The sequence below is a fragment of the Lynx rufus genome, unplaced genomic scaffold, assembly GCF_022079265.1.
Source record: "Lynx rufus isolate CCGP_SWC_20201006 ecotype Redwood Valley unplaced genomic scaffold, mLynRuf1.p SCAF_7, whole genome shotgun sequence".
Taxonomy (NCBI): Eukaryota; Metazoa; Chordata; class Mammalia; order Carnivora; family Felidae; genus Lynx; species Lynx rufus.
In genome coordinates, this window is record NW_025814889.1 from 75,568,074 (window position 1) to 75,636,101 (window position 68,028).

Consider the following 68,028-nt stretch of genomic DNA (forward strand, 5'->3'; position numbering starts at 1 on the left):
GTTAGTAATGGAGCCATAATATAAACCAAGTCCCACTGATTTCAAACCTCATGCTCTTTCCTACCATGCTTCTCTCACACATAAACAGCTCTAGCTGACAAGTCCTCACCTACTAGGAGCAGAATAATTAATGGTCCATGGTATCCACTGAACTGGAGATGGATTTGTACAAATTGCTCCATATTTTCTCACCTGCTTGTTACTTGGAGAGAAGGCAAGGGTGGAAAAGGATGATAAGGAATAGTCAAGAAGAGCTCACCTGAGACTGTGGGAAAATCTCTTTATCTCTCTCTGCCTGTTTTTCCTCATATGCCATAAGGAGACAATAAGATTTCTCCTACCTACTTCACAGAAATGTTAGGAGGGATAGATGAAGAATAATGACAGTAAAATGAATATCTTTTTAAATCAAGCACACCAGAACCCACAAAGAACATTCCAATGGTGATGGCACTCTAGCACACACACAAAAAAATTAATGTTTCTTTGGGAAATACTCCCAGTGACACTTAATAAAATGCACCCCAAGATTTATTCTTATTATTTTAGATTAATATCTTGTGCTTAGCACATTTTTATTTTCCACGCTTGGCTTCTTTACTAAGCCAAAGAAAAATGCACCTAAAAGGACAAATGTTTGTTCCAATAAGCATTATATAAAATAATGTGCCATGGGGCACCTGGATGGCTCAGTCGGTTGAGCAAAGGACTTCAGCTCAGGTCATGATCTCACAGCTTGTGAGTTCGAGCCCCACATCGGGCTCTGTGCTGACAGCTCAGAGCCTGGAGCCTGCTTTGGATTCTGTGTCTCCCTCTCTCTGCCCCTAACCCACTTGCATTCTGTCTCTGTCTCTCTCAAAAATAAATAAACATTGATCTTGAGGTTTCCGGAAGATGGCGGCGTAGGAGGACGCTGGGCTCACCGCGCGTCCTGCTGATCACTTAGATTCCACCCACACCTGCCTAAATAACCCAGAAAACCGCCAGAGGATTAGAACGGAGTCGCCAGAGCCAAGCGCAGACGAGAGGGCCACGGAAGAGGGTAGGAAGGGCGGCGAGGCGGTGCGCGCTCCACGGACTGGCGGGAGGGAGCCGGGGCGGAGGGGCGGCTCGCCGGCCAAGCAGAGTCCCTGAGTCAGGCTTGCAAAAGCGGAGGGGCCTGACGGACTGTGTTCCGACAGCAAGCGCGACTTAGCGTCTGGGAGGTCATAAGGTAACAGCTCTGCTCGGAAGCGGGAAGGCTGGAGGACAAAGGGAGGGAGAGCTGCTGAGCCCCCGGACGACAGAGCTCAGTTTGGTGGGGAACAAAGGCGCTCGCCAGCGCCATCTCCCCCGCCCATCCCCAGCCAAAATCCCAAAGAGAACCAGTTCCTGCCAGGGAACTTGCTCGCTCCGCGCAAACACCAAACTCTGCGCTTCTGCGGAGCCAAACCTCCGGCAGCGGATCTGACTCCCTCCTGCTGCCACAGGGCCCCTCCTGAAGTGGATCACCTAAGGAGAAGCGAGCTAAGCCTGCCCCCCCTGCCGCCGTGCACCTTGCTTTCCCACCCCAGCTAATACGCCAGATCCCCAGCATCACAAGCCTGGCAGTGTGCAAGTAGCCCAGACGGGCCACGCCACCCCACAGTGAATCCCGCCCCTAGGAGAGGGGAAGAGAAGGCACACACCAGTCTGACTGTGGCCCCAGCGGTGGGCTGGGGGCAGACATCAGGTCGGACTGCGGCCCCGCCCACCAACTCAAGTTATTCAAGACAGCACAGGGGAAGTGCCCTGCAGGCCCTCACCACACCAGGGACTATCCAAAATGACCAAGCGGAAGAATTCCCCTCAGAAGAATCTCCAGGAAATAACAACAGCTAATGAGCTGATCAAAAAGGATTTAAATAATATAACAGAAAGTGAATTTAGAATAATAGTCATAAAATTAATCGCTGGGCTGGAAAACAGTATACAGGACAGCAGAGAATCTCTTGCTACAGAGATCAAGGGACTAAGGAGCAGTCACGAGGAGCTGAAAAACGCTTTAAACGAAATGCATAACAAAATGGAAACCACCACGGCTCGGATTGAAGAGGCAGAGGAGAGAATAGGTGAACTAGAAGATAAAGTTATGGAAAAAGAGGAAGCTGAGAAAAAGAGAGATAAAAAAATCCAGGAGTATGAGGGGAAAATTAGAGAACTAAGTGATACACTAAAAAGAAATAATATACGCATAATTGGTATCCCAGAGGAGGAAGAGAGAGGGAAAGGTACTGAAGGTGTACTTGAAGAAATCATAGCTGAGAACTTCCCTGAACTGGGGACGGAAAAAGGCATTGAAATCCAAGAGGCACAGAGAACTCCCTTCAGACGTAACTTGAATCGATCTTCTGCACGACATATCATAGTGAAACTGGCAAAATACAAGGATAAAGAGAAAATTCTGAAAGCAGCAAGGGGTAAACGTGCCCTCACATATAAAGGGAGACCTATAAGACTCGTGACTGATCTCTCTTTTGAAACTTGGCAGGCCAGAAAGAATTGGCACGAGATTTTCAGTGTGCTAGACAGAAAAAATATGCAGCCGAGAATCCTTTATCCAGCAAGTCTGTCATTTAGAATAGAAGGAGAGATAAAGGTCTTCCCAAACAAACAAAAACTGAAGGAATTTGTCACCACTAAACCAGCCCTACAAGAGATCCTAAGGGGGACCCTGTGAGACAAAGTACCAGAGACATCACTACAAGCATAAAATATACAGACATCACAATGACTCTAAACCCATATCTTTCTATAATAACACTGAATGTAAATGGATTAAATGCGCCAACCAAAAGACATAGGGTATCAGAATGGATAAAAAAACAAGACCCATCTATTTGCTGTCTACAAGAGACTCATTTTAGACCTGAGGACACCTTTAGATTGAGAGTGAGGGGTTGGAGAACTATTTATCATGCTACTGGAAGCCAAAAGAAAGCTGGAGTAGCCATACTTATATCAGACAAACTAGACTTTAAATTAAAGACGGTAACAAGAGATGAAGAAGGACATTATATAATAGTTACAGGGTCTATCCATCAGGAAGAGCTAACAATTATAAATGTCTATGCGCCGAATACCGGAGCCCCCAAATATATAAAACAATTACTCATAAACAGAAGCAACCTTATTGATAAGAATGTGGTAATTGCAGGGGACTTTAACACCCCACTTACAGAAATGGATAGATCATCTAGACACACGGTCAATAAAGAAACAAGGGCCCTGAATGAGACATTGGATCAGATGGACTTGACAGATCTATTTAGAACTCTGCATCCCAAAGCAACAGAATATACTTTCTTCTCGAGTGCACATGGAACATTCTCCAAGATAGATCATATACTGGGTCACAAAACAGCCCTTCATAAGTTTACAAGAATTGAAATTATACCATGCATACTTTCAGACCACAATGCTATGAAGCTTGAAATCAACCACAGGAAAAAGTCTGGAAAACCTCCAAAAGCATGGAGGTTAAAGAACACCCTACTAACGAATGAGTGGGTCAACCAGGCAATTAGAGAAGAAATTAAACAATATATGGAAACAAACGAAAATGAAAATACAACAATCCAAACGCTTTGGGACGCAGCAAAGGCAGTCCTGAGAGGAAAATACATTGCAATCCAGGCCTATCTCAAGAAACAAGAAAAATCCCAAATACAAAATCTAACAGCACACCTAAAGGAAATAGAAGCAGAACAGCAAAGGCAGCCTAAACCCAGCAGAAGAAGAGAAATAATAAAGATCAGAGCAGAAATAAACAATATAGAATCTAAAAAAACTGTAGAGCAGATCAACGAAACCAAGAGTTGGTTTTTTGAAAAAATAAACAAAATTGACAAACCTCTAGCCAGGCTTCTCAAAAAGAAAAGGGAGATGACCCAAATAGATAAAATCATGAATGAAAATGGAATTATTATAACCAATCCCTCAGAGATACAAACAATTATCAGGGAATACTATGAAAAATTATATGCCAACAAATTGGACAACCTGGAAGAAATGGACAAATTCCTGAACACCCACACTCTTCCAAAACTCAGTCAGGAGGAAATAGAAAGCTTGAACAGACCCATAACCAGCGAAGAAATTGAATCGGTTATCAAAAATCTCCCAACAAATAAGAGTCCAGGACCAGATGGCTTCCCAGGGGAGTTCTACCAGACGTTTAAAGCAGAGATAATACCTATCCTTCTCAAGCTATTCCAAGAAATAGAAAGGGAAGGAAAACTTCCAGACTCATTCTATGAAGCCAGTATTACTTTGATTCCTAAACCAGACAGAGACCCAGTAAAAAAAGAGAACTACAGGCCAATATCCCTGATGAATATGGATGCAAAAATTCTCAATAAGATACTAGCAAATCGAATTCAACAGCTTATAAAAAGAATTATTCACCATGATCAAGTGGGATTCATTCCTGGGATGCAGGGCTGGTTCAACATTCGCAAATCAATCAACGTGATACATCACATTAATAAAAGAAAAGAACCATATGATCCTGTCAATCGATGCAGAAAAAGCATTTGGCAAAATTCAGCATCCTTTCTTAATTAAAACACTTGAGAAAGTCGGGATAGAAGGAACATACTCAAACATCATAAAAGCCATTTATGAAAAGCCCACAGCTAACATCATCCTCAACGGGGAAAAACTGAGAGCTTTCTCCCTGAGATCAGGAACACGACAGGGATGCCCACTCTCACCGCTGTTGTTTAACATAGTGCTGGAAGTTCTAGCATCAGCAATCAGACAACAAAAGGAAATCAAAGGCAGCAAAATTGGCAAAGATGAAGTAAAGCTTTCACTTTTTGCAGATGACATGATATTATACATGGAAAATCCGATAGACTCCACCAAAAGTCTGCTAGAACTGATACATGAATTCAGCAAAGTTGCAGGATACAAAATCAATGTACAGAAATCAGTTGTACAGAAATCAAAATCAATGTACAGAAATCAATGCAATCCCAATCAAAATTGCACCAGCATTCTTCTCGAAACTAGAACAAGCAATCCTAAAATTCATTTGGAACCACAAAAGGCCCCGAATAGCCAAAGTAATTTTAAAGAAGACCAAAGCAGGAGGCATCACAATCCCAGACTTTAGCCTGTACTACAAAGCTGTAATCATCAAGACAGCATGGTATTGGCACAAAAACAGACACATAGACCAATGGAATAGAATAGAAACCCCAGAACTAGACCCACAAACGTATGGCCAACTCATCTTTGACAAAGCAGGAAAGAACATCCAATGGAAAAAAGACAGTCTCTTTAACAAATGGTGCTGGGAGAACTGGACAGCAACATGCAGAAGGTTAAAACTAGACCACTTTCTCACACCATTCACAAAAATAAACTCAAAATGGATAAAGGACCTGTATGTGAGACAGGAAACCATCAAAACCTTAGAGGAGAAAGCAGGAAAAGACCTCTCTGACCTCAGCCGTAGCAATCTCTTACTCGACACATCCCCAAAGGCAAGGGAATTAAAAGCAAAAATGAACTATTGGGACCTCATGAAGATAAAAACTTCTGCACAGCAAAGGAAACAACCAACAAAACTAAAAGGCAACCAACAGAATGGGAAAAGATATTTGCAAATGACATATCGGACAAAGGGCTAGTATCCAAAATCTATAAAGAGCTCACCAAACTCCACACCCAAAAAAACAAATAACCCAGCGAAGAAATGGGCAGAAGACATGAATAGACACTTCTCTAAAGAAGACATCCGGATGGCCAACAGGCACATGAAAAGATGTTCAGCGTCGCTCCTTATCAGGGAAATGCAAATCAAAACCACACTCAGGTATCACCTCACGCCAGTCAGAGTGGCCAAAATGAACAAATCAGGAGACTATAGATGCTGGAGAGGATGTGGAGAAACGGGAACCCTCTTGCACTGTTGGTGGGAATGCAAATTGGTGCAGCCGCTCTGGAAAGCAGTGTGGAGGTTCCTCAGAAAATTGAAAATAGACCTACCCTATGACCCAGCAATAGCACTGCTAGGAATTTATCCAAGGGATACAGGAGTACTGATGCACAGGGGCACTTGTACACCAATGTTCATAGCAGCACTCTCAACAATAGCTAAATTATGGAAAGAGCCGAAATGTCCATCAACTGATGAATGGATAAAGAAATTGTGGTTTATATACACAATGGAATACTACGTGGCAATGAGAAAAAATGAAATATGGCCTTTTGTAGCAACGTGGATGGAACTGGAGAGTGTGATGCTAAGTGAAATAAGCCATACAGAGAAAGACAGATACCATATGGTTTCACTCTTATGTGGATCCTGAGAAACTTAACAGGAACCCATGGGGGAGGGGAAGGAACAAAAAAAAAAGAGGTTAGAGTGGGAGAGAGCCAAAGCATAAGAGACTGTTAAAAACTGAGAACAAACTGAGGGTTGATGGGGGGTGGGAGGGAGGGGAGGGTGGGTGATGGGTATTGAAGAGGGCACCTTTTGGGATGAGCACTGGGTGTTGTATGGAAACCAATTTGACAATAAATTTCATACATAAAATAAAAAATAAATAAATAAATAAATAAAATAAATAAATAAATAAACATCTTAATTTTAATAAATTTAAATTTATTTAAAAAAATAAAAAATAAATAAACATTAAAAAAAATTTTTTAATAAATAAAATAAAATAAAATAAAATAATGTGCCATGATTGAAGATAATTCCCAGAGCCATAAATGTTGGGAACAATGACAGTATAATTAGAGAAGCATACACTTTTGCCAGAAACAATCCTCACAGGATGAGAACATAAATTGTATATACAGGGAAAAGAAGAGAAAAAAATCCTCATATCTTTATAATAACTATTAAGAAAAGATGTTTTGAAGCATGTGAAGTACTACAGAAATGCATGAAATTATTAGTTTTTTTCTAATCTGCAGCCCTTCATGTGCTACAGAACTTTCTTTTTCTCAGGGCAGCCCTTATAATGTTCTGCATAAGAGAACTCATGTTTGGAGGCATATGAAGGTGGAAATGATTGACTTCTCAGTGATCATATAGTTATATCTAGATGCTGCTGCCACTGATAGTCAATTCAGCTCTGAGGACCCACTTTGCAGAGACTCTGGGATGGGATGGACCATGCCTGCCAACAGTATTGTGGCCATTGTTCTGAGCTCAGTTTACTCCTCTGTGCCATTCCCTTCAAGGCACATGACTCCAGCATCTGGCTCAGCCCTGGAACAAGTGCTCTCTGTGAAGTACAGTGTGGTGACCCCATTGCTAAACCCTCTCATCTACAGTCTGAAGAACCAGGAAGTGAAAGCAGCCTTCAAGAGAGTGCTGGCCAGGAAGCCCAGGCTTACCTTCTAACCGAGTTCCACTGCCTGCTCGTAACAGGAGAAACAGTGGTGCAAAGGAAGAGGAGGCAGGAAGAACTATCACCAGCTATGTACTTTCTTCTAAAAACAGAAGCATTAGTTCCTCTAACTCCATTGTCCTCCCCCAATCAAGTGAGATGGGAAAACCCCCACAGAGCACATGACAGGGGGCCAGTCACCACTCAAGAAAATTCTGACAAAAAAAGTGTGAAGGATCCTCAAAAAATTTAGAACTACCATATGATCCAGTAATTCCACTTCTGGGTACTTATCCAAAAGGAAATTATTATACCTAGATGTCAGAGGAAAGTAGCATGGAGGATAAATTGAGATAGAAAGGGAGTCCATATTGTTGGGCACCATTCTGAGACCTCCTCACACAGAGCTCTGGGAGAGGGTGCACTCTGACAGCCCTGCCCTGAGCCTCCCCACCGCAACCTGAGCCTGGACCACTTCAGATCCCTTCTTGGTTCAGGACTTGTTCCAGGCCTAAGGAAGGAGAAGGAGTTGGAGAAACAGAACAGATTCTCAGCTGCCATCCCATCTCTCCTTCAGCTCCCAAGAATGTTCTCAGGAAGAGAACAACAGCACTTTCCTGTCATGCTTCTCTCAAATGCCAAGAGGTCAGGACTACATCAGTCAGGACTACTCCCATGCCAGCTCCCTGGCTTCCCTCTGTTCTTCTGAACTTCAAGCTAAGATACTCTCTGAAAATAAATTTGTTGTCAGTTTCCTCTAGCAAAGTCCTCTTCAGATTATGGCCTCATATATGGTACACTCACAGGTGATGTTTCCTGGTCTTCTCTGTGGCATGAAGGCCAGAGCAATGGGACTGGACACAAGTCCCAGCCTTAGCTGCATTTCTTCTTGGGCCACTTGGTGAAGCAGGTCCCTTATGTTACCAGAGCATTTGACTTCCTTAAGGGTAACTAAGGCAGGGTAATAAGTAAGAAGTCGATATGTGAGCTCTGTAGGAAGAATGGCCATCTGACCCTGTCCTCCCACACACACCCATACAAAGGAGTCACTCCTACAACCTGTAGACTTGGGTAAATCGTTTTGTCCCAAGGGGGAATAGCATGCAATACTCGTGGGAGATGCATCACATTGTGTTTAAGTTCACACTAAAGTCACATCGTGAGTACCAAGTTATTTCCTGAGAGTCTCTTTTCATTAAGTATAGGAGAGGGATGGCTTCTCCACCCCTTTCATGGTCCTATCAGTCTCTAAACAAGCCATAGGGAGACTTCATGTGGGAACTGCTCATCTCTCAGACAAGAGAAGTATGATCTGACTACCAAAAGGCCCTGCAGGTATAGGGGTAGGAGGAGTGTAATCAGCTATATTAGACATCTAAGAAAGGCAGGGAGAAGAAAAACAGGAAGTAGAAGATAACTCAGTTAACTCAGAAATGTCATTTTTTTCTTCAAGTTTTTACTTAAATTCCAGTTAGCTGGATGGCAGTGTAGGAGGACGCTGGGCTCACTGCGTCCTGCTGATCACTTAAATTCTACCCACACCTGCCTAAATCAGCCAGAAAACCACCAGAAGACTAGCAGAATGGATTCTCTGGAGCCAAGTGTAGACAAGAGGCCCACGGAAGAGGGTAGGAATGGCAGAGAGGCAGTGCACGCTACACGGACTGGCGGGAGGGAGCCGGGGTGGAGGGACACCCGCTGGCAAAGCAAAGCAGAGCCCCTGAGTCGGGCTTGCAAAAGCGGAGGGGCTGGATGGACTGTATTCTGACAGCAAGCGGGACTTAACATCTGGAAGGTTATAAGTTAACAGCTCTGACTCTCAACAATAGCCAAATTATGGAAAGAGCCGAAATGTCCATCAAATGATGAATGGATAAAGAAATTGTGGTTTATATACACAATGGAGTACTATGTGGCAATGAGAAAGAATGAAATATGGCCTTTTGTAGCAACGTGGATGGAACTGGAGAGTGTGATGCTAAGTGAAATAAGCCATACAGAGAAAGACAGATACCATATGGTTTCACTCTTATGTGGATCCTGAGAAACTTAACAGGAACCCATGGGGGAGGGGAAGAAAAAAAAGAGGTTAGAGTGGGAGAGAACAAAAGCATAAGAGACTCTTTAAAAACTGAGAACAAACTGAGGGTTGATGGAAGGAGGGAGGGAAGGGTGGGTGATGGGTATTGAAGAGGGCATCTTTTGGGATGAACACTGGTAGTTGTATGGAATCCAATTTGACAATAAATTTCATATATTAAAAAATTACAAAAAAAAAAAGTTAACAGCTCTGCTCGGAGAACGGGAGGGCTAGAGGACAACGGGAGGGAGAGTTGTTGAGCCCCAGATGACAGATCTCAGCTTGGGGGGGAACAAAGGTGCTCGCCAGTGCCATCTCCCTTGCCCATCTCCCAGCCAAAATCCCAAAGGGAACCAGTTCCCGTCATGGAACTTGCTTGCACGGTGCAAACACCCAATGCTGTGCTTCTGTGGATCCATCCCTCCAGTGGGTCTGACTCCCTCCTGGTGCCGCAGGGCCCCTCCCGAAGCAGATCATTGAAGGAAAAGCAAGCTGAGCCTGCCCCTCCCGCCCCTGTGCACCTTGCCAATCCACCCCAGCTACTACACCAGATCCCCAGCACCACAAGCCTGGCAGTGTGCAAGTAGCACAGATGGGCCACACCACCCCACAGTGAATCCCACCCCTAGGAAAGGGGAAGAGAAGGTACACGCCAGTCTGACTGTGGCCCCAGCGGTGGGCTGGGGGCAGACATCAGGTCTGACTGTGGTCCCGCCCAGCAATGCAAGTTATTCAAGACAGCACAGGGAAGTGCCCTGCAGTTCCGCACCACTCCAGGGACTATCCAAATGACGAAACGGAAGAATTCCCCTCAAAAGAAACTCCAGGAAGTAGCGACAGCTAATGAACTGATCAAAAATGATTTAAACAATATAACAGAAAGTGAATTTAAAATAATAGTCATAAAATTAATCGCTGGGCTTGAAAACAGTATAGAGGACAGCAGAGAACCTATTGCTACAGAGATCAAGGGACTAAGAAACAGCCAGGAGGAGCTAAAAAATGCTATAAATGAGCTGCAAAATAAAATGGAGACAACCACAGCTCGGATTGAAGAGGCAGAGGAGAGAATAGGTGAACTAGAAGATAAAATTATGGAAAAAGAGGAAGCTGAGAAAAAGATTTAAAAAATCCAGGAGTATGAGGGGAAAATTAGAGAACTAAGTGATGCACTAAAGAGAAATAATCTATGCATAATTGGTATTCCAGAGGAGGAAGAGAGAGGGAAAGGTGCTGAAGGTGTACTTGAAGAAATCATAGCTGAGAACTTCCCTGATCTGGGGAAGGAAAAAGGCATTGAAATCCAAGAGGCACAGAGAACTCCCTTCAGACGTAACTTGAATTGATCTTCTGCACGACATATCATAGTGAAACTGGCAAAATACAAGGATAAAGAGAAAATTCTGAGCAGCTAGGGATAAACGTGCTATAACATATAAAGGGAGACCGATAAGACTCATGATGTATCTCTCTACTGAAACTTGGCAGGCCAGAAAGGAATAGCAGGAAATCTTCAATGTGATGAACAGAAAAAATATGCAGCCGAGAATCCTCTATCCTGCAAATCTGTCATTTAGAATAGAAGGAGAGATAAAGGTCTTCCCAAACAAACAAAAACTGAAGGAATTCATCACCACTAAACCAGCCCTACAAGAGATCCTAAGGGGGATCCTGTGAGACAAAGTACCAGAGACATCACTGCAAGCATGAAACCTACAGACATCACAATGACTCTAAACCCATATCTTTCTATAATAACACTGAATGTAAATGGACTAAATGCGCCAACCAAAAGACATAGGGTATCAGAATGGATAAAAAAACAAGACCCATCTATTTGTTGTCTACAAGGGACTCATTTTAGACCTGAGGACACCTTCAGATTGAAAGTGAGGGGATGGAGAACTATTTATCATGCTACTGGAAGTCAAAAGAAAGCTGGAGTAGCCATACTTATATCAGACAAACTAGACTTTAAATTAAAGGCTATAACAAGAAATGAAGAAGGCATTATATAATAATCACAGGGTCTATCTATCAGGAAGAGCTAACAATTATAAATGCGTCTATGCGTCGAATATGGGAGCCCCCAAATATATAAAACAATTACAAACATAAGCAACCTTATTGATAAGAATGTGGTAATTGCAGGGGACTTTAATACTCCACTTACAACAATGGATAGATCATCTAGACACATGGTCAATAAAGAAACAAGGGCCCTGAATGATACATTGGATCAGATGGACTTGACAGATATATTTAGAACTCTACATCCCAAAGCAACAGAATATACCTTCTTCTCCAGTGCACATGGAACATTCTCCAAGATAGATCACATACTGGGTCACAAAACAGCCCTTCATAAGTATACAAGAATTGAGATCATACCGTGCATACTTTCAGACCACAATGCTATGAAACTTGAAATCAACCACAGGAAAAAGTCTGGAAAACCTCCAAAAGCATGGAGGTTAAAGAACACTCTACTAAAGAATGAATGGGTCAACCAGGCAATTAGAGAAGAAATTAAAAAATATATGGAAACAAACGAAAATGCAAATACAACAATCCAAACGCTTTGGGATGCAGCAAAGGCAGTGCTGAGAGGAAAATACATTGCAATCCAGGCCTATCTCAAGAAACAAGAAAAATCCCAAATACAAAATCTAACAGCACACCTGAAGGAAATAGGAGCAGAACAGCAAAGACACCCTAAACCCAGCAGAAGAAGACACCCTAAACCCAGCAGAATAAGAGAAATAATAAAAATCAGAGCAGAAATAAACAATATAGAATCTAAAAAAACTGTAGAGCAGATCAATGAAACCAAGAGTTGGTTTTTTGAAAAAATAAACAAAATTGATAAACCTCTAGCCAGGCTTCTCAAAAAGAAAAGGGAGATGACCCAAATAGACCAAATAGATCATGAATGAAAATGGACTTATTACAACCAATACCTCAGAAATACAAGCAATTATCAGGGAATACTATGAAAAATTTTATGCCAACAAACTGGACAACCTGGAAGAAATGGACAAATTCCTAAACACCCACACACTTCCAAAACTCAAACAGGAGGAAATAGAAAGTTTGAACAGACCCATAACCAGCGAAGAAATTGAATCAGTTATTAAAAAATCTCCCAACAAATAAAAGTCCAGGACCAGATGACATCCCAGGGGAGTTCTACCAGACATTTAAAGCAGAGATAATACCTATCCTTCTCAAGCTATTCCAAAAAAATAGAAAGGGAAGGAAAACTTCCAGACTCATTCTATGAAGCCAGTATTACTTTGATTCCTAAACCAGACAGAGACCCAGTAAAAAAAGAGAACTACAGGCCAATATCCCTGATGAATATGGATGCAAAAATTCTCAATAAGATACTAGCAAATCGAATTCAACAGCTTATAAAAAGAATTATTCACCATGATCAAGTGGGATTCATTCCTGGGATGCAGTGCTGGTTCAACATTTGCAAATCAATCAACGTGATACATCACATTAATAAAAGAAAAGAACCATATGATCCTGTCAATCGATGCAGAAAAAGCATTTGGCAAAATTCAGCATCCTTTCTTAATTAAAACACTTGAGAAAGTCGGGATAGAAGGAACATACTCAAACATCATAAAAGCCATTTATGAAAAGCCCACAGCTAACATCATCCTCAATGGGGAAAAACTGAGAGCTTTTTCCCCTAAGATCAGGAACACGACAGGGATGTCCACTCTCACCGCTGTTGTTTAACCTAGTGTTGGAAGTGCTAGTATCAGCAATCAGACAACAAAAGGAAATCAAAGGCATCAAAATTGGCAAAGATGAAGTAAAGCTTTCACTTTTTGCAGATGACATGATATTATACATGGAAAATCCAGTAGACTCCACCAAAACTCTGCTAGAACTGATACAGGAATTCAGCAAGTTGCAGGATACAAAATCAATGTACAGAAATCAGTTGCATTCTTATACACTAATAATGAAGCAACAGAAAGACAAATAAAGAAACTGGTCCCATTCACAATTGCACCAAGAAGCACAAAATACCTAGGAATAAATCTAACCAAAGATGTAAAAGATCTGTATGCTGGAAACTATAGAAAGCTTATGAAGGAAATTGAAGAAGACATAAAGAAATGGAAAAACATTCTGTGCTCATGGGTTGGAAGAATAAATACTGTTAAAATGTCAATGCTACCCAAAGCTATCTACACATTCAATGCAATCCCAATTAAAATTGCACCAGCATTCTTCTCAAAGCTAGAACAAGCAATCCTAAAATTCATATGGAACCACAAAAGGCCCTGAATAGCCAAAGTAATTTTGAAAAAGAAGACCAAAGCAGGAGGTATCACAATCCCAGACTTTAGCCTCTACTACAAAGCTGTCATCATCAAGACAGCATGGTATTGGCACAAAAACAGACACATAGAACAATGGAATAGAATAGAAACCCCAGAACTAGACCCACAAAAGTATGACCAACTAATCTTTGACAAAGCAGGAAAGAATATCCAATGGAAAAAAGACAGTCTCTTTAACAAATGGTGCTGGGAGAACTGGACAGCAACATGCAGAAGGTTAAAACTAGACCACTTTCTTACAACACTCACAAAAATAAACTCAAAATGGATAAAGGACCTGAATGTGAGACAGGAAACCATCAAAACCCTAGAGGAGAAACCAGGAAAAGACCTCTCTGACCTCAGCTGCAGCAATTTCTTACTTGACACATCCCCAAAGGCAAGGGAATTAAAAGCAAAAATGAACTATTGGGACCTCATGAAGATAAAAAGCTTCTGCACAGCAAAGGAAACAACCAACAAAACTAAAAGGCAACCAACAGAATGGGAAAAGATATTTGCAAATGATATATCAGACAAAGGGCTAGTATCCAAAATCTATAAAGAGCTCACCAAACTCCACACCCGAAAAACAAATAATCCAGTGAAGAAATGGGCAGAAAACATGAATAGACACTTCTCTAAAGAAGACATCCGGATGGCCAACAGGCACATGAAAAGATGCTCAACGTCGCTCCTCATCAGGGAAATACAAATCAAAACCACACTCAGATATCACCTCACACCAGTCAGAGTGGCCAAAATGAACAAATCAGGAGACTATAGATGCTGGAGAGGATGTGGAGAAACGGGAACCCTCTTGCACTGTTGGTGGGAATGCAAACTGGTGCAGCCGCTCTGGAAAACAGTGTGGAGGTTCCTCAAAAAATTAAAAATAGACCTACCCTATGACCCAGCAGTAGCACTGCTAGGAATTTACCCAAGGAATACAGGAGTCCTGATGCATAGGGGCACTTGTACCCCAATGTTTATAGCAGCACTCTCAACAATAGCCAAATTATGGAAAGAGCCGAAATGTCCATCAACTGATGAATGGATAAAGAAATTGTGGTTTATATACACAATGGAGTACTATGTGGCAATGAGAAAGAATGAAATATGGCCCTTTGTAGCAACGGATGGAACTGGAGAGTGTTATGCTAAGTGAAATAAGCCATACAGAGAAAGACAGATATGTTTTCAGTCTTATGTGGATCCTGAGAAACTTAACAGAAACCTATGGGGGAGGGGAAGAAAAAAAAACAAAAGAGGTTAGAGTGGAAGAGAGGCAAAGCATAAGAGACTCTTAAAAACTGAGAACAAACTGAGGGTTGATGGGGGGGTGGGAGGGAGAGGAGGGTGGGTGATGGGTATTGAAAAGGGCATCTTTTGGGATGAGCACTGGGTGTTGTATGAAAGCCAATTTGACAATAAATTTCATATATTAAAAAAAAAATTCCAGTTAGCTAACACACAGTGTAATATTAATTCCAGGTATAGAATTTAGTGATTCATCATTTACATAGAACACCAGTGCTCATCAGAACAAGTACCCTCCTAAATACCCATCACCCATTTAACCCATCCCCCCACCCACATCCCCTCCAGCAACCCTCAGTTTGTTCACTATATTTAAGAGTCTGTTTCCTGGTTTGCCTCTCCCTTTTCCCCCCGCCGTGTTCATCTTTTTTGTTTCTTAAATTCCACATTAATGAAATCATATGGTGTTTGTCTTTCTCTGACTGACCTATTTCACTAAGCATAATACACTCTAGCTCCATCCAAGTCATTGCAAATGGCAATATTTTATTCTTTTTGATGGCTGAGTAATATTCCATGGTACATGTATATACATTTGGGCTCTTTCCATAATTTGGCTACTATAAACATCAGGGTGCATGTACCCTTTGAATTAGTATTTTTGTATCCTTTGGTAAATACCTAGTAGTGCAATTTCTGGGTTGTAGAGTTCTACTTTAAATTTTCTAGAAACCTCAATGCTGTTTTCCAGAGTGGCTGCACCAGTTTGCATTATCACCAACGGTGCAAAAGGGTTGCCCTTTCTCTGCATCCTCACCAGCACCTGTTGTTTCCTGTGTTATTAATTTTGGCCATTCTTACAGGTGTGATGTGATATTTCATTGTAGTTTTGATTCATATTTCCCTGATGATGAGTAATGTTGAGCATCTTTTAATGCTTCTGGTAGCCATCTGTACATAAATGTGGTACTTTAAATTGGAGTTTTGGCATGCTGGATTGTCAAAGCAGGAACAGATATAAAAAACAAAAAACAAAAAACAAAAACAAAAACAAACCACCTGAACCAAAACCCTCCTTTTAAGATGAGGAAGCTGAAGCACAGAGGACAGAGATGACATGCCCAGGTTTGCACCATCAATAAGTAGCAGAAACAGACTTTAGGACTCAAATCTCCCTCAACCCATTGGTCACCCTTTTCAGATTCTTGGCACCCCTATCTTTGCTGTCCTTCACCCACCCCGCATCTCCACCAGTCAAAAATCCAACCCATACTTCAAAACCAGCTTAAATGCCACTTCTTTAATAAATCCTTTCTTGATCTCTTTTTCCACAGCACCCCCCCAATGTAAAGTATCTTTTTTTATGAATGTTCAGAGCACATTTCTAAACTCTCTCATGATGCTATGACATTATCCCTTGTATTATAATAATTTTTTTAATTTTTTTTACTTTTATTTATTTTTTGAAGGAGACAGAGCACAAGTTGGGGAGGGGAAGAGAGAGAAGGAGACACAGAATCCAAAGCAGGCTCCAGGCTCCGAGCTGTCAGCACAGAGCCTGACGCAGGGCTCGAACTCACCAGCCGTGAGATCATGACCTGACTTGAAGTCGGACGCTTAACCGACTGAGCCACCCAGGCGCTCTGCATTATAATTATTTATTAATTGTTTATCTTATCTTTCCTACTAGTCCTGAGGGAAGGGACCCTTTTGCCAATTTCTTACTCCTTCTATAGTTCCTTGAATATGCTAGTGATCAATGAGTTTCTTGAATCGAGTTGCAACAGAAAGTAACCTCCATCTTTCTAAGTTCAGTCTATTTCCTCTTCAGTAGAGATGGAAGGTGGCTATGACTTATAGCTTCAGTGTCCACCCACTCACACTACTTCCTCCTCCTCCCTCCAGGAAGAAAATACAGCCAGCCATTCAAAATCAGGCCCTTTATTCAAGACAGAGGTGGAATCCATTGTTGTAGTTAAAGTGCCATCAGGGGGCACTAAGCAAGGGTCAAAAGTCCAGTGTACCAGTCACACATTCCTGGAGAATCATTCTCAAGTGTCCAAAGGTGTCACTACAGAGTTCAGGGCTCAGAGACAAATCAGCTTCAAGGGGGTAGAAAGAAGCAAACTGAGGTAGCCTTAGGGGAGAGGCATTCCAGGAATGTACAGAGGGCAGAAACAGCAAAGACCGCAGGCACTCACAACATCTCACAGTGCCACTGTTCCAGTTTCTCAGAGCAGAGTGGTTTATGGGCCAACCTGATAATGGAAAAAGAGACGGGACAAGTTGGATGACTGGATCTTAGCCCAAACTTCCATCTAGCTTTATTCTCAAAAGGGTCAAGGTGGAAGAGTGTGGATGAAAATTAAAGAAGGACATTCCTAGCCAGATGGCAAGGGACACTGAGCCACCTAATGGGGTAGGGTTCACTTTTAAAACTCCAAAAAATTGTAGGACTGGAAAAGACATGCAGTGGAATCAAGGGCTTGCTTCGGGGTCTAGGACTAAAACAAGCTGAATTAGATGTCCACGTCCAGGTGAAGGGAGCCACAGGTCTCAGCCTTCTCTTTCTTATGCTTATTAGGAATATTGTTAAACAGGAGTGGTGTGAGGGAAGCTTAGAAAATCGGAAAACTGAATCTTCTCAATGACTTTTGTTTTGAAAACTACATTCTAAATTAAATGGTCAGGAGATAGAAAGAGAGGACAGTAGTGCTGGACTAAAGGAGTGAGAAAAAGGAGGAGAAGGGAAAAGTAAAAAATAGAATGGAGATTCACCAGTAGTCAATTCCTTCCTTATCCAGGATCTTCTTGGCACAAATCATGTCATCAGTAAGGTCATCATCCAGGAACTCTGGCAGGAGTTGCAAGGAGAGGAATGAGAGAGCTAAGTATTACCCAGAAAGATAATGTGTTTCCCTCTTCCCTGGATCTATTAGGTCTGGTTCTTCTCTGAACTGGAGGCTTATGCCTGTTGCCTTTCTATATGATAAAGTCAATACAATAATGTTCCCCATCCAAGATAAGGATTCCCTTCACTTTTCTTGAATGTGTCCGGAGGAACTGTCAACTTCATCAACTGACTTACTCTGAAAATGCAGGGTATTAGACTTCAAGAATCCCAGACAGCTCAGATCATCTACCTGTGAACTTCTGGGAACTGCCTGGGGATTTAGTGAACATGAAAATTCTGTCAATTCAAGCCCCACAGTTGAAGTGGAGTACAAGGCAGTGAAGCCAGAAGTATGCTTGACACCAAAAGTAAGATTATCCCAGAGGTAGCCTCCAGGAAAACAGAGGAACAGGATAAAAGAGGCTACTCACTGTCACAGGAGATGTCACAGATGTTCCTTGACTGAAGGATCTGGTTGTCCCTGCACCAAAATTTATTGTTGATCTGGAAGAGTCCATATTCTGTGCTGCCATTGTTATTCACTATGGTTTGTGTATCATAACCACTAGTATGAAATATGGTACAGATCCCTGAGGGAAAGATGAGAAAGAGGTATCACAGAGGTGACTATAAATTATGCATTTATAGCATAAATGAGGACCTGTATTACCAGACATAGAAAGGCTCTCTAGCTAATCTCCAAATATTGCAAAGCACAAAATATATTGATGAAATGAAAAGAGTTCCAAAAAGGACAGACAATAAGAGAAAGGGAAAATAGGGGCGTCTGGGTGGCTCAGTTAAGTGTCCGACTTCAGCTCAGGTCATGATCTCACAGTTCGTGGGCTCCAGCCCCACATCAAACTCTGTGCTGACAGCTCAGAGCCTGGAGCCTGCTTCAGATTCTGTGTCTCCCTCTCTCTCTACGCCCCTTCCATAGTCTGTGTCTCTCTGTCTCTCAAAAATGAATAAATGTTAAAAAAAAATTTTTTTTAAAAGAGAGAAAGGAAAAATACATGAATAAATGTAATAAAAAGAGTAAACAGATAAGCAGATAAGATAAAAGGATTATTAGATAATTGAATAAAAGTGGAGAGGAAAAGGTGGATGAAAGAGAGACACATATGAATTGAAGAATGGATGAAGCAAGGCATCAGGGAACTTACATTCAGACAAAGCAATGCCTCCATAGCCATCCATGTCTTTCAGCACCTGGGACAGCTCACATTTTGTAAATTGCTTCCCCTGGATAGCAGGGAACATGATGCCAATCAGGAGCAGAGAGAAAAAGGACATCATTTTGGCTGCCCCCAAGAACCTGAAATAGGGACACCAGACAGCTTCACCTCCTTTTATTTGTGGAGAAAGCCTCGGGGGCCCTGGCACCAAGCCCTACATCCAGGAAGAGGATGAAGAGAGACTGGTCATGCCAACACAGAAACACTGAACCTGCCAGCTTCCTTCCGTACTTTTACCCCATTTTTCCTTCTCCTCCCCTAATCTCTAGTCCATACCAGTTATTGTTTTCTGCCCAGAGAGAGTTCCAAGCATGATTCTGTTCCCATTTGGCTTTGTTAAGTACCTTTGTTTCCTGTAGATTTGGTTCTAGGAAGCAGGATGTCCCTAGCCTACTTCGGGAACAAAGGAGGCCTCAGGGGTAATATGAGTGAGGCAGTCAGAAAATAAACTAAGGGTCTTGGCAAAACCCCCTCCCCACTAGACACATACAGAATATAGAAAAGGAGTGTGTGTCATTACATGCCATAAGCCCAGGACCAGAGTTGGCACTTGTCCAGTCAACTCAGGCATGGAAAAAAGGAAGAGTCCCTTAACACGGTGGTTCACGGCTGGGGGCTCAGGAGTAGGGATGGACGATAGCAACATAGACTACAAGAATCTGATATAACTTGGATCCAGAGATTTCTATACTTCAGGAAAACAGAGTATGACAGTATCTAGCTCTCCTATGAGCTATTATCCAGGCTCTCCACCACCAACCACCACTACCACTAAACAGCCAGATGCCACATTGGTGTTAATTAAGACATTATGTAAATCCAAAACTAATAACTTGTAGCAGATTTGTTCATGGGTATAGAAACTTGTAGACAGCCTCAGAGTTGGCCACAGACGGTTAAAGAGAGAGTAACCCAAGTCAGTGTAAAGAGGACTTTGAGAACTTTAAGATTAGACTAAGATATATCTACAGCCTACAAAACAAGATTCTGGATCTGAGCTTTTTAAGGTCAATGCCCCTGAACAAGTAAAGTTGAGGGTACCAGTTCTGAATAATTCTTCCAACTTGCTGGCATCAAGCTTCAAATCATGTGCCAATAGCTATTAGCCTCCTTCGTGCCAGGGCTCATCCTCTTTATTCCAATCTCTCAACCTGATTTCTTATATTGAAGTGGGTATCTGTCCCAACCAACAGTTTTCTCTATATCATGGGTAACCAGTATATGAAGCTGCATGAGTGAAATGAGTGTAGAGGATCTTGGTGCCAAGAGAGATGAGCAGAAAGTCCTGATGGCAAAGAAATACATGTTCAGAAACACAATGAAAGGGCTGCTACAACATTTCTCCTCCATTCTACCCAGAGGCATTGGAGGGGTACATGAAGGACAGGAATAGGAATAGGAATTCTGTCACACTAAGCAAGTATGGTTGAGAATATGGCTGGGAGTAGAGGATGACCTTGAACCATCTGACAGATAAGGAAAGCTAGGTCTGCTTGCCTATAATTTGGTTGGTTGTATCTCTGCCCTTCCCTGAAGCAATAAAAAGCAGCATCCAGGTCTGCACAGCTAAGCGCAAAAAATAAATGTGCCTCGGGCAAGAGGAACCATTATTTCCCTAGAAATGTTTGTAAAATGGCATATCTGAGGATCATCTGGAAAAGAATATGGAAGATGTGTAATGGGAACAATTACAAACATTCAGAGAAAGACGCAGATTCTTGGAGATAGACCAAACAACAATGACCACAGCACTGAAAGAGGAAGAAAGACATCAGCACAGCTACCTTTCCAGACAGGTAGCGTGCTCTCTGTGCAGGCTGAGATCTGAATCAAGGCAGTGAAGAGACATTTACAACACATGGATTTTTTAGAAATATGCTAGGAAGCTATATTCATTTTCTCGGATGCTGTCATAAAAATCAGGTTTCTCAAATCAGCCCTATTTGAAGGACTTTTAGAGATTAAGGAATCAGAAGGGCCTGCTTCAAAACACATTTGGCAGTTGCCATCCAAAACTATAGTTTGTAGATAAGTGGTAATTTATAGAGAGAGCCAAGGACTACCATTTGGAGGAACATCCTAGATCCAGAATAACATTGATCATTACTTCTGGTTAGTATATTCACCTTGTTCTACTTCCTCCCATAATCCACATAAATTACTACTAAGTGGACAATGAAGCAAAATTTTGGACTTGACACATAAATTTCAGACAAATTCTTCATTGAATTATAGAGTTATTTAAAGCAAATAAAATTTGGGGGCACCTGGGTGGCTCAGTCAGTTAAGCATCTGACTTCAGCTCAGGTCATGATCTTGTGGTTCACAAGTTTGAGCCCTGCATGGAGCTCTGTGCTGACAGCTCAGAGCCTGGAGAGTCCTTCAGATTCTGTCTCCCTCTCTCTCTGCCCTCCCCCACTCGTGCTCTGTCTGTCTCTCAAAAATAAACAAACATTTTTAAAAAGCAGATAAAATTTGGAGAGTGAGTGATTTTGATTGGTGCTTTTCTTTTGGGGGTTGCTTGTGCAAAAGTCCTTACAAAGTCACTTAGCACTAGGGATTCACATCCTGTATCTGCACCAAAAGCGTGCTTGCAATTTACATTGGATTATTTTCAATTGTTGTACTTGTATTACTATCTCTATAACTGTTCTTGTGCATAAAAAAGCCAATGGTTCACTTTTGTGAACTGAGAATAGTATCAACAAAAAATGTAAATATACAAATGTAAATCATAACTCACAACTTATTTTAAAATATACTAACTAAAATGGATTTTACCTTTTTGATCAAATATTAGCTAAAACAAATTCATATGCAATACTAATACATAATAGAATTTTTATGCAAATCTTACCCAATTTTTCATTTTAAATGTCTATTTTTAAAAAAACATAAGAGCACCTAGCTGACTCAGTCAGAAGAACATGTGACTCTTGATCTCGGGATCATGAGTTCGAGCCCCACACTGGGTGTAGAGATTACTTAAATAAATAAAAACTTTAAAAAATAAAAATAAATGAGCACACATTTATATAATTTTACATCACACCTCTGATAAAATCTTACATCCTGTTTTTTGTTTAGGTGGTACTTTTTTCCTTTCTTTTTTGATTGGTTTCTCTCTCCTCCTCATTTCTTTCCTGCCATACACTGTCCCATTAACTCATATGAACAGTTTACCATATATCCACCCAAATTTTTATAAATTATCATATTTATATACATACATATTGTTTTGCTATTCATTTGAAAATTTTTAATCCATCTGAAATTCTATCTGGGTTCCCTCTTCTGTTCAACTTGTCATCTTTGTCTATTTTAACACAAATACCTAGTAGACTTAATTGATTTTATATATTTTGATATCTGATATGACAAGTCTTCTTTGTTATTTTTTATTAAGAAAATTAATCAAACTTTTTATTTTCAAAAAATGTTTTAAACTTACATAAAAGTTGTAAAAATACTGTAATAACTCACATATAGCCTTCGTGGAGATTCACCCACTGTCAACACTTTGCCACATTTGCATGTTCTCTCTCACTTTCTTTTTTTTTCTCTGGTTTTAGTAAGATATAATTAACATTTAAGCTTAAGGTGCACAACGTGGTGATTTGATCCGCATATATACTGTGAAGTGATTGTTGCAATAAGGTTAGTTAACATCTCCATCCCCTCACACGATGACCATTTGTGTGTATGCGTGTGTGTAGTGAGAACATTTAAGATTTACTTTCATAGCAAGCAGGCAAAAATCTCTTTGACATTGGCCACAGCAACTTCTTACTCAACACGTCTCTGGAGGCAAGCAAAACAAAAGCAAAAATGAACTATTGGGACCTCATCAAAATAAAAACTTCTGCACAGCAAAGAAAACAATCAACAACACTAAAAGGCAACCAACAGAGTGGGGGAAGATATTTGCAAATGACATATCAGATAAAGGGTTAGTATCCAAGATCTATAGAAAACTTATCAAACTCAACACCCAAAAAACAAATAATCCAGTGAAGAAATAGGCAGAAGACAAGAATAGACACTTTTCCAAAGAGAACATCCAGATGGTTAACAGACACATGAAAAAATGCTCAACATCACTCATCATCGGGGAAATACAAATCAAAACCACAATGAGATATCACCTCACACCTGTCAGAATGGCTAACATTAACTACTCAGGCAACAACAGATGTTGGCGAGGATGTGGAGAAAGAGGATCTCTTTTGCACTGCTGGTGGGAATGCAAACTGGTGCGGCCCCTCTGGAAAACAGTATAGAGGTTCCTCAAAAAATTAAAAATAGAACTACCCTATGACCCAGCAATTGCACTACTAGGTATTTATCCAAGGGATACAGGCATGCTGTTTTGAAGCCGCACATGCTCCCCAATGTTTATAGCAGCACTATCAACAATAGCCAAAGTATGGAAAGAGCCCAAATGTCCATCAACGGATGAATGGATAAAGAAGATGTGGTATATATATGCAATGGAGTATTATTCAGCAATATAAAAGAATTAAATCTTGCCATTTGCAACTATGTGGGTGGAACTAGAGGGTATTGTGCTAAGTGAAATTAGTCAGAGAAAGACAAATATCATATGACTTCACTCATATGAGGACTTTAAGATACAAAACAGGTGAACATAAGGAAAGGGAAGCAAAAATAATGTAAAAACAGGGAGGGGACAAAACATAAGAGACTCTTAAATGTAGAGAACAAACAGAGGGTTGCTGGAGGAGTTGTGGGATGGGGGATGAGCTAAATGGGTAAGGGGCTTAAGGAATCTACTCCTGAAATCATTGTTGCACCATGTGCTAATTAGCTTGGATGTAAATTATAAAAATACATACATACATAAATACATAAATAAATAAAAGATAAATAAACATTAAACAAATATTGACTTTCATAGCAACCTTCAAGTATATAATACAGTATTGTTAACTACAGTCACCATGCTGTACCTTAGATTTCCCAGAACTTATTCATCTTATAATTGGAAGTCTGTACCCTTTGATCAACATCTCCCCATTTCCCCAACCCCCCAGCCCCTGGCAACCACCATTCTACTCTTTGTTTCTATGAGTTTGATGTTTTGAGGTTCCACATAAGAGTGAGATTTTACAGTATTTGTCTTTCTTTGACTTATTTCATTTAGTATAATGCCCCTCAAGATCCATCCATGTTGTTGCAAATGGCAGGATTTCTTTGTGTTTTAAGGCTGCATAATATTCCATTGTGTGTGTGTGTGTGTGTGTGTGTGTGTGTGTATGTAATGTTCTCTAGTCCTTTTTAGATAATCCATTGTTAGTGTATTATATACCTAATAATTTTTAGAAAGTAATTTTTTATGATGTTAAATCTTTAATCTCAAAACATATGTATTTTTCTTTCATTCAGATTTTATTTTACTTACTTCATTAAGATTTTATAGTGTTCTTTATACATATTCAGTGCCTTTTTAATTAAACTTATTCCTAAATATGTGACACTTTTTGTTGTTAATGTGAATGAGATATTTCCCCCTTTCCATTTCTGGGTATTTATAAATACGACAAAGAACAAGTACTTTTTTGTAAATATATCTTCTACAAAGCCATCTCACCAAAATACATTATAAATTCTAGTATTTTTTTTGACTAATTTTGGGGGATTCTAAGTATATAATCATAACTCCAAAAGTGATAAGCTCTCTTTTCGTTCTTTGGCTTTTAGCAAAAGGAAACTATGAGGAAGCTGTCTGCCTCTGTCATGGCTCATGGCAGAAAATAATTAACAATTACAATAATACTAATGTTCTCCCCTGAGAATATAAAGCCATTGGCGTGTTCCCACTCAGGTCTGAGGTTCAGGTTTACATATCCACAACCAGGCAAGGATGGACCATAATGGATAATATGGTACATAGACATGATTCCTTCCACCCTTTACAGGATGAAAGCACTCATTCCCCCAGCTGCAAGGGGGGTTATCTGCAGACAGCATTTAGCTGAAACCCTCTTAGAGCAAGAGGGCCCCTTTGCCTCAGCAGGGGATAACACTGCCTGGACACCTCAACTCCACAACTTCCCATGAAATTGGCTAAGCACCTTGTTGTGACTGCAACACAGTTCAACTTGTCCCTCTGACCAAGCCTACTTCCTTCACCTTCCTACCTACCCACCCCTACCCCCCCACACACACACAGGTGTTGGTTCCAAAAGCAGTCTCCAATAAACTTCTTACACACCAATCTCCCTCTCACAGTCTGTTTCCTAGGGAACATGATGTGTAACAAAAATAATAATAACAGTTTGTGGGATTAGACATTCATAACTAAAATTATTGAAAATAATGTAAGTCAGGCAATACTCAGAATAAAAGTTTCCTAAGGTCTTATATAAGATGATGGTTATTATATTAATTAACTATATTAAAAGTTTATTGGTAAAATTTTCAGATCAACTTGTAAAAGAATAGAAATAGAATATACAAATTCCAAATCCATAAAAGAACAACATAGACTAAGAAAATAACATTAAATAAATAAATAAAACTGGGGCACCTGGGTGGCTCAGTCGGTTAGGCGTCCGACTTCGGCTCAGGTCATGATCTCACGGTCCGAGAGTTCGAGCCCCGCGTCAGGCTCTGTGCTGACAGCTCAGAGCCTGGAGCCTGCTTCGGATTCTGTGTCTCCCTCTCTCTCTGACCCTCCCCCGTTCATGCTCTGTCTCTCTCTGTCTCAAAAATAAATAAACATTAAAAAATTAATAAATAAATAAAACATAAATGAAATAGAACTAAAATATCATAATAGAATTAAACTAAAAAACAGTAACTGAAAGATATATGGAAAATGCCCCAAATATTTTGAAAGTAAAGAACACACTTCTAAATAACCAACTGGCCAAAGCAGAAATCTTAAGGGAAATTAAGAAATATTTTGAACTGAATAAATATTAAAATGTAACATATTAAAATTTGTGGGATGCAGCTAAAGCAGTGCTTAGAAGGAAATTTATAGCATTAAATATTTATACTGGAAAGGAAGAAAAGTATCAAGTCAGTAATCTAAGTTTCCTTCGATTACATTAGCCCTTTAAAAAGAATTTTGGAAATGCCCATCCAGTCAGTCTTACATGGCAGTGTTATGAAGAATGAAAACCAAGTACTAACATGTAATTTCCTCATCCATGTCAACCTTTACTCTGTTGCCCATGGAAAGGGGGCAGAGTCCAAATAAGAGAAATAGCCTGGCAATTCCTGGCCAGGGCCATCAGAGAAGTCAATCTGGAACTTTCAAGATGGAAATAGTGGAAAACAGCACCTTCACTTGAGGAATAACTTCCAAAAACATGGTTCTAAAGGAATGTAAGATGAAACTCCCACTTTGCAACTGTATTCAAGAAGACACTAATCCTTGAGGGTGGATGGAATGTACAGGTGAATGCTTTCATTACAAAGAACCAAACTGTGATGAATGTATGTCAGAATCAGAATGATAGGCCAGTCTGGAAACAAGAGCAACCTCCAGGGTTTCCCAGCAATCACTGGGAAATCTGTACCAGGGCTTTCAAATTGGGTGAGAAGTAGATGGGTAAGAAGGCGAGATCAAAACCCAAGAGATTTCAAAAGATGAGCAATATGTAATAACAGGTTAGTATTCAGGCAGTTGGAAACAGGACAGGACATATAAAGGTCAGGAATCCTGTGGCATTCACCCTTCAAAACGGCTGGATCAGAGAGCACCTGTGGAAACAGTAACATGGTTTCTTTTCTTTCTTTTTTTTTTTTTTAATGCTTATTTATTTTTGAGAGACAGAGAGAAAGAATGTGAGCAGGGTATGGGCAGAGAGAGAGAGACACACACACACAGAATCCAAAGCAGGCTCCAGGCTCTGAGCTGTCAGCACACAGCCTGACGCGGGGCTCGAACCCATGAACAGTGAGATCATAACCTGAGCTGAAGCTGGACGCATAATCAACTGAGCCACCCAGACACCCCTATGGGTTTCTATTTCTAAAGGAGCTTTTATCACTTCTGAGCTGACAACAGTGGGAGCTCTCACAATTCAACCTTTCCTCTGCTCAGGATGACTTTACCATAGATTTTCTTTGTTGATGGAAAATTTACATACAACTAAAAGTACCTATTTTAAGTGTACAGTTTGACAAGTTTTGATAAATATATATACTCATGTAACACCACACTCAAGATTTAGAACATTTCCATCACTCCAAAAAGTTCCTTCATATCCCTGAGCAGTCAATCATATCCCTGATACCAGGTAAGCTTTGATCCATAACTATAAATGAGTTTTGCCCGTTCTAGAAATTCATGTTAATGGAATCCTGTTTCATGCCTGACTTCCTTCACTCAGTATTTTTTTGTATTTATCAACGCTACTGTATGTAAACATGGTTTATTTCTTTTTATTACTTAGTAGCTTTCCATTGTATGAATATACCACAATATATTTATTTGTTCACTTCCTGGTGGATATTTGAGTTATTACTCAAGATCTGCTTTTGTCCGCAGTAGACAGCGTCTCTGATGGGATAGAAAGTTGTGGTACTGGAGTTCCATCTAGTGTCTATTTGTGGTACTGCAGACTCTGGTGTCTGACCAAGCCATGTTTTCAACAGCCCCCAGCCTGACAGCCTACTGCTATCAGTGCTTAGATTCAGGCAAGACAGAAACCAGTCCCTTAGCAGCAGCACCACCACCACCCCCCGTCCCGCAAAAAAAAAAAAAAAAAAAAAAAAATCAGCACATTGGATATACATTCAACTGCTTTCCCTCCCAAGGGATAAGTCAGGAATTGAGGGTTTCCTCCCAATCAGACCATGCCATGGCATGCCATGCTATGCCATGCTGAGAAGGGCTCTGGTGAGTGAATGAATGCCAAGAATTTTCCTGCTGGGGCTTCAATGTGTTTGGCTGGGATGCAGGAATTACTCTCTATTATCTATTCTCCCTCTCCCTCCTCTCCACCTCTTTTATATGTGTGTGTGTGTATACATATATACACACATACATATATATATACACGTATACATACACACACACACATATATATATGTATGTGTATATATATATATATATATATATACAGAAAATAGCCTTCACAACTCAAGCCAAAAATACATTTATTTCCTGTTTACCCATGTTTGGGGTCTGTTGGTCTCAAAAGGTTAGACATTAACAGTTTGTACCCACATTCAGGAATTCACTTGAATGACACAAGCCTTGGAATTTCACAAAACCACAAATGGCTGATCGCTACAAACACCCACCTTTCTTCCTTGAATATAAGAAATGAGCAGTAGAAGATACATTTCTTCATAACCATTTGGAAAGCAGGGTGGTGCCATTGTACCCAGACTCAAGGCAGCTCTGTCTCTGGCTAGAATGGAAGCTGCAAGCTAGTCTCATGGAGTCATAGGAGAGTTGGGCAGGATATTTTACCCACTCACTGAACATGGAAGTAGCAGGGTCTCCTGTCTCATTGGGTCTGCCATGTTTTAATGAAGTAAAGCACTGGACTTTTCCTGTTTATGTTGTTTCAGATTTGTCATTTTGTTGAGTGGCAAAGAAGGCAGCCGTTTAGTAGCTGAAACAGAAGAGAGAACCAGAACTCCCAACATCTAACAGGAAGATCCTCATCCAGGAATCTCTTACCTGGTTTCTGGCTTTCTCACAAAGGCAACTCGTTCATGTATCATTGTTAAATCCCTGTCTCCATGGAGGAAGGAGGGTCTAGGTTTCCTATTCTGCAATATTGCTGGTATCCTTTATTGCCTCATTTTTCTCTGCCTAGTTTCCTGCTTCTTTGAACTTATTCTAATTGTTTTACTGGGTGCCAGACATTATGGATTTTCTGTTGTTCATTGTCTCAATTTTTTTTTTGTCTTTCTTTAAAGAGTTTTGGCTTGCTATTGGTAGACAATTAAGATATTTAGGTTCAAAAACAAACAAACAAAAATCAGAAACAGATTCATAAATACAGAGAGCAAACTGGTGGCTGCCAGGCATGGGGGGAATGGACAAAATGGGTGAAGGGGAGGGGGAGATAGAGGCTTCCAGTTATGGAATGAATTCTAAACCCTTTGCCATACTCTAAATTCTAGTTCACATCCCCCTCACTCCATGAACTCCCCTTACTTCTTTCTCTGTTCTCAATACACTATGTAGCTCTTCTGTGGCAGATGTCACATTCCATATTTCACCACATTTACATGCAGGAAGAAAGACCCTATTCTTGACTATCCAACAATGCCTACCACGTTGTGGTAGTTCAAAATATATATTTGTTGAATAAATGATATGTCCCAAAATATATTGTCTTCTTATCAGTGGAAATATATAAGAAAAGGAGAAATGGCCCTCCTGCCTAGTGAAATATTGAAATATGGTCTAGGATCCCTCCCAACTCAAAACTTCAATGAAAAAATGGTTAGGCAAAATTGTGCCACATCTATACGATGAATATTACATGACTATTTTTTAAATTTTTTTATGTTTATTTATTTTTGAGAGAGAGAGAGGGAGGCAGAAGATCTGAAGCAGGCTCTGCACTGACAGCAGAGAGTCTGATGTGGAGCTCGAACTCACAAACCACGAGATCATGACCTGAGCTGAAGTCAGACACTCAACTGACTGGGCCACCCAGGTGCCCCTTACATGACAATTTTACATGGAGAGATATATTCAATGCTTACAATGCATTAGGTGAAATATCAGATTAAAGTTATATGTATGATAATAACTATCATTTTGTAGAACATGCATAGAATCACTAGAAGGAAATATATTTTTAAATAATGGAGTTCTTTTCATGTGTATGTGCTCTTCACATGCTTTTACTGCCATGATCCAAAATCAGTCTTGAAAGACAGCTGGACTGGCTTACCTTCAGGAAGTATGATGCAGGATGATCAGCTATTCCAAAAGCCAAACTGTATCTTTATTAAATATCCTCCAACATTTTATTGGACTAACTAAAGCCTTATTGAGAATACCAGTTCATATAGTTATCTGCAAGCACATTTTGCAACAAGTTTATCCTGCAGGGTTCACCAGGAAGTTTCACTGCTCACAGTGAGGTATTTTAAGAGTGCTTTATTGAGATTTTGTTTGTTAATGACTGGGGCCACTTTTTGACAACATTCACTTTTTATTTTTTCCAGGATGAAATGTGGACAATCAACAGGAGCCAAATTAGGGTACATTTTATGTATGTCTGTACATCTATGTGTTCCACAATACTTCAAATCAGAAGTTAGCAAGCAACTGAAGATAGTTTTTATGAACCAGCTTAATCATATTTCCAGGCCAACCCATCACAGTTTTCTTCTTTTTCTTAATATCTTCCATTTATTCCTCTCCTCAGTTATCCAAAGGCACAGCTGTGAAATGCCAGCATTGAATTCTGGCTCCTCCATTTACTAACTGTGTGATGCTGGGCAACATACATGACGTCTCTGTGCTGTAGTTGCCTGATATATGTAAACTGTAGATAATGATAATAATTGACTCCCATGATTCTTATGAGGCTTCAGTGAGATAATTTTGTAAAAGTCTGATCAGAGCATCTAGCACATACAGACTATTCAGTAAATTGTCTCCGAGTATCATTACTTTGCTCTCTGGTCCTACCACATCCTCCTCCCTATATTCTCTCCATTCATTATTGATGCTTATATCAGTGAGATGGGAGGAAAGATACAAGAATCTTGTCCTGGGGTGCCTGGCTGGCTCAGTCAGAAGAGCATGAGACTCTTGATCTCGGGGTCATGAGTTCAAGCCCCATGTTAGGTGTATTGATTAAATAAATAAATAAATAAATAAACTTAAGAGAGAGAGAGAGAATCCTGTCCTGTGAAGATGAATTTTTCCCCAGGCAAGATTTCCGCATTCTGGAGGGCTGGTTCTGGATGAAGGAGCTATCTGACCAGGGTAATATGAATTCATTATCAAGGCATGGGAAATCAAAAGTAGTAAATAGATAACTCTACTCACCAATTTTTGTTTTGTTCATTGCTTTATACCTAGCATCTAGAACAGTGCCTGACAAGTTGTAAATAATTGGTAATTATTTCTTGAATTAATTAATGTTATGACATATTAAAAAAATTTTTTTAATTTATATCCAAGTTAATTAGCACATGGTGCAACAATGATTTCAGGAGTAGATTCCTTAAGCCCCTTACCCATTTAGCTCATCCCCCATCCCACAACTCCTCCAGCAACCCTCTGTTTGTTCTTTACATTTAAGAGTCTCTTATGTTTTGTCCCCTCCCTGTTTTTATATTATTTGTGCTTCCCTTTGCTTATGTTCACCTGTTTTGTATCTTAAAGTCCTCATATGAGTGAAGTCATATGATATTTGTCTTTCTCTGACTGAGTAATTTCACTTAGCATAATACCCTCTAGTTCCATCCGTGGCAAATGGCAAGATTTCATTCTTCTATATTGCTGAATAATACTCCGTTGCATACATATACCACATCTTCTTTATCCATTCATCCATCGATGGATATTTGGGCTCTTTCCATATGTTGGTTATTGTTGATAGTGCTGCTATAAACATTGGGATGCATGTGCACCTTCAAAACAGCATACCTGTATCCTAGTAGTGCAATTGCTGGGTTGTAGGGTAGTTCTATTTTTAATTTTTTGAGGAACCTCTATACTGTTTTCCAGAGGGGCCACACCAGTTTGCATTCCCATCAGCAGTGCAAAAGAGATCCTCTTTCTCCACATCCTCATCAACATCTGTTGTTGCCTGAGTTGTTAATGTTAGCCATTCTGACAGGTGTGAGGTGGTATCTCATTGTGGTTTTGATTTGTATTTCCCTGATGATGAGTGATGTTGAGAATGTTTTCATGTGTCAGTTAGCCATCTGGATGTCTTCTTTGGAGAAGTGTCTATTCATGTCTTTTGCCCATTTCTTCACTGGATTATTTGTTTTTGGGGTGTTGAGTTTGGTAAGTTCTCTATAGATTTTGGATACTAACCCTTTATCTGATATGTCGTTTGCAGATACCTTCTCCCATTCCATTGGTTGCCTTTTAGTTTTGTTGATTGTTTTCTTTGCTGTGCAGAAGCTTTTTATTTTGATGAGGTCCCAATTGTTCGTTTTTGCTTTTGTTTCCCTTGCCTCCGGAGACGTGTTGAGTAAGAAGTTGCTGTGGCCAAGGTCAAAGAGGTTTTTGCCTGCTTTGTCCTTGAAGATTTTGATGGCTTCCTGTCTTACATTTAGGTCTTTCATCCATTTTGAGTTTATTTTTGTGTATGGTGTGAGAAAGTGGTCCAGATTCATTCTTCTGCATGTCACTGTCCAGTTTTCCCAGCACCACTTGCTGAAGAGACAATCTTTATTCCATTGGATATTCTTTCCTGCTTTATCAAAGATTAGTTGGCCACACATTTGGCCTACTCTGTTCCATTGAACTGAGTGTCCGTTTTTGTGCCAGTACTGTCTTGATGATTACAGCTTTGGAATACATATCTTTTTTTTTCAATGTTTATTTATTTTTGAGAGAGAGAGAGAAACAGAGCCCAAGCAGGGGAGGGGCAGAGAGAGAGGGAGACACAGAATCCAAAGCAGACTCTGGACTCTGACCTGTCAGTACAAAGCTCGATGCAGGGCTCAAACTCACAGAACCATGAGATCATGACCTGAGCCAAAGTCAGCTGCTTAACCGACTGAGCCACCCAGGTGCCCTGGAATACATCTTCAAGTCCAGGATTGTGATGCCTCCTGTTTGGTTTTCTTTTTCAAAATTGCTTTGGCTATTCAGGTCTTTTCTGGTTCCATACAAATTTTATGATTGTTTGTTCTAACTCTGTGAAGAATGCTGGTGTTACTTTGATAGGGATTGCATTGAATATGTAGATTGCTTTGGGTAGTATTGACATTTTTTTTTAATTTTTTTTTCAACGTTTATTTTATTTGTGGGACAGAGAGAGACAGAGCATGAACGGGGGAGGGGCAGAGAGAGAGGGAGACACAGAATCGGAAACAGGCTCCAGGCTCTGAGCCATCAGCCCAGAGCCTGACGCGGGGCTCGAACTCACGGACCGCGAGATCGTGACTTGGCTGAAGTCGGACGCTTAACCGACTGCGCCACCCAGGCGCCCCAGTATTGACATTTTAACAATATTTGTTGTTCCTATCCAGGAGCATGGAATATTTTTCCTTTTGTGTGTGTGTGTCTTCTTCAATTTCTTTCATAAGCTTTCTATAGTTTTCAGTGTATAGATTTTTCACCTCTTTGGTTAGAGTTATTCCTAGGTATTTTATGGCTTATGGTGCAATTGTAAGTAGGAGCAATTCCTTAATTTCTCTTTCTGTTGCTTCATTATTGGTACATAAGAATGCAACCGATTTCTGTGCATTGATTTTATATCCTGCGACTTTGCTGAATTCATGGATCAGTTCTAGCAGTTTTTTGATGTAATCTTTTGGGTTTTCTATATAGAGTATCATGTCATCTGCAAAGAGTGAAAATTTGACCTCCTCCTGGCCGATTTGGATGCCTTTTATTTCTTTGTGTTGTCTGATTGCTGAGGCTAAGACTTCCAATACTATGTTGAATAACAGTGGTGAGAGTGGACATCCTTGTCTTGTTCCTGACCTTAGGGGGAAAGTTCTGTTTTTCCCCAGTGAGGAGGATATTAGTGGTAGGTCTTTCATATATGGCTTTTATGATCTCGAGGTCTGCTCCTTCTATCCCTACTTTCTTGAGGGTTTTTATCAAGAAAGGATGCTGCATTTTGTCAAATGCTTTCTCTGCATCTATTGAGAGGATCATGTGGTTCTTGTCCTTTCTTTTATTGATATGATGAATCATATTGGTTGTTTTGAGGATATTGAACCAGCCCTGCATCCCAGTTATAAATCCCACTTGGTTGTGGTGAATAATATTTTTAATGCATTGTTGGATTCAGTCATCTAGTATCTTGTTGATGATTTTTGCATCCATGTTCATCAGGGAAATTGGTCTATAGTTCTCCTTTTTAGTGGGATCTTTTCTGGTGTTGGAATCAAGGTAATGCTGGCTTCATAGAAAGAATTTGGACATTTTCCTTCCATTTCTATTTTTTGAATAGAGCTTCAAGAGAATAGGTGTTAACTCTTCCTTAAATATTTGGTAGAATTCCCCTGGAGAGTCATCTGGCCCTGGACTCTTGGTTTTGGGGAGATTTTTGATTACTAATTCGATTTCTTTACTGTTCATGGGTCTGTTCAAATTTTCTATTTATTCCTGTTTCAATTTTGGTAGTTCATATGTTTCTAGGAATTTGTCCATTTCTTCCAGATTGCCCATTTTATTGGCATATAATTGCTTGTAATATTCTCTTATGATTGTTTGTATTTCTGCTGTGTTGGTTGTGATCTCTCCTCTTTCGTTCTTGATTTTACTTATTTGGGTTCTTTCCTTTTTCTTTTTGATCAAACTGGCTAGGAGTTTATCAATTTTGTTAATTCTTTCAAAGAACCAGCTTCTGGTTTCATTGATCTGTTCTACCGTGTGTTTTTGTTTGTTTGTTTTGTTTTTTGTTTGCTTTTGGTTTTGATAGCATTGATTTCTGTCCTGATCATTATTATTTCTTGCCTTCTTCTGGATTTGGGTTTTATTTGCTGTTCTTTTTCCAGCTCTTTAAGGTGTAAGGTTAGGTTGTGTATCTGTGACCTTTCTTCCTTCTTTAGGAAGGCCTGGATTGCTATATACTTCCCTCTTAGGACCCCCTTTGCTGCATCCCAGAGGTTTTGGGCTGTGGTGTTATCATTTTCATTGGCTTCTATGTACTTTTTAATCTTCTCTTTAACTTCTTGGTTAACCCATTCATTCTTTAGTAGAATAGTCTTTAGTCTCCAAGTATTTGTTATCTTTCCAAATTTTTTCTCGTGGTTGATTTCAAGTTTCATAGCGTTGTGGTCTGAAAATATGCATGGTATGATCTCGATCTTTTTGTACTTGGTGAGGACTGATTTGTGTCCCAGTATGTGATCTATTCTAGAGAATGTTCCATGTGCACTGGAGAAGAATGTGTATTCTGCTGCTCTAGGATGTTCTTCTGAATGTATCTATTAAGTCCATCTGGTCCAGTGTGTCATTCAAAGACATTTTTTCCTTATTGATTTTCTATTTAGATGATCTGTCCATTGCTATAAGTGGGGTGTTGAAGTCCCCTACTATTATGACATTATTATCAATGAGTTTCTTTATGTTTGTGATTAATTGATTTATATATTTGGGTGCTGCCACATTTGGAGCATAAATGTTTACAATTTTTAGGTCTTCTTGGTAGATAGACCCCTTAATTATGATATAATGCCCTTCTTCATCTCTTGTTACAGTCTTTATTTTAAAGTCTAGATTATCTGATATAAGTATGGCTACTTCAGCTTTCTTTTGTGTTATGACACACATTTATACAAAAATATAATTTAATACCTAGAAAATAGGATATAGATCCTTTATTTCCACTTTAAACTTACAGATAACACTTCAGAAAAGAGTTGAAATTAAAATAAATCTTAAGTACACGCTGGATATTTTTATCACAATTATCATAAATTCTAAGTCATGGGGTGCCTGTGTGGTACAGTCAGTTAAGCATCTGACTGTGGATTTCAGCTCACATGATCTCACAGTTCATGGGTTTGAGCCCTACAACAGGTGCTGCGCTGACAGCATGCAGACTACTTGGGATTCTCTCTCTCCCCCTCTCTCTGCTCCTCCCCCACTCACACTGTCTCTGTCTCAAAAAAAATAAGTAAAAAATTTTAAAATAGTAAAATAGAAAAAATAAATTCTAAGTCAATAAACACAAAGAGCCTTTCTACCTAGGTAGAAAGATATTCTTCTTTTTCTCACCTGACATATCCCTCAGGCTCTTGACACAACCAAGGACCTAGGCAGACATATTTTATTTTCAACTACTCCCTCAAAGAGAATATGCTAGGAAACTAATTTGACAATAAATTTCATATAATAAAAAATAAAATAAAATAAAAAATAAAAAATAAAAAATGGTAAAAAAAAAAAAGAATATGCTAATTAATTCCTTGCAGGTCACCTTTTCCTTATCCAAGTTTTCCACTCTGTCTTTCACCTGGCAATGTAAGACACTTGTCCAATTTCTTCTAGGAAGGGCCATCATAGACTGTTACTGGAAAAACCCAGCCCCGGTCATGACCCTATGCTATCCTCCTCCTGGCCTAGACCTGCTCTCTGTTTTCGTATGGAAATAACTCAATGCTACATTTCTGTAGCAGGTTTCCTTTGCATTTGTCAGTCAGCTGCATTTACTATCTGCCTCTACTATCTTGATGGGGGCTGACCTGGTTTTATATTAATCTGTGATGTTAAACTATCAAACTAAACAGAACAAATTATCTACAGAATTACATGGCAGTTTCTTCCTGCCTCCTCCCTGCTAAGAGATTAAAGTAGGACCCCAGGTCCTAATTCATACCACAACAGAAAGACTGCTGATCTAGCCATTAGAGGTCATCCTCTAGATAATCCATCCCAATGCTGCAAGACCAAATCACAGCATACTCACATTTCACCCTGAGGCTCATTCTGAGCATTGGATATTAAATAAGTTAATATTTGCTTTGTGAATTATAAAGTATTAGATAAATGTTGGTCTTAATTGTGGCTATTTTTATGTCTTTCCAGTCTTTCCCTATATCATAAGAAAGAAGTCATTAGTGAGTGAAATACCTGGATGTGGTCCCTGGTGGACCAGAATATTCCCCTGGAACCAAAACACAGATGCAGCTGCTCCAGTTAGCTCCAAGCTACATCTTCTCCCCAGGAGGCTCTTCTTCATCCCCCCACAAGGGAAGGAGGTTGCCCTGCTCTAGAAAAGGCAGTAGTGTCCACTGCAGCACATGTAGAATAAGGACAATAGTGGTCTGTGAGCACTCTGGAGTAGGGGAAGCCAGTAACATGGAGCCTCCATAAGAGAGAAGCATGAAGTCCACAGAGGTGACAGCTGACAGAAGAATTTAGTCTGGAGGTAAGAACAACCAGGAGAGGAGTTGACTCAAAGCCCAAAGCAGATCAGGCTCCCTTTCCACTGAATCTGAGTGTCTAGGGTGCATCTGGCTCAACACTACTCTCTGCCAACAGAGAGAACCACCTCTGACCAACCTAAACAAATTCAGAATGGAGCCTGCCATATTTTTTAAGTGTCTTGTGCTTATTCCAGTATGTTCCAATGAATGGGACCCATTATTTGCCAACTCCTGGAGCCTCTAGGAAGGAACTTCATTTCCTCCCCTCTGATCCTGTCCAATGAGCCTCACTTTATTTTGATACCCCAATATCATGCTGTAAATAATAATAGTCCACCCCATAAGAATCACCTCTTTGAAACCAGCACAGGTAGGTGGATATGGATTTTCCACCATCATCACCCCCTTGGTCCTTGTTCTGCCCTCTGAGCACCTATGAGCTAACTTTAGTCCCTCTTCTTTATAAGAATCCTTCCAGGGGGCTGGGGGAGGAAGGAATTGGATGAAGGTCGTCAAAAGGTACAAACTCCAGCTATAAAATAAATAAATCCTGGGGTGAGGGGGATCCTTCCGATACCTGAAAACAGCTATCATATTCTCCCATCATTTTGTCATTTCCAGAGTAAACATCTCCACATTCTTCACATGTTCCTCATACTTCACAGTTCTGAAGTCCCAATTCATAACACTCAACAAAATCTCAAATCATTTTCACATAAATGGCTACTTTTCAATTGATTGTTAAAGCCTACAAGCCGATTTTATATGTGCCCCTGTTAAATTTCATCTTGTTTTTAGTCTAGCATTTCAAAGACAAGATTATTTTGAATTATAATTCTATCACCTATAATACTGTTTTCTTCACTCTGTTTTCATATCATCTGAAGTTTGATGAGCCATGCATATTTGCTGTTTATGGAAGTCACTGCCAAAAGAGGTAAAGACAAGAAGACAAAGCCTTCTCCTTTTTACTAGACATGTTTCTCCAGATTTTCAGAATCATTAATGAGAAATTTTGGTGTATAATAGCCAAACTAAAAGTGTTATTTTTAAGCTCACAGTCATTATCTTTTCTATGAAGCTTTACTGAAATTAATATGTCCTTTTTCTACTCCTTTCTCCTGATCTACTAAATTATTAATACTACCATTAAGGGACATTATGTGAGGTTTAACATTATATTTAGTAGCATTATTTAGCTTCTGGTGATGTCTCCTTATGAGACTTCCACGTGCTCTATAAAGCATCTATTTAATAATTTTACCAGGGACCAAGGTCAAATTAACTGGTTAACAAGAGCAACAGTAACTTTTTTATCATAAGCATTGACTCAGAGACTTGACAAGACTTAAGAAGTTTTGGGTCTGTTGACTGGTTGGTTGTTTTGGTTTGACTAGTTTTTTTAGTTTCTTCCCTTGCTCCATCTTTCTGCTAAACCTAGGATCTATTCCATTCTCAATTTAAATCTCTTTCTAGCTCTTTAAGAAGTCACTAGTATGCAAAAGATAAAAATATGTATCCAGTACACTTGAAAATATTCTATTCCTTCTATGTGTGTATCCCCCATGTGACCAAATGTGTGTCTGCATGATATAAGCCCAAAACCAGAGGGAAAGGTAAGACCAGGGAAGGAATACAAAAACCATGTGTTCTTGCTGCCATCTGCTAATGCGGCACATCATCTTTTTTTTTTTTTAATGTTTATTTATTTTGAGGAGGAGGGGCAGAGACAGAGGGAGAGAGAGAATCCAAAGCAGGCTCTGCACTATCAGTCCAGAGCCCAATGTGGGGCTCAATCTCACAAACTGTGAGATCATGACCTGAGCGAAAATCAAGAATCAGACCCTTAACCAACTGAACCACCCAGGTGCCCCTGGAATGTCATCTTTCTTAACTTCAAAAATGAGAAAACTCTCTATCATGTTGGGCTTTCTGGTTTCTTCCCCCTACCACACACACACACACACACACACACACACCTACTTGGCTTCCATCTCCAACTTTAATCATGGTTCCATCTCAAACTCTGAGTGACAATATACCAATATTCCCTCAGTTAGGGAAGAACTCAGAGATTCCCTCTCTTATTTTAGCAATCATTTAAATGCCTCTTTCCCTAGCCCAATCATTAATAATCAGATGCTGCAAGTTTTTTGTGGCAATTTATCATTGGAAAATTACTGTGATTAATTAATTTATTTATTCTTTTATTCATTCATTCTACAAATACTGATCAAGGTCTTCGTCTGTGTTTGGTGTTAGTGTAGTATTGTTAACGACTAAGAGAAGGAATCTTATTACAGGGTAGAAATGTCTAAATAACTGACATTAGGGGAGATAAATTGACCAAGTGACCTGTAGAGAGAAATAGGGCAGCAAGCCAAAAAAAAGGAAGTATTCTCAGCTTCCAATAAACTGATTAGAGTCTGAGCACAGTTTGAAAATGGCTTTACTTGTGAGCGCTCTGGACTCTGAAAATGGCTTTACCAATGGTCACCAGGCCACTTTTCCAAGGAAAAGGAATGGCTTCCGAGGGGAGTGGAATCTAGGTTAATTCAGATCTTTCTAGATTGTATCTCACATAGAATAAATGCTATAAATTTCTCATCAAAATTTCCAAGTCTCATTTTCTTGGAAAGGGAATAACAGTATGAGATGAGGGGTTACTTCAGGAATGTGCATGACCTCAGAGTAGGACCACCTCCCCACTAACTAATGGGTACTCCTCCCACCCCTCCAGAAGAGGTCACCAGGTGTGGTTCTGCTGTTGACGCTCAGCCAAGACTGTCAGTAAACAGCTCACTGATGACTGGAAGAGCCCTACGCTGCTCTCTGATACCGATATTTCTATCACTCAGGAAGGATTTGAGAAAGCACTATAAGATAGTAGACTATGGAAGGAGATTTGGAGTCAAGCAAATTTGGGTTCACATCATGACTCCATCATAATTGCCTTAAATAATTGACTTAATCCCACTGGGTCTCAGTTTCTCCTCTATATACAAGAGACAATAAGGGCTATCTTTAGTGCTTGCTGTGATGAATAAATAAATAAGCCAAGTATAGCGTGTGGTCCTAATAGGATCTTTGTTAAAGTTAACCTTCTTCTAGGGGTGCCTGAGTGGCTCAGTTGGTTAAATGGCCAACTTCGGCTCAGGTCATGATCTTGCAGTCTGTGAGTTCGAACCCCGCGTTAGGCTCTATGCTGACAGCTCAGAGCCTGGAGCCTGCTTTGGATTCTGTGTCTCCCTCTCTCTGCCCGTCCCCTGCTCATACTCTGCCTCTGTCTCTGTCTCTCTCAAAAATAAATAAACATTAAAAAAATTTAAAGTTAACCTTTTTCTCTTCTCTTGGGCCCAGATCTAGATGAGGAAGCAGTCCAGTGGTGATAGTGAAAACCAGACCACCTGGCTGATCCTGGTTGGCTTTGGGGAGCTGCAACGCCTGGGCTTCCTCCCCTTCACCTTCTTTTTAGCCATCTATGTGGTAACAGTTGGGGGCAACGCCCTCATCGTGCTGGCTGTGGCCTCCAGTCGGACACTCCACACACCCATGTACTTCTTCCTCTGCCACTTTTCCTTGCTGGAGATTGGCTACACCTCCAACATCATGCCTCAGCTGCTGCAGAGCTTCCTGAAAGGGAGGGAGGCCATCTCACTGGTCAGCTGTCTGGTCCAGTTCTACATGTTTGCCTCGCTGGCTGCAGTTGAGTGCCTCCTGCTATCTGCTATGTCCTATGACCGTTACCTGGCCATCTGCCACCCGCTTCGCTACCCTGTCCTGATGAGCACATGGTTGTGTGGCTGCCTGGCTGCTGGAGTCTGGGTCAGTGGATTTTCTTTCTCTGCCTTCACTCTGGCCCTGGCAGCCCCTCTGACCCTCTGCCCTGGCAACAGGGAGATCGACCACTACTTCTGTGACTTTGCTCCAGTTGTAGGGCTGTTCTGTGGAGATGTGGGGGTTATGTGGGCAGCTGGAGTGAGCATCTCAGGCTTTCTGACACTGGTCCCCTTCCTGTTGATTGTGGCATCCTATGCCTTCATCTTAAGGACTGTGCTGCAAATACCTTCAGGCCATGGTAGACAGAAAGCTTTCTCCACCTGTTCCTCCCACCTCAGTGTGGTCGGGGTGTATTATGGCACTCTCATTGTGGTCTATGTAGCCCCAACAGACCACATGGCCCCCTTGCTCCGAAAGGCCTTCTCTGTCCTCTACACTGTATTCACCCCTATGGTCAACCCCATTATTTACAGCCTCAAGAACCAAGAGGTAAAGGGGGCCCTTCATAGGCTCTGGGGACAGCTCATCCCAAGTGATACCCCACTGAGGGGGAATAGGACAGCTAGCGACTTCTTCCTGGATTCCAGCTTAGCCCCCTCCTCAAAGTCTAGAGGACTAGATACCACAGTGAAAAGATGAATACTGAGGGATTGAAAATAGATGTCTGACAAAATAACGTAACTTCATTTTTCCAGTTGGGATGGGGTAGGGATCAAAATCTCATGCCTTATACAGGGCCAAAATATTATAGACACTCCATAAATATTAGTTGACAAAAACAAACGAATGAATGAATATGGAAAAGAATGCAAGAAAGAGCAGAGAACAACACCAAGTGGGGAACATCTGCAAATTATTAATCTAAGATGGCAAGACTAATGTTGGCAGATAGAAAAAGGAAGGGGTAGGGAGATGGTAATGAGGACCACAATTAACATCTCCTGACATGCTTCAAATGAAATCTCAGAAACAGAGACAGACTTGAGCGTAAAGTCTATGGAGCAGTGATGTAGGTAGTGATGGTGCGAGAGCCAGTTCCCCTGCATCCAGACAAGGCATCCCCTTGGGAGAGGAGGAGTCAGCCATTCATACCTACAGCCCAAGAGGCCAACTGGGCCACTGCTCTGAGAGTTCCCATTAGTCCTCCTGTTGTTGATGTCAGACAGGTAGGAAGTAGGGAAAAGGAAGGAGACAATTAAATGAGAAAAGAAAGACATAATTAAACTCAACAAGAGAATTCTGTAGTTTTCCCTCTATCAGAAAATCTTTGAAACCTCTTAAAAATGACACCAAAAAATTCTAATTTTTTTATTTGAATTGTATCAACATATTTCTCAAGGTATGGGATGTGGACCACCTGGTACCAGAATGATCTAGAGTAGCTGTTTACAAATGAAGACTTCTAGGCTCTTCATCAGACCTACAGAATCAGAATCTCTAGATGCGAGGCCCAGGGATCTGCATGTAACAAATGCTACAGGTGATTCTCGGTGTAGGGAAAGAGCATGGCTCTCAGGGGTGACAGGAATAATAGCAGGAAAACTGACCAAAAAAAAAAAAAAGGAATATAGTTCCCAGTTCCTCATGGATGTCGAGAGATGCAACCCTGAGTGATGGGTACCAGATAGGGAGATGTACAGAATGTAGAGGGCCAGCAAGAGGATCTGGAGGAAACCTGGGATAGCCAGCCCTGTCTGGGTGGAGTGGAAATACAGAGCAAGAAAAAACAAAGAGAAAATGTCCCTGCCTAGAAGGTTGCTTGGGAAGTGGTCAGAACCTAGGCTGTATATGGGTATTAAAAAATGTCTCTGTGATGTTTATTCTTTGCATTAAAGTCAAAAGTGAAATCCTGTGTTATAACGGTGTCTTGGAGACCAGCACAGAATATACAGGATGCACATCAGGTTCCCCAAAGAACCCAGCAGCTTCCTCAGGATGCATGCCTCACGCGCCCAGAGGGGTTCCTTCACCTTCTGTGTGAGAGGCATTGAGAACAGAGTCAACCTGGGTGTAGACCCAAGTTGGGAATTGTCGTGGAGGCACGGGGAGGTGTGGGTCCCAAGGCCTGCATAAAGCATGTGGCTGCCTTTACAATATCATTTCCAGTGTTTTGACAAAGTTCCAAGCCCTTCTCCTCACCTCCCCCACAACCATCACCTGACATCCCCTGCCACAAGCAGTCCTGTGCCTACTCCTGAAGCCAGAAATTCCTAACGTGTCACCATTTGAATAACTGGTCAAATGCACATAGTACTGCGGTAGAGGAAAGAGGCACGCCTATCTGTGTTGATCTGTGCTCTCCCTCATACCAGCTTCAGCAAATTACTGCACCTCTTTGAGCCTCAGATTTCCGATCCGTGATATGAAACCAATAATAAATAAGACAGACACATACATACTTCACAGGGTTGTTGTGGCAATGAAACAAAATACATATAATAAAGTCCTCTATCTCTGTGTTTTACTTGGCCTGTGACACATTTTAACAAATATTAACATCCTCCCCCTCACTCTCCCTTTCCTCAAGGGAAGTCAGGAGACACCCTGTCCCTTTGGGTCACATCACCGAGGACCAGCCCTTTCCTGGAGTGGAAACTGACTGCATAGACACATGAGGCACAGCTGCTCCTTCTCGTTACCTGGCATTAAAGGGTTGAGAATTCTGGGAGGACACCAGGTTATAAGAAAACTGGACCTAAATAGAAGAAAAAGTCCAGAGGAGAGAGAAGGAAAGTAGAAAAGAAGAGAAGAGATGGGAGAGGAAGGAAGACAGGGAACAGGGAAATGACAAGATGGGAAGGGGAAGAGGAGAGACAATGGAAGGGAAAGTAAACAACAACAAGTGGAAGGGGTAAGAAAGGAAAGAAGTAGGAGAAGGAAAGGAGAAAGGAAGGGTTCTGGAAGCCATTCCCACATTCCTCCACTTGGACCACACGTTTCTGTTCCTAATGAAAAGGTAGGGGCACCTGGATGGCTCAGTCAGTTAATCATCAGACCGGATTTCAGCTCAGGTCTTGATCTCAGGGTGGTGAGTCCAGTCCTGGTGTTGGACCCTGTGCTGGGCGTGAAGACTGCTTTAAAAAAAAAAAAAAAAAAAAAAGGAAGCATATTGGGTTTTTAATGGATTGCTTTAAAATGTTTCAGTTATTAATAGGACTTCTGTTCAATATTGCACTGTAAGTCCATGCTTTGAGATACCCTACATAAAGCAAGCACACAAAAATAAATGAAAAAATGAAAAGGAAAAAGTGTAAAAGGCATATAATAGCTCAAAAACAAAATAGGGGCACCTGGGTGGCTCAGTCGGTTAAGCCTACTTTGGCTCAAGTCATGATCTCACGGTTTGTGGGTCCAAGCCCCATGTCAAGCTCTGTGCTGACAGCTAGGAACCAGGAGCCCGCTTCGGATTCTATGTCTCCCTCTTTCTCTGCCCCTCCTGCACTTGCGATCTGTCTGTCTCTCTCAAAATAATAAGTAAACATTAAAAAATAAATAGGTTTTAAAAATAAAATAAATAAATAAATAAATAAATAAATAAATATCTCCAGGGGCGCCTGGGTGGCTCCGTCAGTTGAGCATTCAACTTTGGCTCAGGTCATGGTCTCACAGTTTTGTGAGTTCGAGCCCAGCGTCCCTGTCAGCGCAAAACCTGCTTCAGACCCTCTGTTCCCCTCACTCTCTGCCCCTCCCCCTTGTGTGCCCTATTTCTGTCTCAAAACTAAAATAAACTTTTTTTTAATAAACAGATAAATAAATAAATAACATAAACTTTTTTTTTATTTTAATAAATAAATAAATAAAATCTCCATGGACCACAAATATAAGGAAACTAATAAAAGCTGTGAGTAGGGCTGAAGCTGAAGACCTTATAGCAAGAGGCAGCTATAAGTTCAGCTCCTGCAGGTTAACAGAGACCAAAATTTCTCCACTTGCAGTAGGAACTGGAGCCAAAGTCACTCTAGAAAGGAGGGGCTGGGAACAGGGTCTCTTTTTATTAAAGAGAGATGGGAAAAACTGCTGCCTGCTCCTGTCTGAGGCAAAAGCTTATCCAGAGCACATCTGAGGAGGCGAGAGAGTACATAGCTTAATGACCAGGAATTGAGAGTGTGTACGTGTGTTCTCGCACTCAAAATGAGTCTGAGATCCAACATTATAATAGACTTGGAAAAAACCTCAGTCCACAAAATGGCCAAAAAATCAGCAGTTGGAAGATAAATTTACACTAGAGAATATTAAAAAATCTCAAGTCTGAAAGACAAGTACCATATGATTTCACTCATATGTATAATCTAAAAAAAAAAAAAAGAACAAAAAACGCAGAAAGAGACCCATAAACACAGAAAACAAACTGATGGTTGCCAGAAGGGAGAAGAGTAGGGGAATGATCTCACAGTTTGTGGGTTGGAGCCCCCACATCAGGCTCACTGCTGTCAGTGCAGAGCCCACTTCAAACCCTCCATCCCCCTCTCTCTCTGCCCCTCCCCAGCTTGTGCTCACACACTCTCCCTCTCTCTCTCTCTCAAAAATAAATAAACATTAAGAAAAAAAATTTTTTAAAGAAAGCACTGATACAGTGATAATTCTTCCTTCACAATGTCTATCCATCTAACTGAAATCAAGGCCTTGTGCTCTAATGAAAATAATCAGCTTTTTTCTTTTTAAAAATTGTTTAATGTTTATTTTTGAGAAAGAGAGAGAGAGAGGAGAGGTGAGAGAGAAAGAGAGAAGGAGACACAGAATCTGAAGCAGGCTCCAAGCTCTGAGCTGTCAGCACAGGGCCCGATGCAGGGCTAGAACTCATGGACCGCGAGATCATGACCTGAGCCAAAGTCAGGCGCTTAACCGACTGACCCACCCAGGTGCCCCAGCTTTTTTCTAACCATGTATATCTACTCTTAGTTCTGTTTCTCTAGAGAACACTGACTAATACAAGATGTTTGACAATCACTGATTACATAGATACTAGAGAGAATTCAAGTAGAGTTGGAGGTTTAGATCTGATGACTTCTTTCAGACACAGAGATATTATGAACTTAGGTTCTAGTAGTCTCCTGTTCAACTTATAGTTTACTGATTGCTGATGCCAGAAGATCCTCAATTTCTCCAAACTCAGTGATGCCAATCATGGATTCCCCCCACTAGACTGAGTAGGAAAATACCTTCAGCCAAGCACAGATAATGAGCCAAAGTTCAGCAAAGCACACAGGGACAACCCCCTCGGGGGACATTCCAACAAAAGCACAAGGCTTGAAAATCATACTGGTGGGGCACTTGGGTGGTTCAGTCAGTTGAGCATCTGGCTCTTGATTTCAGCTCAGGTCATGATCCCAGAGTCAAGGGATCGAGCCCTGAGTCGGTTCCACGCTGAGCATGCAACCTGCTTGAGATTCTCTCTCTGTGTCCCTCTGCCCCTCTCCGACTTGCATTCTCTCAAAAAAGGAAAGCAAAGGCAAGGCAAGGCAAGGCAAGGCACGGCAAGGCAAGGAAAAGAAAAAAAAAAAAAGAAAACCATACTTTTTCCTACCAACTCCCATCTCTCCCCATTTTACCTCCTCATGCATTTGCCCAAATACAGGACCCACCCCCACCAAAATGAGACTTTATTCCTGGTATTATTCTTGGTTACATCCCCTTCCCTGAAGTTCACCCTGGCAGGGCCAGTTTGGGGAATTAGCCTTGGGCGACCATATCCTTCCTGGCAGAGCTGCCAGCATTATTGCCCAAGCAGAGACATCTTTGTGCCCGTAGGGTATAAGAGACAACAGCATCCTGGACATAGCAGACTGGGGTTCCACCAGCTACAGAAATGAGGTCCATTCTGATCATCTCCCTCCTCGGCTGCTTCTTTGCAGCATATGAGGCCAAAATCTTCTCCAAGTGTGAGCTGGCCCGCAAGCTGAAGGCAGAGGGAATGGATGGCTTCCACGGCTACAGCCTGGCAAACTGTGAGTATGAACCATCCATCATTCTATCTCTGCTCAAAGAGGCCTTCTTCCCCAACCAAACAATCTTTCCCTTTTCACCTTGTGATTTACTCATTTACTCATTTGCTCTCTTGCACTCCCCAAATGCTCCTCTTATCTCCACCTCTGCTGCCTTGTTATTCCTATCAGGACCTCCGTTTCTCTCTTTCCACCAGGGATTATTTGATCTGTAATAGATTTTCTTCTGCTGTTCCCCGAAATCACCTTCCCACCCAGTGCCCTTGAATACTTCCTTGGACCCATCCAGAAACTCACCTAACCACTTGCAAGTTTGCTCCCATCACCTTGGCTTTCATCTGCATCCTTTTTAGTCCAGGTCCCTGCAGCAGAGCTGGTGCTGCCTCCCACCCTCTCCCCTGCCCTTTTGTCCACCAAAAACTAACCTCTGCTGAGTTTGTCTAAAGTCTGTTCTATCCGTGTCACAAGAGAGTTGGAAGGGAATTGTGAGAACAGAAGGGGAGACGATGACAAAGTGCAAGAAGGATTGAGAATCTTGGTCACCCATCCCATTAGGCACAACACATAAAGTTATTTCAATTTCCCTTGGATATCTTCATTTTTCTTCATGCCAAACATCCTTTCCTGTCCCCCCCCCCCAAGGATAGCTTTTTTGGGCTCCCTTTCTAGGATGCCCCTCCATTACTTCTCCACCTCTTCCCTTCCATATACCTGGGGATAGAAGGCAAAAAGTAAATATACAAGGCAAGAGTTAGATATTTGGCTGGGAGATGAGGCTGGAAATGTAGACTGGGAAACAGACTGTGATTGATTGATTATTGGGCATCCCAAATGCATTTATTTAACAAATTGTTATTACATACTTATCATGGGCTAATTATTGCTTAGGACCAGGAATACACAATGGATTATAAATATAAATCTAGGGGTGTCTGGGTAGCTCAGTCAGCTAAGTGTCTGACTCTTAATCTCAGCTCAGGTCTTGATCTCAGGGTCGTGATTTCCGGCCCCACGTTGGATTCCATGGTGGGTGTGAGCCTACTTAAAGTGTGTGTGTGTGTGTGTGTGTGTGTGTGTGTGTACACACATACATATAAATATAACATTGAGGACCTCACAGTCTCTTCATTTCAGTCTTAGGGGACTTTATGGCAGTTCTAGTACAGCAGAAGTTGTGTCTCATCATGAAACAATCCTCCTTTTCTAGCCACACCTTTTGTTCTCTCTGACACAGGGGTCTGCATGGCTGAGCATGAGAGTAACTTCAACACCCGGGCCTTCAATGGGAAAAATGACAATGGCAGCAGTGACTATGGGATCTTCCAGATCAACAGCAAGTGGTGGTGCAAAAATAACTCCTCCCCTTCAGCAAATGCCTGCAACACAATGTGCAGTAGTAAGGACACCTTCCCCTCTGAGGGCTGGTTGACATGGGGCAGGTGCACTGCTCCCTAACACCTGACCCTTGGCCAGTGCTGTAGAAGTTGAGGATAGGGAAGAAAGGGGCCCAAACAGTCTTCCACAGAGCTCTTCCTGCCAGAAAGGAGGAAGAAAGATACAATGACCTCTGACTAAGCCTCACCTTCCTGGGCTCCCATCCCTCAATACATGGCATCCTGTTCCTCGTACACACATGACTGTATCACCTGTCCACATACCCCACATAGCACTCTGGACACACTAAGTTTTTCCTGAAAACAGAGGTTCTCCCGGGACTCTCATGTATGCCCTGGGTGCCCTCCAGAAGGAACAATGCTCAGAGGCAGATTCAAAGCAAGGCAAGAAAACCCAGGCAAACAGAAGGCAAACCCACGGAAGAGCACCAGAGATAGAGGGTTTCTGACTCCGGCTCCATTTCCTATAGGAATTCCTCTCAAAAACTCATTGATTAATGAAACAGAGAAAGGGGTTTTTCCCTCCCTGCTCAGCCACTTTTCCTTCTAGGGTTTCTGGATGACAACATCAGTGATGACATTGCCTGTGCCAAGAGGGTCGTGAAAGATCCTAATGGGATGTCTGCCTGGTAAGCAGAACATGCAGGGCAATGATGAGCCACGCTGCCAGGGATGGACCCAGACAGTATTCGGGATGCTGATAAAATAAGCAGCATCTCTGCCGTAGGATTCTCCCTGGGCTTTGTAGGGAGCTGAGACTCTTCTCCCGATGTGAAATGAGGCAGAGTAATACCGTGATGTGCTCACCCCATGCATCTCTGTGGCACATGTTCTTAGACGGGCAAACCCTCCCTATTGAGCCTCTCCCACAGTATAAACTGAGTCCAGCCTGCAGACCCTACATCCCCTCTCAGCTGAGCCACTATACACTCCTGCCCCTGCCTCTGATCTATGCTGTATTTCTCTATTCTTAGGGTGGCCTGGGTAAGACACTGCAGAAACAAGGATTTGTCCAGATATCTAGCCAGTTGTAATCTGTGAGACTGTCATTGAATATGGCTCCTGGAGAAAGTGGCCAAGTTCTTGGAAACTCTGAATTTCTATCCCCCCTCCCCCATCTCTGCCTCCAAAATAAAAGTTACTCAAGTTCAGCTGTCTTAAGTATCATGTTTAAGGACTGGGTTATGATGAGACTTGCTACCTGCTATAGACAGCTGAAGATCCTCATCTCTCCAAGCCCATCACTGAAGTTCCCTGTATCTCCTCTGGAAAGCCAGTTAAGGAAAATCCTTTCCTGAGAACTGCTTGAGACTGAAACTGACAGTTGAATATAGCATTCTTGATGTAAGCTCTTATGAAATTCATTAGGTAGAGGTGGCTGATATTATTCTCCATCACCATGAAAGAGAGTTCAAGACGAAAGAGAAGAAAATTGTGGGAAACATTCAGTTTAGACATAGAGAAGGACTGGCAGAATGTCAGGATGATTATGTTGGCTAGGGTAAATGACTAAGCTGCTATAACAGAACCCCAAAAACATGGCATTCTCACAAAACAGTCCAAGGTGCATAGACAAGCTCCTTTGTCCCACCCAGACATTCAGAAATTCAGATTCCTTCCATCTTGCACTTCCACCACCCTTTAAAGCAGTGCTGCTCAAAGTGCGGTCCACAGACCAACAGCATCAACAATATCTGGATACTTGTTAAAAATGTAAATTCTTAGGGTGCCTGAGTGGCTCAGTCATTGAAGCATCCAACTCTTGATTTCAGCTCAGGTCATGATGTCCCGGTTTGTGAAATTTAGCCCCACATTAGGCTCTGAGCTGACAGTGTGGAGATTGCTTGTGATTCTTACACTACCTTTCTTTCTGGCTCTCCCCTGCCTGTGAAAGGGCTCTCTCCCTCTCTCAAAATAAATAAATAAACTTTTTTTTTAAAAAAGCAAACTATTGGGCCCACAGTAGACCTACTGAATCACTGTTTTAATCTCTGTGGTTTTTAAATTTTTTTATTTTTATTTTTTGAGAGAGAGAGACAGAGAGTACATGCAAGTGGGGGAGGGAGAAGGAGGGAGAGAATCTTAAACAGGCTCCATACTCAGCACAGAGCTCTACATGGGGCTCAATCTCACAACTGTGAGATAACGACCTGAGCCAAAATCAAGAGTCAGAAACTCAACCAACTGCGCTGCTCAGACACCCCTTAATCTGTTTTAATGAGCTCTCCAGATGTTACTTATGCATTAAAAAAGAAATTGAAAAGCACTGCCCTAGGGTATTGTCCTACAAGGACAAAGCTAGATTGAAGACACTCCATGCTCTAAATTGAGGATGGGGAGTAAGTTTGGAGAAACATACATGCAATGTTTTAAGGTCCAGGCCTGAAAGAGGCACATGTCACTTCCATTAATACTCCAAAGACAGAATATAATCACCAGCCATTCCCAGATGCAATGGGGCTTAGGAAACAGTACCAGCTAGACAGCCCGGGGCCTGTTAATAATACTATTATTACAGGAAAAAGGGGAAATGGATTTGGATGGACAACTAGTAGTTTCTGCCACAGTAATTAATAAATCATTAAGAAAGTAAATCACAATCACATTCCTATGGTATAAATGTTTTCATATAACAGTATTTTTGTGCCCCACCATCCGTTTACATATATCTTGTGGGCAAGGTTCTTCCACCTCTGGATAAAAACTCAGGCAGGTACCATGACTTTCATGGTCACCCTCAAATAATGAGAGCACACCAACTCTGTCCAAGGAATTTTCCCCTCCTCTCTCCAGCTCTTTTCTTGGCATCTCCAACATCTTTTATAGACTGTCAATGGAAGATTCAACTAAAGATGCAAAACAGATTCCCACAATCTCTTTTTTAAATATTTGTAGTCTCGCAACCATCCAAGCACCCTGTCCCTTCCTGTACTAGAATGAATGGTTATTCCCAATTCCTTACCCCCTCTGTCATGGGATATTCCAGAGCACTACAATGGACAGAGTACCCACCCACCACATGGATGTTGAACTTGGTCATGTGATTTGCTTTGCCAATAGAATGTTAGCCGATGTGACACAAGTAGAAACTAAAAATGTGATTTCATGGTTTCATCTGACCCCTTGTGCTCCTGTGATTGCCCAACAAGAGCATGCCCCAGGTACTCACTGTCCCCTCACCCCCACCTGGGCTCCAGAATGAAACATGTGGAACAGACTTGAAACCAGCCCAAATCCTGGTTCCTAGAGTCCCCTCCCCCTCCACTCAATCAAAAATCCACCAGACCCAGGAGCAGGAAAAAAAAAAAAATGCTGTTATAAGCCACTGAGTTTTGAGGTGGTTTGAGACATAACAACAACAACAACAACAACAACAAACTAATACTCTTTCCCACCCTTGTGTCTTCTCAGAGTCATCCCCTTTACATGACCACCACAAATCCTACCCCTCACTTAGATTACCAGCAGGACTCTTTACTGTGAGGATACAGATGCTGTACTTCCCTTGATGGATTTGTATTAATTTAGTTAAAATATATTTACTGAGCCTTTACTTTGTGGTTAGTTGCTCTGAAAAGAGATTTAGATGAGGGCCTTGCCCTTTTCCATATTGCAAACCCAGGGTGGAAATCTAAATTCCCTACCCAGAATAATCCAACCAGTAACTAATATAAATGGGCCCTCAATCAAAATCTAATATAGTTCCTTTCCTCTCCCTGCATAAACCAATGATGGGAGTGTATACATAGTTTTTGTAAATGTTGGTTAGGCATTTGTGAAACAAAAAAATTTTGTCTCCTCTGGGATGCTTATTTTTATTCACCCCTGAAAATGCAACAATGTTCTTTTTAATTCTATAAAAATCATCTGAAGAATAGCTGAGGCAATGTAAAGAAAAACAAAACCAGAAGACTCACACTACCAAATTTCAAGACCTATTACAAAACTATAGTAATTATGATAGCACGGCATGGGGGTACAGATAGGCAAATAGATTAGTGGGACAGAATGATGACTCTCACAAACCTGGCCAACTGATAGGACAAAGGTATTGCAGTGGGGAAAGGATGGTATTTTTAATAAATGGTGCTGAATCAACTGGCTATCCATATGGCTGCTCTTATTATCTTTTATTCATCTCAGAGCTCTCTGTGGTATTAGAAGAAGGAACAGACACACATCTATGATTCTAACCAGCTACGAACTTTTCCACTCATTTAATAAATAAATATTTAGGGACGCCTGGGTGGCTCAGTCGGTTGAGCGTCTGACTTCGGCTCAGGTCATGATCTCACCATTCATGAGTTCAAGTCCCACGTGGGGCTCTGTGCTGACAGCTCGGGAGCCTGGAGCCTCCTTCAGATTCTGTCTCCCTCTCTCTCTGCCCCTCCCTGCTCAAGCTCTGTCTGTCTGTCTGTCTCTCTCTCTCTCAAATAAACTTAAAAAAAATTTTTTTAATTTAAAAAAATAAATAAACATTTAACAGAAAGCAACAGAAGAGGTAATAGTAGACTTTTTTCACCTTCCCATGATCCAGATGTAAACTGGACTTTGAAATATTTTGCCTCAGAGCTGCGGAATCAAACAAAACATTGGCCTTAAAACCTCATCCTTTCGTTTTGTTTTGTTTTGTTTTGTTTTGTTTTGTTTTGTTTTTTTCCTTTTTGCTACACCAAAGGAAGCCGCACTGGAAAGAAAGGCAAGCAAACATTTCACCCCACAGCAGAGAAGATCCCAGGATAGAGAACACCCAGCCGTGGAGTTAGCAGAGTTCTTCTCTGGTGGGAAGAACTCATGCCACACACAATTAATGCTCTGATCTCATACTGTATCATTTTACTCAAAACCAATAAGCTTCCTTTTCTCCAGAAAAAGCAGAATGAGTTTGTTGTTCACATTTTTAGAAATCCTTATTTCAGCAATACAACCTTGCGGTTTGAAGGGAGGAAAAGAAAAGTTTGGACATCAGGGTTACAAATCCTCTCTGACAGGTATGGCCAAGAGTAGGAGAACTTTGAACAGACATTTCACCAAAGAAGATACATGGATGGCAAATAAGCATCTGATGAAAAGATGACCAACGTCATTAATCACAAGTGTAAAGCTAACAAAAACAACGAGATACCACTATACACTCATTAGAATGGCTAAAATGAAAAAGACTGACCATATCAAGGGTTGTTGACGAGGATGCGGAGGAATAAACTCTCACGCACCACTAACGAGAATATAAAATGATAAAACCATTTTGGCAAACGACGTTTTAGTTTGATCCAGCCATCACACTCATGTGTTTACCCAAGAATAAAGGAAGTGTACGTGCATACAAATGCATGTACAAAAGTGTCCATAAATGCCTTATTTGTAAAAGCCAAATTCTGGAAATAAGCCAAATGTCCATCAACGTATAAGGAATAAAGAAATTGCAATATATCCATGTAAGGGGACACTACTCAGCAATAAAAAGGAACTATTGATACACACAATGTGATTAAAGCTCAAAATAATTACGCTAAATGAAAGAAGTCAGGCCAAAAAAGAGTATATAATCCCATTTATACAAATTTATATAATTCCATTTATATAAAACTCTAGAAAGTGCAAACTAATCTATAGTGACAGAAAGCAGATCGGTGGTTGCTTTGGAAAGGGGATAGAAGGAATGTGGGGGAGGGGCACCTGGGTGGCTCAGCAGGTTAAGCATCTGACTTCAGCTCAGGTCAATATCTCATGGTTTGTAGGTTTGAGACTTGCATCGGAGTCTGCTTTGGATTCTGTCTCCCTCCCTCTCTGCCTCTCCTCTGCTAGCACTCTCTCTCTCAAAAATAAACATTAAAAAAAAAAAAAAGGAAGAAATGTAGGGGAGACACTACACAAAGACCCAAAAATGTTTTCAGAGGAATGGATATGTTTACTATCTTTATTGTGATGAGTTTATTATTATTCATGAGCTTATACATATGTCAAAATGTATATTTTGGCAAATTGTATACTTTATGTACAGCTTATTCTATATCAATTATGCCTCAATAAAGCTGTTTTAAATTTTTTTTTTAACGTTTATTTATTTTTGAGACGGAGAGAGACAGAGCATGAACGGGGGAGGGTCAGAGAGAGGGAGACACAGAATCTGAAACAGGCTCCAGGCTCTGAGCTGTCAGCACAGAGCCCAACACGGGGCTCGAACTCACGGACCGCGAAATCATGACCTGAGCCGAAGTCGGCCGCTTAACCGACTGAGCCACCCAGGCGCCCCAAAGCTGTTTTAAAAAAGAGGGGTGCCTGGGTGGCTCAGTCGGTTAAGCCACTGCCTCTTGATTTAGGCTCAGGTCACGATCTTATCGTTCATGAGTTCGAGCCCTGCGTTGGACAGTGACAGTGCACAGCCTGTTTGGGATTCTCTCTCTCTTCCCCTCTCTCTCTGCACTTCCACTGCTCTTGCACTCTCTCTCCCTCTCAAAATAAATAAATAAACTTTAAAAAAAGAAAAGAAAAACTGTTAAGAGTCTACCATAAGCAAGAATAAGATACAAATCTCAAAACTGCACTCTACCTCAAAGGAAAGAGGTTCAACTAAAACTTTAAAGTTAATATTCTACACAACTGGGATAAATTCATTACAAGAATATAGACTGGTACAGTGCTCCATGTAAAGTGATCTTACTCATGAGTCTATCTGGAGTCTTACATCAGCTCTGACACTAACTACTTGCTCTTATGGGTTGAATTGTGGCCCCCAAGAAAAATACGTTAAAGTCCCAATTGCCAGAACCTTGGAATGTGAACTTATTTGCAAAGTAGGGTCTTTGCAGATGTAATTAGTGAAGACCTGGTCATGAGAAGTAGGGTGGGCCCCTAATCCAATATGACTGGCTTCCTTCTAAGACGACAGCCATGTGAAGACACAAATACAGGGAAAATGACATGTGATGAAGACAGAGATTGGAGTTATGAAGCTTCAAGCCAAAGAATGCCAAAAAGGCTGGCAAACCACCAGAAGCCAGGATCAGGAAAGGAAGGATCTTTCCCCACAGGTTTCTGAGGGAGCATGGGCCTGCCAACACCTTGATTTCAAACTTCTGGCTTCTGGAACTATGAGAGAATAAATTTCTCCCCCTGAATTAGTGGGGGAGGTGAGAGGACCTATTGCTCTAAGAATGCCCTTCTGCCTGCATCTGACCCTTTCTCACAGCTACTTAGGACTTCTTTCTGCTTGTTCCACTCCTTACTTGGTCCTCATCTCTAAATTACAGGACATTTCTCCTCCTGTTAAGTATTCTTTCTCAGCATTCATTGGATACCTAAATTCCTTATCCTTTGGGATTGGTGACATACTATAGATTGCCAGAACTGGAAGAATTACTACTGCTGTTATTAGTACTAATTCCACTGGGTTACACTTACTTGGTGCTTCTATGTGCCAGGCAGTTATAGATTCATCTTCATTTCACAGAAAGGGAAGTTAAGGCACAAGAGATTAACTAATTTGCCCAAAGAATTTCATATATAATTTATTACAATCCCTTTTTAAGTTAATTTATCTGAGAAAGAGAGAGAGCATGCGAGCAGGGGAGGGGAAGAGAGAGAGGAGACAGAGAATCCCAAGCAGGCTCAGCACTGTCAGTGCAAACCCTGACATGGAGCTGGATCCCATGAAGTATGAGATCATGACCTGAGCCGAAATCCAGTCAGATGCTTAACTGACTGAGCCACTCAGACGTCCCCTCTTTTTTTTTTTTTTTAAGTTTAGTTTATGTATTTTGAGAGAGGTGGGAGGAACAGAGAGAGAAAGAGAGTGCATCCCAAACAATCTCCGTACTGACAGCACAAAGCCTAACCTGGGGCTGGATCTCACAAACCATGAGATTGTGACCTGAGCCGAAATCAAGAGCTGGATGCCTAACCAGGTGCCCCACAATCCTCTTTTATAAAAAGTGAGGAAACCAAGACCCATAAATATTACTGACTTAACCAAGTGTATTTATTAGGTTCCTAGGGCTGCTGTAACAAAGTGCTACAAACTGGGTGCCATCAGACTACAAAGCATGCCCGACCCTTATAAAGGAGAGAGGGAAGGAAAGAGGGTTGAGTAGAAAGCATCCTAAAGTCCAATGCAATTCTACACATTTGGTAAGGTCAGTGGTGAGTCCATGAGCCAAAGTAATTCTGGGAGACTGAGTTTCCCAGAAATAGGCCTGCCTCAGTACTTCTGCCACACTCATCCGGCAGTGGGAATCATGACCCTGATGTGAACATGGTGCCATGGCAGGAAGGAGAAAGTAGTTGAGAGCACTAAACTACAGAATTTGTGCTAGTTATTTTTGCGCTTGCCTCCAAGGGGGTCCCTGACACCAAGTACAGATACAAGCTTAGGAGAAGATGCCATCAAGTGGAACTGATGGAAAAAAAAGAAGTATTGCTTGGAGTTAAAGACTCAGTGCTCCAGAATGGGGGTGTGAGAAGAGATGGGAATGAATTCCCTCTCATACTACAGTATGAGCACCAAAAGGGCAGGAGCAAGCCAGCTACCTGCCCAAGAGCCTAGCATAATACTGGGAACATTAGTAGGTACTCAATAAAGGTTGTAGGTTCTAGGTTCACTTATTTATCAATTAATGTTCAAATACAAAGCAAGTGAGAAAGCAGGTAGTAAAGTGTGAAGGGAAGAAAATAAAGTCATGAATAGGCTATACAGAGAAGCAAAATGAAGTACTCCCACCAAGACCTATACATGGAGATATAATTGACCTTAAAGAATTCAACCAAAAAATAGATCCATAATGGATCAGAGAAGACACATGTAAAGTTACCTTAAAAATATAGAATGGCCCAGGGGTACCTGGGTGCTAATACATATAAGACAGCATTCTCACTTGCAAAATATTAGGATATTATATTGCTGCTGGACATCATGGGAAATAGTACATAATCCAAAGTACCCATTTTTGAACACACATTAGTTGCATAAAATCCCATTCCCATTGGGGCACCTGGGTGGCTCAGTCGGTTAAGCATCCGACTTCGGCTCAGGTCATGATCTCGCGGTCCGTGAGTTCGAGCCCCGCGTCAGGCTCTGTGCTGACCACTCAGAGCCTGGAGCCTGTTTCCGATTCTGTGTCTCCCTCTCTCTCTGACCCTCCCCCATTCATGCTGTCTCTCCCTGTCTCAAAAATAAATAAATATTAAAAAAAACTAAAAAAAAAAAAATCCCATTCCCATTTCATCACTTCAACCCTGACATTAAGCCTGCCATTTCAACCTTCACATTTCAGTCTCTTGCCAAAGTTGCTTCCCTATTTCTTGTAATCTCTGGGCATCGGAAGACATTCCATTCTGCATATTGGCATGTAAAAATTACCTCTGTGTCCATCATCAAAAAATCAAAAGAATACCATAAAGCTGAGCCATGAATAAGGGAAAGGTATTGGAGTGAGTGCACTAAAACAAAGAAATACAAGTTGCCACTAGGTCCAACCTTTAAGAGATAATCCAAATGTCTATACTTATATTTTTAAAATAGAATAATAGGGGTGCCTGGGTGGCTCAGTCAGTTAAGTGTCTGACTTTGGCTCAGGTCATGATCTCACAGCTTGTTAGTTCAAGCCCTGCCTTGGGCTCTGTGTGGACAGCTCAGAGCCTGGAGCCTGCTTCGGATTCTGTGTCTCCCTCTTTATCTGTCTCTATCTCTGTCTCTCTCTCTCTCAAAAATAAACATTAAAAAAGTTTTTTAATAAAAAAATAAATAAGTAACTATAAAATTTATATAAAGGTATATGCTTTTCAAAAAAATGCTTTGTTTTATAATTTTTACTATGGAATTATATAACATTTTAAATAATTATAAAATAACCAATTTGGCAAAATAATTACTCAAGAAGGAACCATTCCAAACTGACTTAAAAATACTATAATTTAAAGTGCGCTTGGGTGGCTCAGTCAGTTGAGTGTCCAGCTCTTGATTTTGGCTCAGGTCATGATCTCACAGTTCATGGCATTAAGCCTTGTGTCAGGCTCTACACTGGGGGCTCAGAGCCTACTTGGGATTCTCTCTTTCCCTCTCCCTCTCTCTGCCCCTCCCCCCTCTCAAAATAAATAAACATTAAAAAAATACTATTATTTAAAATATATATACTATGTGGGGAGCCTGGGTGGCTTGGTCGGTTGAGTGTGTACCTCTTAATTTCAGCTCAGGTCATGGTCTCCCAGTTCGTGAGATTAAGCCCTACGTCTGGATCTGTGCTGACTTCACAGAGCCTGCTTGGGATTCTCTCTCTCCCTAAGTAAATAAATAAACTTAAAAAAAAAGAGAAAAGTTTAATCTAAAATGATGGTATGGACCCTAGGCTTATCATGGAGAACATGTCATAATATATAAAAATATCAAATCACTATGATGTATACTTAAAATTAATAGGATATCCTATGTCAGTCTATGTCAATTAGACTTCAATTAAAAAATAAAATGAAAAAAGAAAAAAGAAAACAAAGGGGCGCCTGGGTGGCTCAGTCAGTTGAGCGTCCGACTTCAGCTCAGGTCATGATCTCGCAGCTAGTGAGTTCGAGCCTCACGTTGGGCTCTGTGCTGACAGCTCAGAGCCTGGAGCCTGTTTTGGATTCTGTGTCTCCCTCTCTCTCTGTCCCGACCCACTCGCATTCTGTGTCTCTCTCAAAAATAAATAAACATTTTAAAAAAAAGTAAATAAATAAATAAATAAAATGATGGTGGGATGCCTGGGTGGCTCAGCTGGTCAAGCATCCATTTCTCGATTTTGGTTCAGGCCATGATCTCATGGTTCATAAGATCAAGCCCTGCTGTTAGCACAGAGCCTGCTTGGGATTCTACCTCTCTGTCTCTCTCAAAATAAATAAATAAACTTTAAAAATAGGGGCGCCTGGGTGGCGCAGTCGGTTAAGCGTCCGACTTCAGCCAGGTCACGATCTCGTGGTCTGTGAGTTCGAGCCCCGCGTCGGGCTCTGGGCTGATGGCTCAGAGCCTGGAGCCTGTTTCCGATTCTGTGTCTCCTTCTCTCTCTGCCCCTCCCCCGTTCATGCTCTGTCTCTCTCTGTCCCAAAAATAAATAAACGTTGAAAAAAAAAAATTTAAAAAAAAATAAAATAAAATAAAATAAAATAAAATAAAATGATGGTAAAAAGAAATACATGCAAACACTAATTGAAAGAAGCTGGTATATATATATATATTAATGTCAGGCAAAATATACTTTAAGGCAAAAGCATTATTAGATATAAAAATAATAGATTTATTAGAGGCAGAAAGTAGGAAGAAATAATAAAGATAAAGGCACAATCAATAAAATAGAAAAAATCCGATAAAAAGAACAACTCAACCCCAAGTTGGTTCTCAGGAAAGACAAAGGAAATTGATAAACATTTGGAGAGACTAAGCCAAAAATGGAGAATGCACTGATAACCAATAACAGGAATGAAAAAAAGAAAATCACTTAATATGATTCAGTCTTCAATAGATAGGATTATATTACAAACAACTTTGTAATAAATTTAAAGTTTATGAAATGGGAAAATTCTTAGAAAAAATATAACTTGCCACAATTGACACAAGAAACAATACATTTAACAATCATTTACCATTAAATAAATTCAGTCAGAAAATAAGTATTTTCCCACAAAAAGCAACAGCAACAACAATGAAAACACCTGCAGTCCCACAGTGCCACAGGCCATATCTACTAAATATTCAAGGAAGAAATAATTCTAAACTTACACAAATTATTCCAAAGAACAGAAAGAGATGATAGAAGCCCAACTCATTTTTTTTTTATTAAATTTTTTTTTTCAACGTTTATTTATTTTTGGGACAGAGAGAGACAGAGCATGAACGGGGGAAGGGCAGAGAGAGAGGGAGACACAGAATCTGAAACAGGCTCCAGGCTCTGAGCCATCAGCCCAGAGCCCGACGCGGGGCTCGAACTCACGGACCGCGAGATCGTGACCTGGCTGAAGTCGGACGCTTAACCGACTGCGCCACCCAGGCGCCCCAACCCAACTCATTTTATGAGGGTAATATAGACATGACAGCAAAACAAGAAAGGAAAATTACTGGCCAAACCCAGGTGCAAAAAATCCCAGTACATATGAAAACTAAATCTAGGAATCTAGGAATATGTAAAAACTCTAATAAATTATTGCCAGTTGGGTTTATACAAGGAATATAAGGAATGTTTAAAATTAGAAATAAATCTATGCCTTTCAAATATTAGAGATTAAAGAAGAAAAATAATATTCATGTCAATAGATGCAGAATTATTCTAATAAAATTCAGCATCAGTGATTTTTTTTAAATTTAGCTAGCCAGAAATAGAAAGGAAATTTGTTAATCTAGTACTAGCTACAAAATAAAACTCCAGCACATTTTTTATTTTTATTAAGATTTTATTTTTTATTCTTTCTTTAAAGATTTTATTTCTAAGCAGTCTCTACACCCAGTGACCTCACAACCCCCGGATCAAGAGTCACATGCTCCATTGACTGAGTCAGCCAGGTTCCCTTAAATTGGAAGTAATCTCTACACCCAACATAGGGTTTGAACTTACAACCCCAAGATCAAGAGTAGCACACTCTACCAACTGAGCCACCCAGGCACCCCAAACTTTTTAAATCCAGTTCCTTCTGAATCCAAACCCCATTCATTTGGTCATATTTTAAGTAAACTTTTTCAAGTAAACCCATGAAGTTGAGTATGGCTGGAAAGTAGCACTTGAAAGAACATTTCTTTGAAACAATTGTCATTAGATAATTAAGGTCAGGTCATGAATAGTCTTAAGTGCCATGCTAAAGAGGTTGTTTGTTTTCCTGACAATGAGGTACCAGTGAAGGTTAGAGGTTGGCATAAGCAGTGGAAAGACCAAATAAACCTTGTTTCAGAAAATCATTCTGGCTGCAGTATGGATTTAAAAAGGTAAGACTTCAGGACACCTGGGTGGCAGTCAGTTAAGCATCCAAATTCTTGATCTCAGCTCAGGTCTTGATCTCAGGGTCATGAGTTCAAGCCCCCCGTTGGGCTCCACACCAGCTAAAGCCTACTTAAAAAAATTAACATAGGGGGTGGGGCCAAGATGGCAGAACAGCATGGAACTTTTTTTTGCATCTCTTGACCCTGAAATACAGCCAGATCAACACTAAGCCATCCTGCACACCTAGAAAACTGATTTGAGGATTAACACAACAATCTGCACAACCTGAACCAGAGAACTCAGTAGGTATGTGGTGCAAAGAGGTGAACTGGGGGAGAAAGCTGCAGAGGGCAGGAAGCTGTTTTTGCTTGAGAAGAGAGGATGGAGATGGGGGGAGAGTACGGAAAGCATCCCCCTGTCCGAAAGCAGCTGGAGAGAAAAGAAAGAGTATGCACGGGACTGAGCAAAAAAAGGAGGAAGGAGAAAGGAGAAAAGAGAGGGTTTAAATTCCATTAAGTCTCTATAAACAGGGGCAGCACAGAGTCTGAAACTCTGCAACTCGGTACCTGGTGGTGCTCTGGTGGGAAGGGTGAATCCCCAGGAGCAGAGAGCGAGATCCAAGAGGTCCTCAGACCACATGGGGAGGGGAGAGGCTGTTCCCCTTCTGGGAGGACATTTGGTAGAGACTGTGCAGCCTCCTCACAGGCAAAGGTCCCAGTGGACCCCAGAGAACAACCATATTCACTGTTGCTGGAACAAGGACATTAAGGGGGAAGCCTGGTGCCAGATGTGTGTTATGATTTTCCATAATCCATGAAATGCTGCTGCCACACGAGCGCGTGAATTTTTATGGGGCGGGATAGCACCCAGTCGCAGTCTCTAGGCATCAGTAGGAGCATAGTCTCCCGAAAGCTCCTGGGGGCGGGCCAGCACCCGGCCATTGCTCAGTGAGACCCTCCCTAGAAGGCCTGAGTAGGTCAAAGCCGCAGTCCCTCAGAAGTGAGGGGTTGGGTAACAGCCACAACAGAGATAAAACTCAGGAGGGAGGTGCCGCCTGACAACCTGGCGGCTTGGTCACGGACAGTGTAAAAGCAGGGAGTGGATAGAAGCCAGAGACAGAGGAGAGGTGCACGATTGCTGGTCAGGGAGAGCACAGAGTTCTGATACTAGAGACTGGGTAGCTGGGTGGTGCCATTTTCACTCCTCCCGCACATGTGCATAGACACACACAGGGGCCACAACAATCCACCCAAGTAAGCTAAGCAGCGCCATCTAGTGGAGAACAGAGCCATTACATAAACCCCGCCCAGCTGGGCCAACCTCCCTCTTCAGGAACAACAAAAGTCTCTGCCTGCTTAGTTTACAGACTATAAAGTGCTTCATAGATTGACTTCTAGGAGAAACTGATATAATTTCAATCATAGTTCAGTCTGTTTGCTGGTCCATCCAACTTCTTTTTCCTTTTCTTCTTGAATACAGAGAAAAATTTTATTCTTATTTTCCATTTCTATTAAAAATGTTAATTTTTTTCTACTATATTTTTTACTTTTTTGTAAGTTTTTCAAACTCTGTTTTTTAACTTCCATCATTTCATTTTATTCTATTTCATTGTATTCATTTTCTCAAATTTTCAAATATTTTCCTTTTGTTTTCCTTTTCTTATTTTTCCCTTTTGTCTCTAATCTATCAAGCTCCTTTCAATAACCAGACCAGAACACACCTAGGATCTATCATCCTTTATTTTTTTTGCGTTGTTTTTAATTTTAATTTTTTTTTACCTTATTCCTTTTCTTCCTTCAAGATGACGAAACAAAGGAATTCACCCCAAAAGAAAGAAAAGGAAGAAATGACAGCCAGGGACTTAACACAGATACAAGCAAGATGTCTGAACCAGAATTTAGAATCACGATAATAAGTATACTAGCTGGGGTTGAAAACAGATTAGAATCCTTTCTGCAGAGATAAAAGCTAGTTAGGATGAAATAAAAAATGCTATAACCAAGCTGCAATCTCAAATGGATGCCACAGTAGCAAGGATGGATGAGGCAGAGCAGCAAATCAGCAATATAGACGACAAACTTATGGATAACAATGAAATAGAAAAAAAGAGGGAGACTAAGGCAAAAGAGCATGATTTAAGAATTAGAGAAATCAGTGACTCATTAAAAATGAACATCAGAATGATAGGGGTCCAAGAAGATGGAGAGAAAAAGGGGTAGAAGTGTTGTGTGAGCAAATCATAGGGGAAAACTTTCCTAACGTGGGGAAAGACACAGACATCAAAATCCAGGAAGCACAGAGGAGTCCCATTAGATTCAACAGAAACCAACCATCAACAAGGCATATTGTAGACAAATTCACAAAATACTCAGGCAAGGAAAGAATCATGAAAACAACAAGGGGAAAAAAAGTCTTTAACCTACAAGAGAAGACGGATCAGGTTTGCAGCAGACCTAACCACAGAAACTTGACAGGCCAGAAAGGAGTGGCAGGATATATTCAATGTGCTGATTTGGAAAAATATGCAGCCAAGAATTCTTTATCCAGCAAGGCTGTCGTTTAAAATAGAAGGAGAGGGACAAAAGGAGAAGGAGAGAGCAACTGAGGTGGCTCAGTCGGTTGAGTGTCCGACTTCAGCTCAGGTCATGATCTCATGGTTTGTGGGATCGAGCCCCACGTCAGGCTCTGTGATGAAAGCTCAGAGCCTGCTTCAAATTCTGTCTCTGGCTCTCTCTGCCCCTCGCCCGATTGTGCTGTCTCTAAACTAAATAAACATTAAAAAAAACTTTTTTTAATAATAAATAAAATAAAAGGATAGATAAAACGTTTCCCATTCAAACAAAAATTAAAGGAGTTCATGACCACTAACACAGCCCTGCAACAAATTTTAAGGGGGACTCTCTGAGGGGAGAAAAGACAGGAAAAAAAAAAAAAAAAAAGGCCAAAAGCAACAAAGACTAGAAGGGACCAGGAACACCACCAGAAACTCCAACTTTACAGACAACATAATGGCAATAAATTTGTATCTTTCAGTACTCACTCTAAACGTCAATGGACTAAATGCTCCAATCAAAACACACAGGGTAACAGAATGGATAAGAAAACAGGATCCATCTATATGCTGTTTACAAGAGACCCACTTTAGATCTAAAACACCTTCAGATTGAAGGTAAGGGGATGGAGAACCATCTTTCATGCTAATGGTCACCAAAAGAAAGCCAGAGTAGCCATACTTATTATATCAGACAATCTAGACTTTAAAATAAAGACTGTAACAAGAGATGAAGAAGGGCATCATATCATAATTAAGGGGTCCATCCACCAAAGAGACCTAACAATTATAAACATTTATGCTCCAAATGTGGCAGCACCCAAATATATAAATCAATTAATCACAAACATAAAGAAACTCATTGATAATAATGCTATAGTAGTAGGTGACTTCAACATTCCACTTACAGCAAGGGACAGATCATCTAAAGAGAAAATCAACAAAGAAACAATGGCTTTGAATGACACACTGGTGCAGATGGACTTAATAGATACAACATTCAGAACATTTCATTGTAAAGCAGCGGAATAAACATTTTTCTCTAGTGCACATGGAACGTTCTTCACTTCTCCAGAATAGACCACATACTGGGACACAAATCAGTCCTCAACAAGTACAAAAAGATCGAGATCATACCATGCATATTTTCAGACCACAACGCTATGAAACTTGAAATCAACCACGAGAAAAAATTTGGAAAGATAACAAATACTTGGAGACTAAAGACCATCCTGCTAAAGACTTAATGGGCTAACCAAGAAGTTAAAGAGAAGATTAAAAAGTACATAGAAGCCAATGAAAATGATAATACCACAGCCCAAAACCTCTGGGACGCAGCAAAGGCGGTCCTAAGAGGGAAGTATATAGCAATCCAGGCCTTCCTAAAGAAGGAAGAAAGGTCACAGATACACAACCTAACCTTACACCTTAAAGAGCTGGAAAAAGAACAGCAAATAAAACCCAAATCCAGAAGAAGGCAAGAAATAATAACGATCAGGGCAGAAATCAATGCTATCAATGCTATCAAAACCAAAAACAAACAAAAAACAAAACAAACAAACAAACAAACAAAAACACACAGTAGAACAGATCAATGAAACCAGAAGCTGGCTCTTTGAAAGAATTAACAAAATTGATAAACTCCTAGCTAGTTTGATCAAAAAGAAAAAGGAAAGAACCCAAATAAGTAAAATCAAGAACGAAAGAGGAAAGATCACAACCAACACAGCAGAAATACAAACAATCATAAGAGAATATTACAAGCAATTATATGCCAATAAAATGGGCAATCTGGAAGAAATGGACAAATTCCTAGAAACATATGAACTACCAAAATTGAAACAGGAATAAATAGAAAATTTGAACAGACCCATGAACAGTAAAGAAATTGAATTAGTAATCAAAAATCTCCCAAAAACCAAGAGTCCAGGGCCAGACGACTCTCCAGGGGAATTCTACCAAACATTTAAGGAAGAGTTAACACCTATTCTCTTGAAGCTCTATTCAAAAAATAGAAATGGAAGGAAAATGTCCAAATTCTTTCTATGAAGCCAGCATTACCTTGATTCTAAAACCAGACAAAGATCCCACTAAAAAGGAGAACTATAGACCAAATTCCCTGATGAACATGGATGCAAAAATCATCAACAAGATACTAGCTGACTGAATCCAACAATGCATTAAAAAATTATTCAGGGTGGGTTCAATATCCTCAAAACAACCAATATGATTCATCATATCAATAAAAGAAAGGACAAGAACCACATGATCCTCTCAATAGATGCAGAGAAAGCATTTGACAAAATACAGATCCTTTCTTGATGAAAACCCTCAAGAAAGTAGGGTTAGAAGGATCATACCTGGAGATCATAAATGCTATATATGAAAGACCCACTGCTAATATCCTCCCCAATGGGGAAAAACAGAGCTTTCTCCCTAAGGTCAAGAACAAGACACGGATGTCCACTCTCACCACTGTTATTCAACATAGTATTGGAAGTCTTAGCCTCAGTAATCAGACAGCAAAAAGAAATAAAAGGCATCCAAGTTGGCGAGGAGGAGGTCAAATTTTCCCTCTTTGTAGATGACAAGACACTCTATATAGAAAACCCAAAAGATTCCACCAAAAAAATGCTAGAACTGATCCATGAATTCAGCAAAGTCGCGGGATATAAAATCAATGCACAGAAATTGGTTGCATTCTTATATACCAATAATGAAGCAACAGAAAAAGAAATCAAGGAATTGATCCCATTTACAATTGTACCAAAAAACATAAAATACCTAGGAGTAAATCTAAACAAAGAGGTGAAAAATCTATACACTGAAAACTATAGAAAGCTTATGAAAGAAATTGAAGACACAAAAAATGGAAAACTATTCTATGCTCCTGGTGAGGAAGAACAAATATTATAAAAATGTCAATACTACCCAAAGTAATCTACATACTCAATGCAATACCTATCAAAATAACACCAACATTCTTCACAGAGCTAGAACAAACAATCCTAAAATTTGTATGGAACCAGAAAAGACCCCGAATAGTCAAAGCAAATCTTGTAAAAGAAAACAAAAGCAGGAGGCATCACAATCCCGGACTTTAAGCTGTATTCCAAAGCTATAATCATCAAGACTGCATGACACTGGCACAAAAACAGACACTCAGTTCAATGGAACAGAATAGAGAACCCAGAAAAGGACCCACAAATGTATGGCCAACTAATCTTTGACAAAGCAGGAAAGAATATCCAATGGAATAAAGATAGTCTCTTCAGCAAATAGTGGTGTTAAGAAAACTGTGGACAGTGACATGCAGAAAAATGAACCTGGACCACTTTCTTACACGTACACAAAAATAAACTCAAAATGGATGAAAGACCTAAATGTAAGACAGGAAGCCATCAAAATCTTCAAGGACAAAGCAGGCAAAAACCTCTTTGACCTTGGCCACAGCAACTTCTTACTCAACACGTCTCTGGAGGCAAGGGAAACAAAAGCAAAAATGAACAATTGGGACCTCATCAAAATAAAAAGCTTCTGCACAGCAAAGAAAACAATCAACAAAACTAAAAAGCAACCAACAGAATGGGAGAAGACATTTGCAAACGACATATCAGATAAAGGGTTAGTATCCAAAATCTATAGAGAACTTACCAAACTCAACACCCCAAAAACAAATAATCCAGTGAAGAAATGGGCAAAAGACATGAATAGACACTTCTCCAAAGAAGACATCCAGATGGCCAACTGACACATGAAAACATTCTCAACATCACTCATCATCTGGGAAATACAAATCAAAACCACAATGAGATACCACCTCACACCTGTCAGAATGGCTAACATTAACAACTCAGGCAACAACAGATGTTGACGAGGATGTGGAGAAAGAGGATCTCTTTTGCACAGCTGGTGGGAATGCAAACTGGTGCGGCCACTCTGGAAAACAGTATGGAGGTTCTTCAAAAAATTGAAAATAGAACTACCCTACGACCAAGCAATTGCACTACTAGGTATTTATCCAAGGGATACAGGTGTGCTGTTTCGAAGGGGCACATACACCCCAATGTTTATAGTAGCACTATCAACAATAGCCAAAGTACGGCAAGAGCCCAAAAGTCCATCAATGGATGAATGGATATTACTCGGCAATCAAAAAGAATGAAATGTTGCTATTTGCAACTACATGGATGGAACTAGAGGGTATAATGCTAA

General features: G+C 40.8%; 4 protein-coding genes across 4 annotated transcripts in view; 3 read left to right on the forward strand and 1 right to left on the reverse strand.

Annotated features, from left to right (window-relative positions):
* Positions 1-7,384, forward strand: part of LOC124501896 (olfactory receptor 8S1) — an 8,688-nt gene extending 1,304 nt beyond the window's left edge. Inside the window, exon 2 of the mRNA XM_047066349.1 lies at positions 7,222-7,384. Within this exon, the coding sequence (XP_046922305.1) occupies positions 7,222-7,384 (163 nt within the window). The remainder of the gene's footprint in view (positions 1-7,221) is intronic.
* Positions 7,385-16,998: 9,614 nt separating this feature from the next.
* On the reverse strand, positions 16,999-19,248 carry LALBA (lactalbumin alpha). The gene is made up of 4 exons (XM_047067297.1): positions 19,116-19,248; positions 18,381-18,539; positions 17,835-17,910; positions 16,999-17,314 (listed from the first exon to the last, which is right to left on the reverse strand). Exons 1-4 carry the CDS (start codon positions 19,246-19,248, stop codon positions 17,254-17,256), a joined length of 429 nt encoding a protein of 142 aa, XP_046923253.1. The 3' UTR covers positions 16,999-17,253.
* Positions 19,249-40,580: 21,332 nt separating this feature from the next.
* LOC124501897 (olfactory receptor 11A1-like) lies at positions 40,581-41,633 on the forward strand. The gene has a single exon (XM_047066350.1). The coding sequence runs from the start codon at positions 40,581-40,583 to the stop codon at positions 41,631-41,633; it is 1,053 nt and encodes a 350-aa protein (XP_046922306.1).
* A 5,167-nt stretch (positions 41,634-46,800) lies between these two features.
* Positions 46,801-49,371, forward strand: LOC124501299 (lysozyme C, milk isozyme). The gene is made up of 4 exons (XM_047065339.1): positions 46,801-46,939; positions 48,171-48,332; positions 48,881-48,959; positions 49,305-49,371. The coding sequence occupies exons 1-4, from the start codon at positions 46,801-46,803 to the stop codon at positions 49,369-49,371; spliced, it is 447 nt and encodes a 148-aa protein (XP_046921295.1).
* The last annotated feature ends 18,657 nt before the right edge of the window (positions 49,372-68,028 follow it).

What these genes read in the sequence shown, in the direction of transcription:
- LOC124501897 (XM_047066350.1), top strand. Translation starts at nt 40,581, where the DNA reads ATGAGGAAGCAGTCCAGTGGTGATAGTGAAAACCAGACCACCTGGCTG.
- LOC124501299 (XM_047065339.1), top strand. Translation starts at nt 46,801, where the DNA reads ATGAGGTCCATTCTGATCATCTCCCTCCTCGGCTGCTTCTTTGCAGCA. An exon ending in CTGCAACACAATGTGCAGTA is followed by an intron (nt 48,333 to 48,880) that starts GTAAGGACACCT and finishes TTTTCCTTCTAG; the next exon opens with GGTTTCTGGATGACAACATC. An exon ending in CCTAATGGGATGTCTGCCTG is followed by an intron (nt 48,960 to 49,304) that starts GTAAGCAGAACA and finishes CTCTATTCTTAG; the next exon opens with GGTGGCCTGGGTAAGACACT.
- LALBA (XM_047067297.1), bottom strand. Translation starts at nt 19,248, where the DNA reads ATGATGTCCTTTTTCTCTCTGCTCCTGATTGGCATCATGTTCCCTGCT. An exon ending in AGGCATTGCTTTGTCTGAAT is followed by an intron (nt 18,540 to 19,115) that starts GTAAGTTCCCTG and finishes TCTTTCCCTCAG; the next exon opens with GGATCTGTACCATATTTCAT. An exon ending in AAGGAAGGAATTGACTACTG is followed by an intron (nt 17,315 to 17,834) that starts GTGAATCTCCAT and finishes TTCCATTATCAG; the next exon opens with GTTGGCCCATAAACCACTCT.